Source organism: Elephas maximus, chromosome X (assembly GCF_024166365.1).
Source record: "Elephas maximus indicus isolate mEleMax1 chromosome X, mEleMax1 primary haplotype, whole genome shotgun sequence".
NCBI lineage: Eukaryota > Metazoa > Chordata > Mammalia > Proboscidea > Elephantidae > Elephas > Elephas maximus.
The window spans coordinates 72,093,927-72,166,015 of record NC_064846.1 but is presented as its reverse complement, the minus strand read 5'-3'; the positions used below and the strand labels follow the sequence as shown (position 1 = coordinate 72,166,015).

At 36.4% G+C, this 72,089-nt stretch overlaps 1 non-coding gene across 1 annotated transcript; it reads right to left on the bottom strand.

Moving 5' to 3' along the window:
• Positions 1–40,223: 40,223 nt before the first annotated feature.
• On the bottom strand, positions 40,224–40,310 carry TRNASTOP-UCA (transfer RNA opal suppressor (anticodon UCA)). Its single transcript has one exon. It is a non-coding gene; the product is annotated as a tRNA-Sec (tRNA).
• Positions 40,311–72,089: the final 31,779 nt, after the last annotated feature.

Here is a 72,089-nt window from a genome sequence, read left to right as displayed (position 1 = left end):
ATCAACTCGATGGCAGTGGGTTTTTTTTTTTTATCTCTAAAGACATTTTTTGCATTAAAATTGATTTTGTCTGATATTAATACAGCCATTCTAGTTTTCTTATTGCAGCAGAATGCCTGATATATCGTTTTCCTTTCTTTTATTTTCAACCTACTTTTACCTTTAAATCTAAATTGTTTCTCCTGTAGAAAGCATATTGTCGGAACTTTTTTTTTTTTTTTTAATATCCAGTCTGACAATCTCTGCCTTTTGGTTGGATTGCTTAATCCATTCATATTTAATATAATGTTAATATATTTGTAATTCTATCTACCATATTACTTTTTATTTTCTACATGACTCATGTCTTTTTTGTTTCTGTATTCCTCTTTTACTGATTTCCTTTGCATTAAGTGTATATTTTCTAGTGTAACATTTTTATTTATTTAATTATATCTATTAAAAACAATTATATACTAGATTATATATTTTGACTCATAACAACCCCGTGTGACAGGGTAGAACTGCCGCATAGGATTTTCTAGGTTGTAATCTTTATGGGAGTTGATTGACAGTCTTTCTCCCATGAAACCAATTGGTTGTTGCAGTTGTTACATGCCATTGAGTCAGTTCTGACTCATAATGACCCTATGCATAGCAGAACGAAACACTCCTGGTTCCTGCACCATCCTCACAATCGTTGCTATGCTTGAGCCCATTGTTGCAGCCACTGCGTCAATCCATCTTGTTGAGGGGCTGCTTCTTTTGCACTGGCCCTGTACTTTACCGTGCATGATGTCCTTCTCCAGGGACTGTTCCCTCCCGATAGCATGTCCAAAGTATGTGAGACGTAGTCTCACCATCCTTGCTTCTAAGGAACATTCTGGTTGTACTTCTTCCAAGACAGATTTGTTCATTCTTTTAGCACTATATGGTACATTCAATATTCTTCACCAACACAATTCAAAGGTGTAAATTCTTCTTCAGTCTTGCTCATTCATTGTCTATGTTTCACATGCATATGAAAACGCCATGGCTTGGATCAGGCTCACCTCAGTCCTCCAGGTGACGTCTTTGCTTTTCAACACTTGAAAGAGGTCTTTTGCAGTAGATTTGCCCAATGCAATGCATCTTTTGATTTCTTGACTGCTGCTTCCAGGAGTATTGATTGTGGATTCAAGTAAAATGAAAACCTTGACAGCTTCAATCTTTTCTGCATTTATCATGATGTTGCTCATTGGTCCAATTGGGAGGATTTTTGTTTTCTTTATGTTGAGGTGTAATCCATACTGAAAGTTGTGCTCTTTGATCTTCATCAGTAAGTACTTTAAGTCCTCTTCACTTTCAGTTAGCAAGATTGCGTCATCTGCATAATGCAGGTTGTTAATGAGTCTTCCTCCAATCCTGATACCCCATTCTTCTTCACATATTCCAGCTTCTCAGATTATTTGCTCAGCATACAGATTGAATGTGTATGGTAAAATGACACAACCCTGACGCACACCTTCCCTGACTTAAATCATGCAATATCCCCTTGTTCTGTTCCAATGAGTGCCTCTTGATTCATGTACAGATTCCTCATAAGCACACTTAAGTGTCCTGGAATTCCCATTCTCCACAATGTTGTCCATAATTTTTTTTATGATTCACACAGTCAAATGCCTTTGCATTGTCAATAAAATACAGGTAAACATCCTTCTGGTATTCTCTGCTTTCAGCCAGGATCCATCTGACATCAGCAATGATATCTTTGGTTCTATATAATTTCCCCATTTGGTTGAATCACCTTTCTTGGGAATAGGCAAACATATGGATCTCTTCCAGTAGGTTGGCCAGGTAGCTGTCTTCCAAATTTCTTGGCATAGATAAGTGAGTACTTCCAGCGCAGCATCTTTTTTTGAAACATCTTAATTGGTATTCCATCAATTCCTGGAGGCTTGTTTTTTGCCAATGCTTCCACTGCAGCTTCGACTTCTTCCTTCAGTACCATTGGTTCCTTATCATATGTTACCTTCTGAAGCGGTTGAACATCAACCAATTAATTCTTTTTGGTATAGTGACTCTGTGTATTCTTTCCATCTTCTGTTGATGCTTCCTGCATAGTTTACTATTTTCCTTGTAGAATCCTTCACTACTGCAACTCGAGGCTTGAATTTTTTCCTCAATTCTTTCAACTTGAGAAATACTAAGCATGTTCTTCCCTTTTGATTTCCTATCTCCAGCTCTTTGCACATGTCATCATAATACTTTGCTTTGTCTTCCCCAGCCGCCCTTTGAAATCTGTTCAGTTTTTTTACTTCATTTCTTCCATTTGCTTTAGCTGCTGTATGCTCAAGAGCAAGTTTCAGAGACTCTTCCAATATCAATTTAGGTGTTTTCTTTCTTTCCTGTCTTTTGAATGACCTCTTGCTTTCTTCACGTATGATGTCCTTGATGTCATTCCATGACTCCTCTGGTCTTTGGTCATTAGTGTTCAATGCATCAAATCCATCCTTGAGATGGATTCTAAATTCAAGTGGAACGTGAACTTGTTCTAATTTTCTTCAGTTTTAACTTGAATTTGTATATGAGTAATTGATGGTCTGATCTGCGATCAGCCACTTACCTTGTTCTGATTGATAATATTGAGCTTTTCCATTTTCTTTTTCAGCAAATGTAGTCGATTTGATTCCTGTGTATTCCATTTGGTGAGATTTTTATGTGTATATATAAAAAAAAAGTGTATAGTCACTGTTTATGTTGCTGAAAAAGGTATTTGCAATGAAGAAGTCGTTGATCTTGCAAAATTCTATCATGGGATCTCCGGCATCATTTCTATCACCAAGACCATATTTTCCAACTACTGATCCTTCTTCTTTGTTTCCAACTTTTGCATTCCAATCACCAGTAATCGCCAGTACATCCTGATTGCAAAGGTTTTTAATTTTGATGGAGTCAAATTTACCTATTTTATCTTTTATTGACTGTGCTTTGGTTTCAAGTCTAGGAATTCTTTGCATAACCAAGACCATAAAGATTTTGTTTTGTATTTATTTTTTTCTGAGAGTTTTATAGATTTATGGCTTACATTTTAGTCTGTGATCCATTTTGAGTTAATTTTTGTATAATGTGTAAGACTTAGTTCAAATTGTATTTTGTTGTTGTTTGCCTATAGCTATCCAATTGTATAGATTAATTTTGAGAAAATTCACATCTTCATGATGTTTAGTCTTCCAATTTGTCTTTTTTGTTTCTTTCATCAGAGTATTGTAATTTTCATTTATAATCTTGTCCATGCTTTGTTACATTTATTCCCCATTATTTAATTTAATTGGGAGCAAGTGCTAATGAATTTGTGCTTTGTTTTACATTTTGATTTCCAGTTCTTTGTCATTAACATATAGAAATGCAATTGATTTTTGCAGGTTGATCTTGTGTCATGCAACCTTTCTGAACTCACTTATGAGTTTTTACAGAAGCTAACTTAGAAATGTTTTACATTTTGCATGACTTTAAACACATTTGGATAGTTAGTTTACTTGATTAGTAAACCTGTATAAGTTTAGGGGAAAGAAGTAGAAAAAGATGTTTTTATTATACATAATGCTAAAACAAATTTATAAACCAGCATTTTTTACCAAAGATTTATATTAATTATGTGAACTTGGATTCTTAAAATATTTCTGAGTTAGCTTCTATAAGAATTTATTGTTGTTGCTGCTGTTGTTGTTTAAGTGTAGCATGTTTAAAGTATTAGGCTTTGTTCTGGGAATTTTAGAAATGTTTGACTTATGTAAGCTCAGCTTTTCCTCTATAAGTCAATAATAAAAGAACTCCTTTATACTAAGAGATTTTATAATCAAATTTATTAGTGTAATCTGAAAATTAGGAAACATCGCATAATCGCATAATGAGAAGAAAAGGTCTTTCTGAATTACAGACCCATAAACATACAAATAGTAGATACCTTATAACATTATTCCTATAATTTTAGCCACAGGTCAAGAGAAAAAAAAGATAAGAAACACAAAAATTCATTGGTTCAGATACAAAACAGCTGTTTTTCTTTTCAAAGGACACACAATTGTTAAGTAATTTGAACTCACAATATATAAACAAACAAAAACTAACAAAACAGATTATCTCTTGTCTCTCAACCAACAGAATACAAGTCTTTATAATCATTAATGCATTCACAGAGATCAGTTTTTACCGCCACCAATGGGGATAAGATCAACTGCAAATGAACCAAAAACAAAACATGAAATTAGTAGAGAGAAAAAAAAGATAAGTAGAGCAACAAAGAGTTAGAAAATTTATAGTTTTATTGCCACTTGGGATACATCTCTGAAAGCCAAGAAAAGACATGCTTGAGCTTAATCCACCCATAAAATAGACTTCTCTGGCAACACAGTTACCTGGTTCATTCAAATTTTTCTATGGGCATATTGATAAATAACCTCCAAAAATATTAAACGATATTTTTTAGAACGTTAAAATCATGAATCTCATACGGTTACAGAATTAATGTATCAAAGATTTTTTTTAAAACTCACTAATAACGAGGACGAGGGACTAATAATATGTTACAACATGTTCAAAGAAGGATCCAAAGTAGAATTTATACACAGAAAGATAATAATGCTAAAATAAAATTAATTACAAATAAACGTAAAATGGGTCAATAGTCAAATATGTTCTACTGGGCATGTCAAATTTTTATTAATATGAGCAATGTTAATTTGCATGATTATCAATGTTTACAACCTTCATTTTGTAAAACAACTCAAAGAGGCACTAGCCATGATTTTCAATAATCCTTTTTTTCAATTTCAAGTTTTTCACAATTTTTACTTTTTTACCTTTGGGAAATTGACATCAATCAGCAATGACTGACGGCCACTGCTATTGAAAGAATTAATTTGATAGTATACATTATTAAAGTTTTTATATACTTTAAAAACAAAACAAAACCAAAGACAATACTGCTCTAAGGCAAAGGAAAGAGAAAAGTCTTTTCTTCTCTTCTGTATACAATGTTGATGTAAAGTGTTCTTTTGTTATTTTAAATATTAAACTGTCCTTAATATCTATTTCTTTTTTAATTTTGCTGGATAACAATGTTGGTCTTTGACAATAGTAGGCCAATTAATATGATTTGCTTCTAAAGCTTCACCCAAAAAGGCTGACTATCTCTAAAACTGGCTTCCAATATATCTCATATCTCACAGGGACTACAATGTTGATTGATTTCTATGACCTTTGCTCTTATGAATTATAGAATCTTAAAGCATAGTCTTATTTCACTCTTATACCAGAAAACCATTACAAAATATTTGAGAAAGGATTTTCTAGCCTCTGTTTAAACTGCTCTGACAGAGACCTAACTGTTTTACAAAGTAGCCTGTTCAAGAATAAGGTTTTGTTTTTCCCTAGAGCTTGCGTTCATGCTGACTTGAAAACGTCAGGTTTGTTTTGCCTTGAAACTTTAGACTTAATTCACAGTATCCTGGACTATACCTGCTAAAATACTAAGGTAAGCCATGGTAGTGATTCAGACCTTTTTTTTTTAATATATAAATTTTATTGATTTTGTTGTTGTTAAGAACGTACACAGCAAAACACACACCAATTCAACAAGTTTTTACATGTACAATTCAGTGACATTGATTACATTCTTCGAGTTGTGCAACCATTCTCTCCCTTTTCTGAGTTGTTCCTCCGTCATTAATGTAAAGTCACTGCTCCAAAGGTTCCTATCTAATCTTTCAATTTGCTTTTATCACTTTAATCTCATACAGATAGTTCTTAAAAGAGCATAATGCTGAAGACAGACCTTTTTTACTAGTTAACCTAAATTATTGTTTGATTTTAAGAAGAATTTTGGGGATATTTTTGCTTTAAGTTTTAAAGATCATCTCAGGGCAATAGTTTCAGGGGTTCATCTCCCCTCCATGGCTCCAGAAAGTTCATGAGAATTTGAAATTCTGTTCTGAATTTTCCCCCTTTTGAGCAAGATTCTTCTATGTAATCTTTGATCAAAATCTTCATTAAAGATAGCTGGGTACCATCCAGTTCTTCTGGTCTCATGGCAAAGGAGGAGGTTGTTCATGAAAGAAACTAGCTATGCATTTTGTTTCCTCCTCCTATTTCTGACTCTCCTTCTTCTTCTGTTGCTCCAGGTGAATACAGAACAATCGTTGTGCCTTGGATGACCTCTTGCAAGCTTTCAAGCCCCCAGGCAGTACACAATGAACTAGGAGATAGAACAAAAACAGTAAACACATTATTAGGCCAATTAACTGGGAGGTACCAATGATACCACAACCCTAAACCTCCAAACCAAGGAACAAAATCCCATGAGGTGTTTGATTGTACATAAGCAGCCTCATCAGCTACTCTTTTTTTTTTCCTTTGTCATTGTTGTGAACATACCTATCACACAACTTCTGCCAACTTAACTTTTTATAGGTTGCATTGATTAAGGGTAGAGTTGCACAGCCAATTATTGTAATTGCTGTCATTAAGCTGTACACCTGTGAATCAGTCTTTTAATAATGACTTGCTCTGACACAAATACTCTAGAATTCTCCTTGCTCCTGGCATTGATAAAACAATGTTCCCTAGTTTCTTTATTCCCAAGTGTGCTGAGTTCAATATTTGACTAAAAATTCAAAGTAAAGATATATATAAGTCTCTGGTTACATATTTCAAAATTAAATCATGAAAAGTCGATTTCTTCTGTGCATGCCAATAATCTAGTAATGATCATATATACAATGATGTACTTATTCTTACCCATTAGGAAGCATCATTAGTAATATTGCAATGCATGAGCATATTGAACAAGGACTTATATCGTTTAGCTTTATTAGTTTGACAAATTCTGAAAAAAATATTTATCATGCTCTTTTTCTGTAAAATTATATATCCCATATAATAATATGGAACTTATTAAGTAAAAACAGGGTTTATATATATTTGGCTGTCACAAATCAATAATGATAGCTACTTGTCAACTCCCTGTCATTATTCCATATTTCCATTACCACTACCTGCTAATGGACTAACACTCAATAGAAGCACAGAAAAGCAAAATGACAAGAGAAAGTCATACATAGACTTGTAAATGGATATTAGATAATACCTAAAAGCACTTGGAGTTTTATTGAGAAACTTTGTATATTAAGCTAACCTATTTTTTTATTTTTGATAGATATAATAAGGAAGATTTAGGAAGTATTTATGGTATTTTATTTAGAGTTAATCAAACAACACAGAAGCAAAACAAAAAATTAAAAAATATGAGAAAAATCGGGGTGGGTCAGGGAGTCATCTTATGTCATGTGCTCTAGAAAGAACAAAAATGTAGTAGTGGAGAGCAGATTTATTGCTACTGGTTTGTTTGGGTGTCCTTTGTTTTGTTTTTTATTAATGAAGCAAATAAAGGACCAAAATGGAGATGGTCTTATGCCCCCTGATTGGAAGGAAAATACAAAAAATAAACATTTGGAAATGATTTTATTCTTCATTCATTATAAACAATGATTCCCAATGAACACAAATTTCCCTTCACAGCATCCCCAACATTACCTGAGAAGAAGCAGCTATAACGCTTATCCAATAATGAGTACCTGTAGCCACTATGCCTGAAGAGTAAGAATATTAATAGAGGCAACAAAAAAATAACCCAGAAAATCTTTAGATTTCAGACTTTCCTTGAAAATGTTGTCCTGTTTTATTCTAGTTCTACTGGGAACAGTAAAATAACCAATATGTACAGACGTGTTTTTCATAAGACAAATGAAAATGTTTCATATGTGGTTGATTTTCTGTCTATGCACATATTCAAATTTCCTGGGGTTTCTCATGAGCAATAATAGGTTAGATGCAAGGGTTTCAACATATTGTGAATATTGTCTTGATTCTGATCACTATAGAGAAAATGTTGCTTCCGTACTTCACATGACATTTGGACAGTATTGTAGGTTTTTTTTTTTTTTTGAACAAACAAATAAAAACAGTGCCAACATTCCTTATGAATATTCTTCATAACAAATCCTGTATTTGGGTTCAGAAGACTCATGCATCTTGTGGCAACAGCAAGAGAAACCGAGGTCAGAAGAATAAGAAATATTTTCTCTTAGATCATCTCCATCTCCATTTTCACTTCTGCAAAGGGTTTAAATTCTCAGCACCATACAGCCAAATTACTGAAATAATCTTCTGAGTTATAATCTGCCTCTAATATTTCCCACTTTAATACGTCCTTTACCTTCACCACAAGAGGCAGCATAGTATAGAGAGGTCTCCCAAAAGGGATTTTCATGTAACCCTAGTCAATTGATCAGATATATCTGGGAGAAACTAGGTACTATTAACCAAATATTAGGGATTTAAAATGATTATTAGCAAGTTAAATTAAAATTTTTGAAAAATACAACAAATAAAATATTTGTTTAATTTTGCTTAATCCAGCATTTCTAATATATAATTTAAATATTTTTTCCTTAACATGGAGTCCACCTAACTGATATTGTACCTTATATATATTTGGGAAATGCTGGTAGAAAAAAAAAATTACACATTGCCCTAAGAACTCAGCCACCTACACTTACACTCTGTTTTTTTTCTGGTAACATTGGAATATGAATGCAGACTGCTCACGCACTTAGCCACAACCTTGAGCCTATTTCCACATTCATAAAGTAGGGATTATAATGGACATCTTACAAAGGTTTTGTGAAAATTATATGAGACAACTATATAATACATATCATGTCATAACCTCAGTTCCTGGAAAATTTGTGGTGCTAAAATATTCACTTTTTATATTATTTTTGTTGCCATAATAACTTTAAAATGTCAATGTTTTTTCCCAAACTTACTTCACAGGATTCTCACAGTGTTGTGAAGATTAAAATAAATATTCTATGTGAATTTGCATTGTAAATTATGAAATAAAAATTCTGTTTAGAGTGTCACTATTAATTTTCCTAACCACCATATACTCATGACATTCTTTGGTTCAGGAAGTTAAAAGGTTATTCATAGCTAATGGAATCAATTTCAAACCCCATAGCCTAGCATTCAAGGCATTCCATTTTTTAACCTTCTCCCAATGATCCATCCTATTCCCCTCAGCTCAACATATACTGTCGTCTTTAAACCGACACATATGCTTCATGCTTCCCAATCTCTGCTCCCACACACCATGCTCTGTTCAACTCCTCTACTTTTCTTTCACTCATGCTGTTCATAACATCTTAGTTCTTCCCTCAGTTTTCCTCATCTGTTCAAATCCTACCACAAAACATGAAGAATTCTATCACTACTCTAGGCAGCACTCATAAGTTCTATCTTTGAGAAGTGTTGTTTTTATTCATATTGTTTCCTGTATTCAAAAGAATTTAATTCGAGAAATGTTTCTTGGGATATGGTTTTGTAAAGTATAAAGTAGAGCTGGGGAGGCCATCAAAACCTCTGATTACAATAAAATCACCAATAAAGAAAATACAAGATGCTGTTAAAGTGCACGGCTTGTGTACCTAGCCTATTCTCAAAGGTTCATGGATAGTTTCCCATAATAACTGTGTCTAAGGTTGGGCATAATGGTTGAGTAGTAGTCAGACAAGCAAAAGGGGAAATGGATAGAGTTACAAACAGAATAAATCAAATATTCAAAGGCAAATGTAAGGGAACTAGGTGCATTAGAGGAACAGAAAGAATTTTAGTTGGGAAAAAAAAGTTAAAGGTTGGCGGTAGATAGATATTGCTGGACAATTAAGCATGTGAAAGATAAAGAAGTGTTTTATATGACATTTAAAAGCAGTTTGGTCTATACACTAATAGAATTCACGAGACGCTGAACAATACTGATAAAGTGAGATATCTAATCAAATTTACTTGTTTAATACTATCACTCTGGTGGTTGTATTGAAGGTGTTGGAGGAGGATGAGAGTAGATGCATGAGGACCACTTAGAAGACTCGTATTAGCCCAGGAAAGTGATCACAAAAGCTTAGTTTGAGGTGTAAAGGTCAAGAAGTTGAGAAAAGCAAACGTGTAGCTATATTTTGGAGGTAAAACAGAACTTCCTGATTTATTATAGAAGTGGAGGGGGAAAGAAAAACACGTATAACCCCAAACAGAAACTCTGTAACCATTAAGTGATAACTCCCCATTCTACCCTCCCCCCATCCCAGGCCCTGGTAACTACTAATATACATTCTCTATATGCACTTGTCTATCCTACAGATTTCATATAAGTGGGATCATACAATATTTGTCCTTTTGTGTGTGACTTAATTCACTTAGTATAAGGTTTTCAGGGTTCATCGTGATGGGATTTTGGCATGAGCAACTGGGTGGATAATGATTTTATATATATATAACTATATAATAGCTATATATATATATACACACACACACATATACACACACACACACACACACACATATATATATATAACAAGAGAAGAGAAAGCTGGCAGTGCAATGGTTAGGTGCTGAGCTGCTAATAGAAAGGTTGGTGATTAAAACCCAGCCATCAGCTCCTTGGAAGAAAGACCCAGGGATATACTCCTGTAAAGATCACAACCTAGAAAACCCTGTGGGGCAGTTCTACTCTGCCCCATGAGTTCCCTATGAGTTGAAAATCAGCTTAACAGCACCTAGCAACAACAAAGAAAGACTGTGAGAGCTAAAGGGAGAGAGAGAGAAACTTGTATGAGAAACATGATTTTCAGTCAGTAGGGAATGGATGGCTTGTGTAAATGGGGGATATCCAATGGAAAGAAAATGAAAGTAGGTAACTACATCTCTTTAGACATAAAATTGATTAAAATATAAATGTAATAATGAAACTGTGTAATGTCAAAGAAAGACAAAAAGAGATAAATGTTTTAGTGAAGAGAATATATTCATTTGCAAAGAGATGGAGGGAATTAGACTTCAAAAGGACTAACTCAACAAATAAAAGACAACAAATATTTAAATGAAAAAGAAAACACACAAGATTGTCAAGTCTCCAATAATGTGTTCATGGTGGAAAACAGCTAAATTCTCACAGTTTCCACAAAACTGATGACCTATCTTCATACAAGCACTGAAAATATCAAAGATAAAATTGTTTTTGTAGGAAATCTTGGCTTACAAAAATGTACAAGGGTTTACTTATTTTTGGCACCAAACTAAACAGAGGAACCTTATTAATTTTGTTTTATCTCAGGGTGCAAAGTGAGTGTGTGTTTGAATGTGTGAGAGACTATTTTAGATTGAACTGTGTCCCTCAAAATGATATGTTGAAGTACTAACCGCTGTGCCTACGAATTTGACCTTGGGAAACAGGTTTTTGTGTTGTTATTGTTATTAATTATATGAGATCATACAGGTGTAGGTGGATCCTAATCCTAATCCCATCTAAGTGGTATTTTATCAAAGGAAGAGCAGACATGTAAACAGAATCACAAGCACAGGGAAAATGCCCTGCGAAGGTACACCTACAAGCAACAAAGGAATGCCAAGGATTACTGGCAGCCACTAGAAGCTAGGAGAAATGCATGCAACAGATCCTCTCTCAAAGCCTTTGGAAGGTCTCCACATGGTCAAGAATCTTATTTGTTCTACTAGCCTCTAGAACTGTGACATATAAGTTTCTGTTTATTAAAGCCACCCACTTTGTGGTATTTTGTTATGGCAGCTATATGAGAGTACAGCAAAGACTCCAAATACGATGTGATTAGTAATCAGAGAAGCAATATTGCTACCTCATCCCTGTTGCAGTCCAGTTTCCATCACTAACGTACAGATTTGAATTCAAAAGGTGCTTAATGATTTTCTTATTTAGCATCAATAATTTAATTTAAATTTTTATTCTATTTGATCATTTTATTTACCCTGATATAATAAGTTTTCATTTATAAATATGACTTCCTTGCTTTCCTGGAAACCCTGGCAGTGTGGTGGTTAAGAGCTACGGCTGCTAACGAAAAGGCTGGCAGTTCGAATCCATCAGGCACTCTTCGGAAACCCCATAGGGCAGTTCTACTCTGTCCTATAGGGTCGCTATGAGTCAGAATCGACTCGATGGCAATTGGGTTTTTTTGGTTTTGTTCTCTTAACCAGTTCCAATTATGGCTTAAATTTTAGCTTCAGTCTTCAGGCTTTGCAAGGTTTCTACCTTTGTAATTTATTATGTTTTTATTTTTATTGTGCTAAAATATATGTAACATTAAGACATATGTATCATAAAATTTTCTATTTTAGCCATTTTAAGTGTACAATTCAGTGGCATAAATTATATTCACCATGTTGTACAACTATCATCATCATTTATTTCCAAAACTTTTTCATCACCCCAAACAAAATCTCTGTAACCATTAAGCAGTAACTCTCCATTCCACCTTCCTCCCCAAGCCCTGGTAACCACACGAATCTACTTTCTCTCTATATGCACTTGCCAATACTAAGTATTTCATATAAGTGAGATCATATACTATTTGGCCTTTTGTGTGTGGCATTTCATTTATCATAATGTTTTCAAGCTAAATCTATGTCGTGGTATGTATTAGAACTTCATTCCTGTCTTATGGTTCAATAATACTTCATCACATGTGCATACAACAGTTTGTCTATTCTTTTTATCCGTTGATGAACACTAAGACTTTTTCCACTCTTTGGCTATTACAAACAATGCAACAATGAACATTGTTGTACAAGTATCTGTTTGAGTCCTTGCTTTTAATTTTTTGGGTATATACCTAGGAGTAAAATTGTTGGGTCATATTCTAAGTTTAACTTTTTGAGGAACCATCAAACTGTTTTCCACTCACCGTTTTACATTCTCACCAGAAACACATGAGCGCTCCATTTTCTCCACAACCTTGCCAAAAATTATTATTTTAATTCTTTGATAATAGCTGTCCTCCCAGGGGTGATCACTACCTGTCTGTCACTTTGTCATAGTGTGGTGGCTTGTGTGTTGTTATGATGCTGTAAGCTATGCCATTGATATTTCAAGTACCGGAATGACCACCAGTGGTGGACAGGTTTCAGCAGAGGTTCCAGACTAGATAGACTAAGAAGTGGGATCTGATGATCGACTTCCAAAAATTCACCAATGAAAACCTCATGGATTACAGCAGATCATTGACTTACTTGCTTTGGACATGTCTTCAGGAGGGATAATTCACTGGAAGAAGACACCATGTTTGGCGAAGTAGAGTGCTAATGAAAGCAAGGGAAACCCTCAGTGAGATGGATTGGTACAGTGGGACTGACGATGAACTCAAACATGCTGGCACTCGTGTGCATGATGTAAGATTGGACAGCATTTTGTTCTGTTGTACTTGGGGCTGCCATGAGTTAGAGTTGGCTCAACAGCAACTAAAGAAAAAACAAGAACAAAGTGGAGATGTAGTATCTCATTTTGGTTTTTATTTGTATGACCCTGTCTTAGTCATCTAGTGCTGCTATAACAGAAATACCACAAGTGGATGAATTTAACAAAGAGAAATTTATTTCCTCACAGTAAAGTAGACTAGAAGTCCAAATTCAGGGTGCTGGCTCCAGGGGAAGCCTTTTTCTCTCAATAACAGAAAAAGCAGGGAAAAGAAATCAAACACTTGGAAACTGAACAATACCCTGCTCAGAAAAGACTGGATTATAGAAGACATTAAGGATGGAATAAAGAAACTAATAGAATCCAGTGAGAATGAAAACACTTCCTATCAGAAGCTTTGGGACACAGCGAAAGCGGCACTCAGAGGCCAATTTATACAAATAAATGCACACATCCAAAAAGAAGAAAGAGCCAAAATCAAAGAATTATCCCTACAACTTGAACAAATAGAAAGAGAGCAACAAAAGAAACCCACATGCACCAGAAGAAAACAAACAATAAAAATTGGAGCTAAACTAAATGAAATAGAATAACAGAAAAACAATTGAAAGAATTAACAGGACCAAAAGCTGGTTTTTTGAAAAAATCAACAAAATTGATAAACCACTGGCCAAACTGACTAAAGAAAAACAGGAGAGGATGCAAATAACACAAACAAGAAATGAGATGGGTGATATTACAAAAGCCCCAACTGAAATTAAAAGAATCATATCAGATTACTATGAAAAATTGTACTCTAACAAGTTTGAAAACCTAAAAGAAATGGATGAATTCCTAGAAACACACTATCTACCTAAACTAACCCAAACAGAGGTAGAGGAGCTAAATAGATCCATAACAAAAGAAGAGATTGAAAAGGTAATAAAAAAAACTCCCAACAAAAAAAAAGCTGTGGTCCGGAGGCTTCACTGCAGAGTTCTACCAAACTCTCAGAGAAGAGTTAACACCACTACTACTTAAAGGTATTTCAGAGCATAGAAAAAGACAGAATACTACCAAACTCATTCTAGGAAGCCATCATATCCCTGGTACCAAAACCAGGTGAAGACACCACAAGAAAAGAAAATTATAGACCTATATCCCTCATGAACATAGATGCAAAAATCCTCAACAAAATTAGAGCCAATATAATTCAACAACATATCAAAAAATAATTCACCATGGCCAAGTGAGATTCATACCAGGTATGCAGGGATGGTACAACATTAGAAAAACAATTAATGTAACCCACCACATAAATAAAACAAAAGACAAGAATCACATGATTTTATCAATTGATGCAGAAAAGGCATTTGACAAAGTTCAACTCTCAACCATGATAAAAACTCTCAGCAAAATAGGAATAGAAGGAAAATTCCTCAACATAATAAAGGGCATTTATACAAAGCCAACAGGCAACATCACCCTAAATGAAGAGAACCTGAAAGCATTCCCATTGAGATCGGGAACCAGACAAGGATGTCCTTTATCACTGCTTTTATTCAACATTTGGTGGAGGTCCTAGCCAGAGCAATTAGGTTAGATAAAGAAATAAAGTGCATCCAGATTGGCAAGGAAGAAGTAAAAGTATATCTATTTGCAGATGACATGATCTTATACACAGAAAACCCTAAGAAATCCTCCAGAAAACAACTGAAACTAATAGTTCAGCAGAGTATCAGATACAAGAAAACATACAAAAATCAGTTGGATTCCTCTACACCAACAAAAAAGAACATCGAAGAGGAAATTACCAAATCAATCCCATTTACAGTAGCCCCCAATAAGATAAAACACTTGGGAATAAATCTTAACAGAGATGTAAGAGACTTATACAAAGAAAACTACAGTACACTTCTGCAAGAAACCAAAAGAGACTTCCATAAGTGGAAAAACATACCTTGCTCATGGATAGGAAGACTTAATGTTATAAAAATGTCTATTCTACCAAAAGCGATCTATACATTTAATGCAATTCTGATCCAAATTCCAAGGACATTCTTTAATGAGATGGAGAAACAAACACCAGCTTCATATGGAAGGGAAAGATGCCCCAGATAAATAAGGCATTACTGAAAAAGAAGAACAAAGTGGGAGGCCTCACTCTACCTGATTTTAGAACCTATTATACTGCCACAATAGTCAAAACAGCATGGTACTAGTACAACAACAGGCACATAGACCAATGGAACAGAATTGAGAACCCAGATATAAATCCATCCACATATGAGCAGCTGATATTTGACAAAGGCCCAGTGTCAGTAAATTGGGGGAATGATAGTCTTTTTAACAAATGGTGCTGGCATAACTGGACATCCATCTGCAAAAAAATGAAACAAGACCCATTCCTCACTCCATGCACAAAAATGAGCTCAAAATGGATCAAAGACCAAAATATAAAATCTAAAACGATAAAGATCATGGAAGAAAAAATAGGGACAACGTTAGGAGCCCTAATACATGGCATAAACAGTATAGAAAACATTTCTAAGAATGCAGAAGAAAAACTAGATAACCGGGAGCTCCTAAAAATCAAATACCTATGCTCATCCAAAGACTTCATCAAAAGAATAAAAAGACTACCTACAGGCTGGGAAAAAGTTCTTAGCTATGATATTTCCAATGAGCGCTTGATCTCTAAAATCTACATGGTACTGCAAAAATTCAACTACAAAAAGACAAATAACCCATTTAAAAAATGGGCAAAAGATATGAATAGAGACTTCACTGAAGAAGACATTCAAGTACCTAGCAGATCCCAAACAAAAAAACATTTCATGAAGAAATGTCCATGATCATTAGCCATTAGAGAAATGCAGATCAAAACTACAATGAGATTTCATCTCACTCCAACAAGGCTGGCATTAATCCAAAAAACACAAAATAATAAATGTTGGAGAGGTTGTGGAGAGATTGGAACACTTATACACTGCTGGTGGGAATGTAAAATGGTACAACCACTTTGGAAATTGATTTGGTGCTTCCTTAAAAAGCCAGAAATAGAACTACCATAAGATCCAGCAATCCCAGTCCTTGGAATACATCCTAGAGAAATAAGAGCCTTTACAAGAACAGATATATGCACACCCATGTTTTATTGCAGCTCTGTTTATAATAGCAAAAAGATGGAAGCAACCAAGGTGCCCATCAATGGATGAATGCATAAATTATGGTATACACACACAATAGAATACTACGCATCAATAAAAAACAGTGAGGAATCTGTGAAACATTTCATAACATGGAGGAACTTGGAAGGCATTATGCTGAGTGAAATTAGTCAGTTGCAAAAGGACAAATATTGTATAAGATCACTATTATAAGAAATTGAGGAATAGTTTAAACTGAGAAGAAAACATTCTTTTGTGGTTACAAGAGGGGGGAGGGAGGAGGAGTGGGAGACAGGAATTCACTATTTGAATAGTGGGTAAGAACTACTTTACGTGAAGGGAAAGACAACACACAATACAGGGGAAGTGAGCACAATTGCATCATATGCATGTGAAAGCTGGAAAATGAATAAGGAAGACCGAAGAAGAATTGACGCCTTTGAATTGTGGTGTCCACGAAGAATATTGAATATACCATGGACTGCCAAAACAACGAACAAATCTGTCTTAGAATAAGTACAACCAGAATGCTCCTTAGAAGCAAGGATGGCAAGACTGTGTCTTGCAACTATCATTAGTTTGTTTCTGAATAATGCTGTTAAGAATATTCTCGAACAAGCCCTTGTGTAGTGATACGTTTTCGTTTTTATTGAGTAGGTACAAAGAAATGAAATTGCTGCATCAAAATGATACACGTACATTTAACTTTTTAAAAGAAACAACCTATTCTTCCAAGTAGCTGTACCATTTTACATTTCCATCAGCAATGGTCAAGACTTCCAGTTTCTCCACATGCCCGTTAACACTTGTAATCATCAGTCTTTTTGATCACAGCCATTTGTGTGTATGTGTAGTCTTATCTCCTGGTGGTTTTCATTTGCATTTGCCTAATAGGAGCCTTGGGGGTGCAGTGGTTAAGAGCTGCTCCTTGGAAACCCTACAGGGAAGTTCTGCTCAGATTCCACTGGATGGCAACAGTTTGTATTTTGTTTTTGTTTTTCAATAGTGACACAATGGTTAAGTGCTCGGCTGCTAACCAAAAGGTAAGCAGGTTGAACCCACCAGCTGCTACATTGGAGAAAAGACATGGAGATCTGCTCCCTTAAAAATTATAGTCTAGGAAACCCTATGGGACAGTTCTACTGTGTCCTATAGGGTCACCGTGAGTTGGAATCAACCCCACATCACATAACAACAAGGACTACCAGCAAACAAATGCAGAAGGCGTGTGCTACTTGTGTAAAAATACAGTAATGATATATAGCGTATTTTCATGAATGGTGTAAGCTATTTGCGATGTGCTGCTAACCTAAAGGTTAGTGGTTCAAACACACCCAGTGGTCTCCACAGGAGAAAAGCCAGGCAAACTGCTTCTGTGAAGATTGCAGCCAAGAAAACCAGCTGGGGTAGTTCTACTCTTTAACACAAAAGGTCACAAACAGAACAGACTCAACAGCAGTTTTCTTTCTTTTTTTTAACATGTTAGCCATTCATATGTCTTCTTTGGTGATGTGTCTATTTAAATCTTTTGTCTTTAAATTTTTTAACTTATTTTTGAACTTGTCAAGCTTTTTGTATATTCTGGACAAGTCTTTCATTAGATATGTGATTTGAAAATATTTTATCTCTGTGGCTTGTGTTCATATTTAAAAGGAGTCTTTTGAAAAGGAAAAAGATTTTAATTTTTTATGAAGTTCAATTTAAGTATATTTTCTCTTTTATGATTTGCTTTTTTGGTGTCAAATCTAAGAATCTTTTGCTTACCCAAACATCAGAAATATTATCTAATACTTTTTCTAGTAAAATTTTCTATCTTTACTACCTATATTTAGTACTATAATATAAAAAAATATAAAATATTTTAATGGTTTGTGCTAATTCTGTCTTGCATGGTGTGATATAAATGTCTACAATCTTCTTTGTGCATATGCTGGCCAATTATCCCAGTGTTATTTGTTGAAAAATTTATCCTTTCTCCACTGAGTTACTTTGCCACCTCTGTTAAAGATCAGTTGAACAAAATTGCACCTACCTTACTAGGTTTTGATAGTGATTGCTTTGAATCTGCAGACCAATTTGTAGATAATTGTTTTCTTACCAATATAGACATTTTCAGTCCATGAGCTTGGTATATCTCTCCTTTTATTTGTGTCTTTTTTGATTATTCTTAGCAAAGGTTTGTAGTTTTCAGTATATAGATCTTACACGACTTTAGTTGATTTGTTCCTAAGTATTTTACTCCTTTTTTATGCTATTTCGAATGGCATTGTTTTTAATTTTGTTTTCAGAATGTTTATTGCTAGTATATAGAAATACAACTGATTTTTCTATATTAATTTTATAAACTGCTACCTTGTTAAACTTGATTGTTCTAGTAGTTTATTTTTTTCTTTTGTTTTGTTTGTAGATACCTTTGGATTTTCTGCATACAACATCCTGTTATCTGTAAATAAAAATATTTTCTCACTTTTCAATGAGCGTGATTTTAATGTATTTTTCTTGCTTTACTGTACTTTCTATAACTTCCAGTAAAATGTTAAATTGAAATGGTAAGCATGGATCTCCTCATCTTGTTCCTGATCTTAGGAAAAGAGTCTTTCATCATTGAATACAATGCTAGCTCTACTTTTTTGATTGCTTTGTTTTGTTATTTTTATTTTTTTTTTATTGTTTTCAATAGATGTCCTTTATTAGACTGAGGAAATGCTCTTCTATTCCTAGGATGCTTGGTTTTTATCTTAAATGGATATTGAATTTTATAAAATATTTTTCTACATCTATGAGATGACAATGTGTTTTTGTCCTCATTATTTTGGAGTTTAAACCAAAATGTATTCTATGGATTACACCACAACATAAAGAAAACAAAAAAATCTTGACAACTGGACCAATAAGCAATATCATGATAAATGGAAGAAGCATTGAAGTTGCCAAGGATTTCATTTTACTTGGATCCACAATCAATGCCCATGGAAGTAACAGTCAAATCAAACTACTTATTGTTTTGGGCAAATCTGCTGCAAAAGACCTCTTTAAAGTGTTAAAAAGCAAAGATGTCATTTTGATGACTAAGGTGCACCTGACCCGAGCCGTGGTATTTTCAATCATCTCATATGCACATGAAAGCTGGACAATGACAAAGCAAGACCAAAGGAGAATTGAAACATTTGAATTATGGTGTTGGCGAAGAATATTGAGTGTACCAATATTCAATAAGAAGATTGAATATTGAATAAGAACAATATTGAATATAATTCAGTATTATTAGAAGAATATAAGAATATTGAATAAGAAGAATGAACCAATCTGTCTTGGAAGAAGTACAGCCAGAATGCTCCTTAGAAGCCAGGATTGTGAGAGACTTCATCTCATGTACTTTTGACATGTTATCAGAAGGGACCAGTCCTGGAGAAGGGCATCATGCTTGGTAAAGTAGAGGGTCAGTGATAGAGAAAAAGATCCTCAACAAGATGGATTGATACAGTGGCTGCAACAATGGGTTCAAACATAGTAAAGATTTTGATGATGGTGCAGGATGGGGCAACATTTCATTCTGTTGTATGTAGGGTCGCTACGAGTCAGAACTGACTGGACAACACCTAACAACAACAACAACATCTATTCCAAAAGTAAAACTCATTAGGCCATGCTGTATAATCATTTTGATATATTGCTAGATTATGCTTTTCTAATATTTTGTTAAGGAATTTTTTTTTGTCTATATTGATGGGAGATACTAGTCTGTAGTTTGTGTTATGTCTTTGCTTGTCTTTGGTATCATGGCAATTCAGGCCATAAAACTGAGGTAGTATGTCCCTCTTGTACAATTTCCTGAAAGAGATTTTGCTGAATTTGAATTATTTCTTCTTTAAATATTTGATAGCTTTTGGAACCATCTGTGCTCATGCTTTTTTTTTTTTTAATGGAATGATTCATAATTGCTATATTTCTAGTTCCTTTCAGATTTGCCTATTTTTCTTGAGTAAGTATTGGTAATTTCTTTGTTTCAGGAATTTATCCATTTCGTCTAAGTTATCTACTTTGTTGATACAAAATTCTTCATAATACTCTTAAAATCCTTTTAGTATTTATAGGGTCCTGTTGTGATGTCCATGCTGTCTTTCTTGATTTTACTAATTTGTGGTTTTCTTCTTGCTCAGTCTAGCAAAAGCTTTATCAATCTTTTTAATTTTTCAGAGAACCAACTTTTGATTTCTTTGATGCTCTGTACACTTTAGGAGCACTGATAGTACACTGGTTAAGGCCTAGGCTGTTAACCAAAAGGTTAGCGGTTTGAACACCTCAGCCACTCTGCAGCACAAAGATGTGGCAGTCTGCTTCCATAAAGATTTGCAGCCTTGGAAACCCTGTAGGGGAGTTCTACTGTCTTACTGATTCACTAAGATATGAGTTGGAATTGACTCAACAGCAATGTATTTTTTGGTTTTGGCTCTGTACTTGTTCTATTTTCTATATTATTTATTTCTGCTTTAATATTTATTTTATATCAAGCTAACTGATATTTGTGTTCAAGTCTTTTATATCCTTATTGTTTTCTATCTAGTTATTCTATTACTGAGAGAGGTGTATTGAAATATACTAATTGTACAATGGTGTATTTCTTGTTATAATTGTTAATTTTTGCTTCATGTTGGTTAAGGATCTGTTGTTACTTTCATATACATATATGAGTGCTATATTTTTATGATACACTTTTTTTATTGTTATGTGATGTTCCTGTTTATATTTAGTAATATTCCTTGTCTTAAAGTCCACTTTGTCTGATGTTAATATAATCACTCCACCTCCCTTATTTTTACTCTTGGTGTGGTATAGCCTTTTTCCATCCTTTTATTTTTAACCTATTGTGTCTCTGAATCTAAAGTCTGACTCTTGTAGATAACACATACTTGAAACTTTTTTTAATTTGTTTTTACAATCTTTGCCTTTTAATTAGAGTACTTATTCCATTACCATTTAATATAATTATCAATATGATTGGATTTAAGTTTAACATTTTTCAGTTTGTTTTCTATATAACTCATGTCTTTTTAGTCCCTCTCTCCCTTGTTAATTACTTAATTTTGTGGTAAAGCAATATTTTACCATACCATTTTAATTTCTCTCTTAATTTTTCAGATATTCTTTCTATTTTTAGTTATGTTCTTAGTAGTTGCTCTTGGAATCATTACATGTACCATTCATGAATGCATCACAGCCTTCTTCAGGTTGATATTAACTTTCTCCAAAATAGCTCCATTTCTTCCTCCATTTTTTGTGCTATCATTTTCATATACATTATATCTTCTATTCATATCTATTTCTATTTATCTATCTTTATATCATAAACCCAACCCAGCATTATAATTATTGTCTTAAACAGTCTTATGTTTTCTTAAAGGAAATAAAGAAAAATATACATATATGTGTTTTGTGTATACACACCGTCTTTTATATTCAACCACATATTTATAATTTCTAGTCCTTTTCATTCCTTTCTGTAGATTCAAGTCACTCTGGCGTCATTTCCTTTCAGTCCAAAGAACATCTGTGATGGTTAAGATTGTGTGTCAACTTGGCCGGGCCATAATTCTCAGTGTTTATATGTGATCACTCCCATGATGGGATCTGCTGTGAGCAGCCAATCAGTTGAAAGGGATTTTCCTTGGAGGAGTGGCCTGCATCCGAAAATAAGCAGATGTTCTGGGTTTTTGCTCGCTCTAGATCCTGTGGCTCCCTCCTGTTTGTCTGACCTCCAGTTCTTGGGACTTGAGCTATCAGCTTATCTGCCAGTCTTGGGATTTGTCGATCATCATAGCCTGTGAGTGGAGCCCTGCTCTCAGATCTGCAAATCTTGAGTTTGGCAGCCCCTGCAGCTGTGTGAATCAGCAGAAGGCTTGCACTCTTGCCTGCCAATTTTGGGATTTGTTGATATTCACAGCATGTGAGCAAGAGCCCTGCTTTCCTACCTGCCAATCTTGGGTTTGCCAGCCCCTGTGGCTACGTGAATCAGGAGACGCCTCTATCCTAATCCATGAACTTGGGACATTCCAGCCTCTACAATTGAGTGAGCTGTTTCTTGATATAAGTCTCTCTCTATATATATATTTATACGCTTTACTGGCTTTGCTTCTCTAGAGAACCTAGCCTAAGACAACATCCTTTAATATTTCTCATAGGGCAGGTCTGATAGCAATGAAGTCTCTCAGTTTTTGAGAGACATTATCTGGCAATTTATTTCACATTCAGTTTAGAAGAATAATTTAGCTAGATATATAAATCTTGGTGGACAGTTAATTGTGTTCCATTGTCTTCTGACCTATTTTGTTACTTATGAGAAAAAAAAAAAAAGGTCTCCCATTAATCACATTGTTTTCCCCTTTTCCAGGATAAGTTGCTTTACTCTTTCTGCTTTCAAGGTTGTTTCCTTCTCATTGACTGTGAACAATTTGAATATGATATTTCTAAGTGTGTTTATCTTTATTCCTCCTACTTCAAGTTCACTGAGTTTCTTGGATGTGGGTATTAATGTTTTACTTGGAATTCAGGCAGTTTCTGCCATTGTTTCTTTCAATGTTTGCTGATTCATTCTCTTCCCCTTCTAGTAAATCTTCTTGCATTCATATTACACATATGTTGGCACAATTGATGTAGTCATGTCTCTTAATTTACTTCAGTCTTATTCTTAAATTGTTTCTTAAATTGTGTAATTTCCATCAATCTAGATTTAAATACGATAATTCTCTGTCGATGAGCTCATTTAGTAAATTTTTTATTTTAGTTATTTTCTCTTTTAAGCTCTATATTTTCTATATAGATCTTTGACAATTTGACTAGAGTTTAATTATTTGAATTATTCTTTATTGGTACCTTGAAGTCTTTGTTGCGAAATCCAACATCAGGACTAGCTCAGTGTCAGTGTTTATTGACATTTTTCTCCCTGCATAATGGACACACTTTCTTGTTTTCTTTCATTTCTTGTAATTTTTGGTTGAAACCTACATGTTATATAATATATTGTAGCAGTTTTGGATTGTGTTTTTATTTTTTTAAACTTGCATGAATTTAAATTACATAATATAGTTTCCCTGTATATTGTGTCTACGATGTCTCTGCTTTATTTTTATTTAACTCTTATTTTTAGGTTTTTACATTTCCTCCTAGGATTCATATATGTATTGGCATATTTTGGTGGTCAGCCAATTGTATGGTAGTTGATGTGTTCAAACACCTGTGCATATAAGCTCGTAACACGAATCTATATCTCTGGGGGTTGGGACTTGCATTCAAACTTGCAGTCAATAGTCCTGAGTTCCTTGCCTTTAAAATATATATATATTTTGAGATAATTGTAGATTCTATGCAGTTTTAAGAAATAAAAAAAAAGATTTTATGTACACTTCACTCAGTTTCTCCAATAATAACATTTTGCATAACTATAGTACAATCTCACACCAGGAATTTGACATCAGTACATCAATCTTATTCAGATTGAACCTGATTTATATGCATTTATTTGTGTGGGGGGTAGGTCTGTGTGTATTCCATTCTATGCAATTTATTCACATGTAGATTTGTGTGATTACCACTACAGTAAGAAAACTTTATTGCATGGTTCCCTCATTCTAGCCTTTTTTAGCCACAGCCATCTCACTCCCTACTTGCCCCAACTATGATCAAAATCTTAGCCAATAGAACTATAGAATTTTCCTGTTCATCCCTATTGAGTTTGTTACTTTTACCTGGCAAAAACATAAATTTCCTCTCCTTCTCAAATCCATTTTTCCTTTCTAGCATCAAAGCCTCCGGGTTAGAAGCCAGAGGTATACTGGCAAACCTATAATATTCATCTCCTGAGCCTGAGTGAGGGATGGTGGAAACAACCTTAGGCATGAAGGCCGCAGAATCCTGCTGCTGTTATCCAGTACTTGAGTTTTCTTTTTTTTCCAAAAATAAACCATTCTCAAAAGTGACTCCAGTACTATGTAAACTTTTCTGGAAAATAAAAGAAGGAACACTACCTAACTCATTATAGGAGAAGCATTACACTGATACGAAAACCAGACAAAGGCACCATAAAAAAATAAAACTACTGACCAATATCCCTAGTAAATATACACACAAAATACTCAACAAAAATCTAGCAAACTGAATCCAAAAACACATTAAAAGAATTATACACCATGATCAAATGGAATTTTTCAGAGGAACCCAAGGATGGTATAACATTAGAAAATCAATCGATGTGATACACCTCACTAATAAAACAAAGGTAAAAAACCATAAGATCATCTCAATCAATGCAGAAAGGGCATTGGACAAAATTCAAAACCATTTCATGATAAAAACATTCAACAAGATCAATTATGCTAGGAAAAAAATAAAAATTATGCAAATCAGGAAGAAGGAAGTAAAAGTATCCCTTTTTTCAGATGACACGATTCTATACATAGAAAACACCAAGGAATCCACAAAAAAGGTATTAGAATTAATAAATGAATTTAGCAAAGTGGCAGTGTACAAGGCCAACACACAAAAATCAGTAGGGTATCTATACATTAGCAATCTGCAAGAGGAAAAGGAAATTAAGGAAGCATTGCCATTTGTAATAGCATCTAAAACAAAAAAAAAAAAATCTAGGAATAAATTTAACCAGCAAGATAAAAGACCTGTTTAAAATAAATAAATAAATAAATGCTAAAAAGAAATAAAAAAGATCTAAGTAAATAGGTCTTTTTTTTTTTTTTAAGTAAATGAAGGATATTCCATGTTCTATTCCATGTTCATACATTGGAAGGCTTAATATACTCAAGATGTCTGTACTACCTAAAAAAAAGCAATCTATAAATTCAATGCAATCTCTATCTTAGTTTCTTAGTGTTGCTATAACAGAAATACCAGAATTAGGTGGCTTTGATGAGCAGAAATTTCTTTTTTCACAGTTTAGGGGGCTAGAAATCTGAATTCAGGGCACTGGCTCTAGGGAAAGGCTGTCTCTGTTGGCTGTGGGGGAAGGTCCTTGTCTCTTTTCTCCTGCTATGCCTTGGTTCCTTGGTGATCATCATGCAGTGTGGCACCTATATTCCCCCATCTTTGTTTGCTCTCATCTGTACCTGATCTGCTCTCTTATATCTCAAAAATGATTGCCTTAAGACACTTAAATATGTACTGATTAATATAAAAAAGAAAACCCTACTCCCAAATGAGATTACATCCACAGGTATATGGGTTAGGATTTGTAACACGTTTTGGGGGGACACAAGTCAATCTGTAACACCATCAAAATTCTGGCAGTATTCTTGACAGAAATGGAAAAGCCAGTCCCCAAATTTATATGGAGGGGAAATGTCCCTGAATAGCTAAAGCAATCCTGAAAAAGAAGCATAAACTAGGAGGACTCACATTGCTTGACTTCAAAACATACTACAGAGGTACAGTAATTAAAACATCCTGGTACTGGTATAATAATAGACATATAGACCAATGGCACAGAATTGAGAGTCCTGAAATAAATCCATACATATGTAGTCAACTGATTTTCAGCAAAGGTATTAACTTTATACAATGGGGAAGAAAAAGTCTTTTTAATAAATGGGCTGTGAAAATTGGATATTCACATGCAGAAGAATAAACGGAGACCCAACTTTTACACCATACACAAAAACCAATTCAAAATTGATTAAGGACCTAATTTTAAAGCTAAAACCATAAAATTCTCAGAAGAAAATGAAGCTGTGGGACTTAAGTGTTTGTGATGTGCTATCAGATATGACAAAAAAAGCACAGGCAGAAAAGAACAAAATAGACAGATAGGACCTCATAAAAATTAAGTATTTCTGTGCATCAAACTACTTTATCAAAAAAATGAAAAGACAACCTACAGAGTGTGAGAAAAAATTTGAAAACTGTATATCCGGTAAAAGTCTAACACTTAAAATTTATAAAATACTTCTACAACTTAACAAATAAAAGACAAACAACAAACAGGCGTTTCACCAATGAAGATATTCAAATGGCCAACAAGCACATGAAAAAAATGCTCAGAGTCACCAGCCATTAGAGAAATACAAATTGAAATCACCATGAGATACCATCTCACACCCATAAGAATGACAATGATCAAACACAAATAAATAAATAAAATACTAAAGGTTGCTGAGACTGTGGAGATACAGGAACTCTCATTCAGTGCTGGTGGGAATGTAAAATGGTTCGGCCATTGTGCAAAACAATTTAGCAGTTCCTCAAAAAATTGGGCATGAAACTATCATATGATCCAGCAATTCCACTCCTAGGAAATACTCAAAAGAACTGAAAATGACAACACAGACACTTGTACACCAATGTTCTTTACAACACTATTCGTAATAGCCAAAAGGTGGAAACAACTGAAATGTTTATCAACGGATGAATGGATAAGCAAAATGCAATGGAATATTACTCAGCCACAGAGAGGAATGATGTCCTAAAACATGCCACCACATGGATGAACCTTGAGGATATTATGCTGAGCCACATAAGTCAGACGCAAAGGGACAAATACCGTATGATATTATTTACATGAAATAAGGAAATATGTAGAAACTAAAAGTATTTAGTGGTTACCAGGGGCAGGCAGAGGGGAAAAGAGGGGGGTTTTGCTTAGAGTACATTGTGGGTATGCTTGTTGTTGTTGTTAGGTGCTATGGAGTTGGTTCCGACTCATAGCAACTGTATGCACAATTGAAGGAAACACTGCCCGATCCTGTGCCATTCTCACAATTGTTGCCATGCTTGAGCCCATTGTTGTAGCCACCATGTCAATCCATCTCGTTGAGGGTCTTCCTCTTTTTCTCTGACCCCTCTACTTTACCAAGCATAATGCCCTTCTACAGGGAGTGATCCTTACTGGTAGTATGTCCAAAGTATATGAGATGTAGTCTCACCATCCTTCCTTCTAAGAAGCATTCTGGTTGGGTATGCTAGGGGTAGTTAAACAGTTTGGGAAAAGAGAACAAACATGAGTGCACAGCTTGAAGAATGTAATCAATGTCACTGAAGTGTATATGTAGAAATTGAAAATAAATAAACCCTTCTCAATTTATTTTATCCAATTGTTGATTTTCATAGAAGGAGAAAAACACACCTGAACCTCAAAAGTAGGTTTACCTTTGAAGTAGTTATGTTCATTCAGGTTATCATCAATATTATAAAACAAAAAACCCATTGCTGTCAATTACAACTCATAACCACCCTATAGGACAGGGTAGAACTGTTCCATAGGGCTTCCAAGAAGCAGCTGGTGGATTCAAACTGCCAAGCTTTTAGTTAACAGCTGAACTCTAAACCACTGTACCACCAGGGCTCCCATCAATATTACAGAATCCTAAAACTCAAGCTAGTAGTCTAAGACTAACTGTGATTGTTAAGGTTCTGCATGAACTTAGCTAGGCTATGATTCTCAGTGGTTTGGCAGTTATGATGGAGTTCAGCAGTCATATGATGATGTGATCGCTTGATGATGAGATTTGATATAATGTGATCACCTCTATGATGGGATCTGCTGTGAGTAGACAATCAGTTGAAAGAGAGTTTCCTTGGGGGTATGGCCTGCATCTAATATAAGTGGACTTTCTGGCAAGGGCTTGTGGGCTTTTGCTCACTCTGGATCCTGCAGCTGGCTCTTGTTCATCTGACTTCTGGTTCTTGAGACTTGAGCTAGCAGCTCACCTGCAGTCTTGCCTGATGATCTTGAGATTCCTCGGTCTTTGAAGCCTGTAAGCAAGAGCCCTGCTATCTGACCTGCTGATCATTGGTTTGCCAATCCCTGTGGCTACGTGAATCAGAAGCCTCCAGCCTGACCCATAGACTGGGAATGTTCCAGCCTATACAACAACGTGAGCCATTTCTTTGATATAAATCTCTCTCTCCATATAGTTGTGTTTTTGTTTGCAGCTGTCTCTTCTCATTTTGAGTCGTGCCACATCAGCAAATGAAGGTCTCAAAAGCTTGACTCCATCTTCGTCCTTAAGGTCGACTCACATTGAAGACGCAGCTCTTGCCCAGTTGTCTTTTGAGTGCTTTCCAACCTGAGGGGTTCATCTTCCAGCACTATATCATACAATGTTCCCCTGCTATTTGTAAGGTTTGTGCTGGATAATTCTTTTCAGAAGTAGACCACCAGCCAGGTCCTTGTTTGTAGTCTTAGTCTGGAAGCTTAGCTGAAACCTGTCCGCCATGGGTGATCCTGCTCGCATTTTAATATTGGTGGCATAACTTCCAGCAAGCATCACAGCAACATGCAAGCCCCCACAGTATGACAAACTGACAGATGCATGCCGAGAAATTTGGAAGATATCTATCTGGCCTACTGACTGGGAGAAATCCATGTTTATGCCTTTTCTGAAGAAAAGTGATCCAATCAAATATGGAAATTATTGAACTGTATCATTAACATAACATGCAAGTAAAATTTTGCTGAACATTATTCAAAAGTGGCTGCAGCAGTACACCAACAGGGAACTGATAGATCCAGGAGACAACGTGGAACCAGGGATATCATAGCTGATATGAGATAGATCCTAGCTGAAATCAGAGAATAACAGAAAGATGTTTACTTGTGTTTTATTGGCTGTGCAAAGGCATTTGGCTGTGTCTATCATAACAAATCGTGGATAACATTTCAAAGAATGGGAATTCCAGAACACTTAATTGTGCTTATGAGGAACCTGTACATATATCAAGAGGCAGGCGTTTGAACAGAACAAGGAGATACCGCATGGTTTAAAATCAGGAAAAGTGTGTGTGCGTCAAGGTTGTATCCTTTCACCATACCTACTCAATCTGTATGCTAAACAAATAATCCAAGAAGCTGGACTATATGAAAAATAAGTCGGCATCAGGATTCGAGGATACTCATTAACAGCCTTCGTTATGCAGATGATCCAACCTTGCTTGCTGAAAGTGAAGAGGACTTGAAGCACTTACTAATGAAGACCAAAGACCACATCCCTCAGTATGGATTACACCTCAACATAAAGAAAACAAAAATCCTCACAAATGGACCAATAAGCAACATCATGGTAAACAGAGAAAAGACTGAACTTGTCAAGGATTTCATTTTACTTGGATCCACAATCAATACTCATGGAGGTAGCAGTCAGAAAAACAAAAGACATATTGCACTGGGCAAATATGCTGCAAAAGACCTCTTTAAAGTGTTAAAAAGTCTTCCTCGAAGACTAAGGTGTGCCTGCCCCAAGTCATCCTGTTTTCGATTGCCGCATGTGCGTGAGAAAGCTGGACAATGAATAAGGAAGACCAAAAAGGAATTGACACTTTTGAATTGTGGTGTTGGCAAAGAATATCGAATATACCTTGGACTGCCAAAAGAAAAAAAAAAATCTGTCTTGGGAGTAGTACAACCAGAATGCTGCTTAGAAGCAAAGATGGCGAGACTACATCTCTCGTACTTTGGACATGTTATCAAGAGGGATTAGTCCTTGGAGAAGGAGGACATCATGGTTGGTAAGGTAGAGGGTCAGCGAAAAAGGGGAAGACCCTTAACAAGATTGATTGACACAGTTGCGGCAGCAATGGCCTCAAACATAACAAGGATTGTGAGGATGGTACAGGACTGAGCAGTTTCTCCTTCTGTTGTGCATGGGTTGCTATGAGTTGGAACCAAGTCGATGGCACCTAATATCACAACAAAAACATATATATATTTTTGGAGCCCTGGTGGAGCAGTGGTTAGAGTTTGGCTGCTAACCAAAAGGTCTGCAGTTTGAATCGACCAGCCAGTCCTTGGGAACTCTATGGGGCAGTTCTACCCTGTCCTGTAGGGTTGCTATCAGTCAGAATTGATTCAACAGCAACAGGTTTTATATATATTTATTTATTTATACCTTTACTGGTTTTGCTTCACTAGAGAACTCAGCCTAAGATGCTAATGTAAATGTTGTTCAATTGCAAGGGGAGTATGACTATACTGGTATGCACTTGAGAAATATAAAAGTGTAAACAAACAAAAAATAGAAAATATCTGAGCACCCAGGAGACAGAGAATCCAATTTAAGGGAACAGGAATATACCGTCAAAACCATATCCGTGCATCAGGCCTCGCAAGCAATCATTCCAGCTCATAGCAAGACAAAGCGTTCCATGAGCACTTTTTCTGGAGTAATGAAAATCAGCAGATGAGAATTTGCTTGAAAATTTGCTTGAGAACTTACAAAAACTTGAGGATATGGTAAAAAGCACTTTGCATATTAAAAAATCTAATCCATTCAGGCTTGACTCTAGGAATATTTCTCATGATATCTCACTCAGCAAAGATAATTTTTGTATGCCACTCAGCTCTTCAGAGAAGAATATTTACACAAACTTTTTGAAAAAGCTATTTTCTTGGTCTTTATCTTTACATATCGATCAGTTAAAAATGCATGGAAGACAAAAATAGGTACACAGATAAAAATACTCTTAATATGAATCAATATGAACAATTAATAAGAAAAAGTAAACTTTGGAAATTGTTGGTGTTAGCTGCTGTAGATTAGGCTCTGAATCATGGTGACCTTAAGTACAACAGAACAAAAATTGCCCAGTCCCACAGAGCCCTGGTGGTGCAGTGGTTAAGAGCTCAGCTGTTAACGAAAATGTTGGCAGTTGGAATTACCAGCTGCTCCTTGGAAACCCTGTGGGACAGTTCTGCACTGTCCTACAGGGTCACTATGACTTGGAATCGACTCCACGGCAACAGTTTTTTCTTTTTTTTTTATGCCATCTTCATGACTGTTGGTATATTTGAGTCCATTGTTGCAGCTATTGTGCCTTCATCTCACTGAGGGTTTCCCTCATTTTTGCTGACCCTCTGTTCTACCAAACGTGATGAAACCCTGGTAATACAGTGGTTAAGTGCTACTGCTGCTAACCAAAAGGTTGGCAGTTCGAATCCACCGGGCGCTCCTTGGAAAGCCTATGGGGCAGTTCTATTCTGTCTTACAGGGTTGCTATGATTTGGAATCGATTCGACGGCAATTTTTTTTTTTTTTTTGAATGTCCTTTTCTAGCGATTGGTCTTTCCTGGTGACATGTCCAAAGTAAGCCAGCCCAAGTCTGGCCATCTTTGTTTCTAAGAAGCATTATGATTGGATTTCTTCTAAGACTGATTTGTTCGTTCTTCGGGCAGTCCACAATATATTCAATATTCTTTGCCAATGCCACAATTCTTTTTGGGTCTTCCTTTTTCATTATCAAGGTTTCGAATGCATATGAGATGATTGAAAAGTCTATGGCTTGGATCAGATGCATGCTAATCATCAAAGTGCCATCTTTACTTTTTAAAACTTTAAAGAGATCTTTTGGAGCAGATTTGCCCAATGCAATATATCATTTGATTTTTTGACTGCTGCTTCCATGGACATTGATTGTTGATCCAAATAGAATGAAATCATTGATGACTTCAATTTTTTCTCCATTTTTCATGATGTTGTTTATTAGCCCAGTTGTGAGGATTTTTGTTCCTGTAATATTGGAAGTGAAGAGACACTGCCATATTTTATAGAAAAAAATGGAATTACATAAAATTGGGGTGACATTATGTTGAGGTAATGAGGACAGAGAAGGGAGAGTGTGAATAGTGTCATAACCCATTGTTTTTATCACTAGCATACTATTAAATACAACCTTTTTTTTATAGTTTACATCTTAAATAGAAATATAAGGATGTTATTTAGAGATTGTGGGATTGTAGAGAAAATACTTTTATGATTCCACACAGAGCTTTCTGAACAGATTTTAACATAATTTGGTTCTTGGGGTAACAGCAAGTTGAGGAAGGCAATTTATGACTGTGTAGACAGTGAGAAGTACAGAGAAATTTACCCAACTTCTGAAGTATGTGTATATTTTTCAATGGGGGAATAGGACAGAACCTTGGAAACATCTGTAGGTTCTAAAAGTTGGAGACGATGGGCTTATCCGGCCCATCGAGAGATTTACTTATACACCAATGGATTAAACTAAGTATTCTCCAAGGACACACACTCAAAAAGGGAGAGAGAAAATGGTCTTTTGCCCTTTATAAGCACAGACAATTTATTTTCTGTGACCCTTGTCTATGGAGTGAACCCATAAGTAACATAAGAGAGTTTTTCCATCTGGGTTGTCATTGTGTTACTTGGTCTGCAGGACTAGCTGCATACAGGGTTCTGATGCTGCATTGTTACACTGACTGTTTATCTTATTATGAGTATAATAAGAAATCTGTCTTTGATTCAAAATTCTACTGTGTGCATTCAGGATAAAATTGATAAAGACGGATGTTAAACCCTTAACCAAAAAATACAAACCCCATTGCCGTTGATTCAATTCTGACTCATAATGACCCTACCGAACAGAGCAGAATTTCTCCATAGAGTTTCCAAGGAGTGGCTGGTGGATTTGAACTGCTGACCTTTTGATTAGCAGCCTGAGCTCTTAACCACTGTGCGGCCAGAGCTCTAAAACCTTAATAGAGATATAGTGATAACATTCCTGGTGCCATTTTCAGTTCTCATGCCACAAGTTTGTAACCCATTCCCAAGAAAATCTAAAATCAGAGCTGTAAGAGAAAGTTGCTTCCATTGTAAGTGCTTTTCTTCTGTATCACTCTGTAATTAAATTCATGTATTAACTTGGCAAAATAAATATAAGTAAGTCAACTATATTATACAGTGAAAATAATTAGAAGAATGTGACATGAGCTTTAGAATAGTCAATAAGATAAATATAATAAAACAGGACAGTTAGAAAAACACTCACAAATATGTAAGTAGTGTATGATAAAGGTAGGTCAAAGAAAAAATGCACCAGACAATGTTAAAACAAGCAAAAGGATAACTTTATTCAAAAGGATTATTGCAAAAAAAAAAAAAAGAAAGAAAGAAATGGGAAAGGACAATTGGAAGGTTAGGGAAGGGAAGGAACATTACAATGGCAGGAAAGAGGCCATCACAATAAGGAGACCAGAACTAAGTCTGAATTTCTGCTCTGCTGTAGCAGAATCCGGCCGGGTTTTGAAGAACAGAAGTAAGCTATTAGAAAAATACTGAGGTGCTGAAGGTTGTTTGGGGGAGATTAAGCAATGGGATAAGTCAGTCACATCTTCTAAGTTTATCTCCCAAGTTTACTGTTAAGGGTACATGGAACATGTTGCATCTGAGCCCTGTAAGGACCAAGGAGAGAAAGAATTCAGGGGCCTAGAGTAGAAAGTTTAGTCTAACTGAGGGGAACGTTAATGCCATCTTGGGCAGCGTTTTCCAGGACACGCAAGGGTCATGGGGGTGGGTGGGGGAGGTTGTTTCCAGAATCTCAGGTTTGGGTATAATTCAACATTGTCAAGTTGAATTCCAATCTGGGAGAAAATGATGATTTCCTCAATAAATGATGTTCTGATAACTATTCAGAAAAACAAACTCAGCAGCATCACTAAAATTGGTGTCTCCCAGTGCAGTAATTCATGGTGTCACCCTCCTCCATGTGGGAAGAGTCGGCCAGTGAGCCTCCCATGGGTGGAGTGGCCCAGCCCTCCCCTGTCCCTGTACAGGTCTCCCCTGGCCCTGCCCTCAAAGAGGTTGGTGAGTTCAAACTGTCGATCTTTCGGTTAGCAGCCAAGCGCTTAATCACTGTGCTCCTCATCAAAATCTAAACGGTGCTCTTTCCTTTAAGGCATCACTGAAAATTTCAAGAATTTACTTCATGATAACTATCGGTGATGTGCAAAGAAGAGTTATGAGCAAGCCAACTCATTACAACATTATTTATAACAGTGAAACTTTGGAAATTGCCTAAAGATTGTGTTGATCACGGTAGGCAAAGTGTTAAAAGCATATTGTACATACATATGTTCTTAGTTATCTAGTGCTGCTATAACAGAAATACCACAAGTAGATGGCTTTAAGAAACAGAAATTTATTTTCTCACAGTTTAGCAAGATAGAAATTTTAATTCAAGGTGACAGCTCTAGAGGAAGGTTCTCTCTGTCCTTTCTGGGGGAAGGTCCTTGTCTCTTTTCAGCTTCTCTTCCCAGGTTCCTTGACGATCATGTGGCTTGTATCTTCCCCTTTGTTTGTCCTTGTTTGCTTGCTTGTTTAATCTGTTCTCTTATATCTCAAAAGTGATAGATTTAAGACCCACCTAATACTGCCTCATTAATATAACAATGAAAACACATTCCCAAATGGGATTGTAACCACAGGTATAGGGGTTAAGATTTACCACCCAAATTTTCCGAGGACATAATTCAATCAATCAATAACACAAATTATGGATAACACATGACAAGTAAATAGTTGTGATAGATGAATATCAGAAACTATGGGAGAATATTCATGGTATATTTTTCAGAGGGAAATGTAAGCTAAGGTGAGATTATCTCATTGAGGTTAAAAGTCTCTTGAGCTGGACCGGAGTCAAATTGCAGTGCTGCAACTTGTTAGTTATATGAATTTGGGAAAGTTACTTAAACTCTGCCTGATTCCACTTTTCAAAATGGAAGATAATGACAAGCCTAACTCAAATGATTGCTATGGGCATTTAACAAAATAATACAGGTAGAGTGAGTACAAAAGTGCTTGCAATTTAGTAATTACTCAGCAAATATTAGTTAATCTTATCCCAGATTTTAAAAACATTGTTTATAGACATGTTTTCCTAGACAAAATTGTCTGAAAGTCCTTGAGTTTGTGCATAGATAACATAAATTTAGGCTGTTTGACAATGTTATTCAAGAGACAATACATGCATTAGAGTTAATTAAAAGATATGGAGCATATGAAATCAGTTAAATTAGGGAAGATGTTGGAAGATACTGACAATAAAAGTATACAGAAATAAAATATTTAAGTATTTGGCGCTCAGAAGAAAAAGGTGAGCCAAGGGTACAGTTAGAGTTTATCTAACTTTGGAAGTTCACAGTTGTCTAGACACAAGGTATTCTTCTTTTAACCAAATATGACAATAGGGGTTGTAAGGCTTAGCTCCATGTAACTATTTATAACAAAAGGTTGACTGATGTTCTGTTTTCTTCAGCAAGTGTCTTCCAAGTTCATATGGACTTCACTTGCAGATAGCAGATGGGTGAAGAGAAAGCATGAGAGAATGGTGCTCTCACTTTTAACCACTTTAGCCTGAAAATGACACACAATATTTCCAGTCAATCCATTAGGAAGATCTAGTCACAAGGCTCCATCTAGATGCAAGAGAGTGGATGGGTGCTGGGAAGTGTAATCTTCAGCCAGGCAACTGCTTTCCAGTGACCACTCTACCTTTAGGATAAAACAGTTAAAAAATAATCCAGTTGCCATGGAGTCGATTCTGACTCATGGCAATCCCGTGTGTGTCAGAGTAGACTGTGCTCCATAGGGTTTTCATTGGCCAATTTTTCATAAATTGGTCACCATGCCTTTCTTACAAGGCACCTGTGGATGGACTCAAACCTCCAACCTTTTGGTAGTGTTGAATGCATTAACTATTTGCACCACACAGGGACTCCTACCATCTAGAAAACCCAAACCAAACCCGTTGTTACCAATTCAATTCTGACTCATAGCAACCCTGTAGGACAGAATAGAACTGCCCCATAGGGTTTCCAAGGCTGTAATCTTCACAGAAGTAGATTGCCACATCTTTCTCCTGCACAGTGCCTGGTGGGTTTGAACCGCTGAACTTTCAGTTAGCAGCTGAGCACTTAACCACTTCACCACCTGGGCTTCTTACCATCTAGAAGTACAAATCTCTGTTGGACAACTCATTGTCTTTCCAGAAGGGATTCTCTGATAATGGTAACATGAGGGCTTTTTTTTTTTTAATTTTGATTTTTCTGAATTTGCTTCTCTATGCTTAAAATTTTGTATAGTATGCATGTACTAACTTTTGATTCAGGTTTAACAACAACTATTAAAAATTTCAGTGTGTGAATGTCTCCAGTGTAACTGTATTAATTTCAACATTGTAACACTGTGTCCAGAGAACTGTAGCAATATTTTAAGAGAGTGCATGTGAAAGAATCCTTAACTATAAAGTGTTATAAAAATATAAGATATTAATAGTATGTTCAGTTTATAATATTTAAAATTGGAAAAGGGCTTAAAGTTTATTCTATTCAACCTTCTTTTTTACACAGTTTGAAAACCGAAGCTCCTGGTTATTAATGTAATTTGCTCAGAGTCACACAATAAGAACTGACAGAGCTAGATTTTGAACCTAGGTCTCTTAAGTATAGTTCACTGCCCTATTGAATTATACTTAATTTAGATGATGGAATTTAGATAAGCAAAAAAACAATTTTTTTTTTTTTTGATAGCAGCTATTAAATCGATTTGATTTTTGGTATAGAGCCAGGCTTACAAAATTTAGTCCTGCCTTTGAAATTTATATGATGTGGTCAGACTAGCAGGGAGAGATTTCATTTCCAAATCTCCTTTGTGCAAATATGTTGAGAAGTTTTGTAGGTAATAATGTGTTGACATCGTTATGCATGCATTTTTCTGTAATGGGAGAAAAAGGAGACATGGCATTTCAAAGCAGTGATTTCCTGCCTTTCTTTGGCAGTCAATTGAGTAATAGAAAGGAAGTCTCTGCAGGATCTGATTTTAAGCTCTACAGATGCCTGTCAAGTCATTTTGATCCAACTATAATGGGATAGTTACTCATACACAGGGCTGTCTAACCATCTTTGTTTTCACTTGATACTCTTTGGAGAAATAAAATGGAAAAGATGTCTTTCTCTTTTTGAACTAATTAATTGAGATTATTTTTTTATAGTGAGGGGCAGTGAACAAAAACATTTTTTATTCATGAAAAAGGCAAAGAAGGGGGAAAGAAACCTAAATAATATAGCCTGAAATAAAGTGGAAATATGGAACATTTTTTCCTGTATCTTTACGAAAATTGACAAAGCGTAAGGAAAAACAGCTATAATAAATTGTGATTCAATAGGGTTAAAAAATTACCCCATAATTAGGTGCCAAATTACATCCTGGATATACCATCAATTTAGCCCTTCCATACTGATTTCCAACCCATTACTTCTGTATAAAACAGCAGCTGATCAGTAGAAAACACCAAGAACCACAAGAAGAGAGATCATTCATAAACAATAGAGAGAACTTGGTGACCACTTAGAGGTAGATTGCACTTTACTGACTGCCATTTGCCACTGTTGTCAATGATGTAAAAGTATATAAATTGGAGATAATTTGGAATATGTACTTTTATACGTAACAGTTCGTTAAAGTAGCAAACTAACTTTCTGCATGATGCTTACTATTCAGAAAGTTTAAGGAATAAGTAGCTTAGAAAAGACTGCTGAACCAAGAATCTAGAAACCCATGTTTAATTATAGCAATGATATTATCATCCTATGAAATCCCCGCCAAGTCATGTACCACAACTGGAGCTAAGTTTTAAATCAATAAAAAAGTAGGTTGGGATTAAATGGTCAACTCAAGGCCTTTTTGATTCTAATATTCTGATGCAAATTGTGCAATCCACAGTCAAAATGGTATCAACTACCTCCTCTTCCCTGACAATTGTGATTTCATCCTCAGCCTCCTTTAGAAAGAATTAGCAGTAAGTGCTTCTTATTTATCACCTCTTTCCACCATTTCATGTAATGACTAGCACCAAAACACAAGGTACCCCAATCCTTATCTCGCACATACGTAAAAATTTGTAGGAAGCCATGAATTCATAAAGCTGGTACTCATAAATTATTCTAGATGAGTAAGACAAGATTGAGTCTTTGTTTTTAAAAGGGCTATTAAACACCCATTGCCATTGCCTTCAAGTTGATTCTGACTCAAAGTGGCCCTATAGGACAGGGCAGAACTGCTCCGTAGGGGTTCCAAGGCTGCAATCTTTAAGGAAGCAGACTGCCACATCGGTCTCCTGCAGAGTTGTTGGTGGATTCAAACCCCTGACCTTTCGGTTAGTAGCTCAGCTGCTTAACCACTGTGCCACCAGGACTCCCCCCCAAAAGCTATTACTTGTTCTAAACTTTTTCCTGTTATGGTAAATGTACGTTATGATTATCTCACCCCCAAACAGAAATCACTATCCCTAAAAAATACTACTCAGTCTATTTATCTATAGCCTATTATTTTGGTGACAAGATGAAAAATTAATCAATGATCATTCAAAACCACTTTAATGTGTTATTCTTTAAGGCACTTCTAGAGATCCAGGGATTCACAGGGGAATATTTACTACATTACAGAGTGTAAAATTTACACTCAGGGAATAATTGACAAGTAAGACAAAAGGTCTGTTCAAACTGCATTTGTCTTATAAAATGTATAGGAAATACAAGTGGACAACTGAAATAGCCTTGGAATGGTTTGCCAATAATTTTGTACCGACACAGCATGACTCTAAGGAATGCATGATGCATTCCAACTTAAATTAATTTTTTTCTCTCATGTACCTTTAATTTTCCTTTAAAAAATAAGAATTTCAAATGTATGAAGTAATATTAGGTTAATTTAATTTCACGACTGTTGTGAAAGTACTTGGAATATTACAAATCCATTAACATATCAGTTCTTCATGATTAACTTCATTATTAAGAACACCAAGTGCCAATATTACTGACCTTATAAAAGAATGCCAAAACTCTCTTCTAACTGATAAAAAGATATGCTATTTGTCCCTTGATTTTGGCATTCATTAATCACAAGGTTGCTGTTTCCTTCTAAATTGTGTAGCTGTCCATTTGATAAAAGGTTAAATTTAAAATTTTAGCTATAGGTTAGCAAATTTTATATTAGACTTTGCTTCAACATTACTCCTACAAATGATATACTATCCAAGGGACATTCAAAAAGGAGGGAGAAAGGCAACCTTTGATTATTAAATGGGCTAAAATTATGTTAGTATTGAGTTAGGGGACTCACATGAAGCCAAGGTATCTACATATTCATGGATGTGAGAATTTAGGGAGGTCAGAAGATCCATGAATTTTATAAATAAAAAAAAGAACATGAAAGTATTTATTAAGTACAGAATTTTAAGTTAAAAATGCATATTAAGTTGTCTTGAGTAATCACTAAATTAATGGAAGTATAAATGTATAACTTCCAAACCGTAACGGGAAAAAATTGAATAGGAGGGAAGGCAACCACTCCAAAAGAGGTGAGTAAGGAGAAAAGAATGCAGAAAAAATGGGCAAATATAAAATGGTAGAAATTAATCCAATTATATCATTGATTATAAAAATGTAAATGGACATCTGATTCTAGAAAAGACAAAGTGAACACATTCTATGTCATTCCTATTACTAATTACAACAAAAAACTATGGACAAAATATTTAAAGCAACTAACACAAGAATTTAAAAGGTGGAGAAAAAAAGAAAACCATATAGTGACCTCAAGACTCTATGAACCATCAAGCAGTGAGTTACCTGATTTTTTTTTTTTTTCATTCTGTTTTTGGTTTGGCCTCATGTATGCTCCAACCTATACTCCAGTGAAGTCTGCAACACAGAAATCCCAATGGTAACAAACAAACAAACAAAAAATAGCCCCAAGAGAAAAGTACTCTCACTAACCAACAACACCCAACCCCCAACCAACAACAACAAACAGCAATTGCCGTCAAGTCAATTCTGACTCACAGCGACCTTATGGGAAAGAGTAGAACTGTCCCATAGAGTATCCAAGGAGCACCTGGCGGGTTCAAACTGCCGACCTTCTGGTTAACAGCCGTAACACCTAACCACTATGCCACCGCGGTTTCCAGAAGGACTAGTCTGACGTCGAAAAGGTGGAATTGAACCACTCTGTCGCTAGACAACTACAGGTTTGAAGCTTGCACCCCAGACCACTGTAGAACATCCCAACATGTTGTTGTTGTTAGGTGTGGTTGAGTCAGTTCCAACTCATAGGGAAAAACAGAACGAAACACTGCCCAGTCCTGAGCCATCCTTGCAATCGTTCTTATGCTTGAGCTCATTGTTGCAGCCACTGTGTCAATCCACCTCGTTGAGAGTCTTCCTCTTTTCCACTGACCCTGTACTCTGCCAAGCATGATGTCCTTCTCCAGGGACTGATCCCTCCTGACAACATGTCCAAAGTATGTAAGAAGCAGTCTCGCCATCCTTGCCTCTAAGAAGCATTCTGGCTGCACTTCCTCCAAGACAGATTTGTTCGTTCTTTTGGTAGACCATGATATATTCAATATTCTTCGCCACCACCACATGTCACCTTTCTTGGGAATAGGCATAAATATGGATCTCTTCCAGTCAGTTGGCCAGGAAGCTGTCTTCCGTATTTCTTGGCATAGACGAGTGAGCACCTCCAGCGCTGCATCTGTTTGTTGAAACATCTCAATTGATATTCCATCAATTCCTGGAGCCTTGTTTTTCACCAATTCTTTTAGAGTAGCTTGGACTTCTTCCTTCAGTACCATCGATTCCTGATCATATGCTACCTCTTGAAATGGTTGAACATCGACTAATTCTTTTTGGTATAATGACTCTGTGTATTCCTTCCATCTTCTTTTGATGCTTCCTATATCATTTAATATTTTCCCCATGGAATCCTTCACTATTGCAACTCAAGGCTTGAATTTTTTCTTCAGTTCTTTCACCTTGAGAAACACCGAGTTTGTTTCCCCCTTTTTGTTTTCCATCTCCATCTCTTTGCACATGTCATTACAATACTTTGTCTTCTCGAAACGCCTTTTCAAATCTTCTGTTCGGTTCTTTTACTTCATCAATTCTTCCTTTTGTTTTAGCTGCTCAACTTTCTAGAGCAAGTTTCAGAGTGTCCTCTGACATCCACCTTGGTCTTTTCTTTCTTTCCTGTCTTTTCAATGACCTCTTGCTTTCTTCACAGTTGATATCCTTGATGTCATTCCACAACTCATCTGGTCTTCAGTCACTACTGTTCAGTGTGTCAAATCTATTCTTCAGATGGTCTCTAAATTCAGGTGGGATATACTCAAGGTCATATTTTGGCTTTCATGGACTTGCTCTGATTTTCTTCAGTTTCAGCTTGAACTTGCATATGAGCAATTCACGGTCTGTTCAACAGTCTCTGGCCTTGTCCTGACTGATGATATTGAGCTTTTCCATCGTCTCTTTCCACAGATGTAGTCAACTTGATTTCTGTGTGTTCCATCTGGTGAGGTCCGTGTGTATAGTCGACGTTCATGTTGGTGAAAAAAGGTATTTCCAATGAAGAAGTCGTTGGTCTTGCAAAATTCTATCATTTGATCTCCGGCATTGTTTCTATCACCAAGGCCATATTTTCCAACTACTGATCCTTCTTCTTTGTTTCCAACTTTTACATTCCAATCTCCAGTGATTATCAATGCATCTTGATTGCATGTTTGATCAATTTCAGACTGTAGCCAAACCCAGTGCCGTCAAGTCAATACCGACTCATAGTGACCCTATAGCAACAGCTGATAAAAATCTTCTATTTCTTCATCTTTGGCCCTAGTGGTTGGTGTGTAAATTTGAATAATAGTCATATTAACTGGTCTTCCTTGTAGGTGTATGGATATTATCCTAGCACTGACAGCGTTGTACTTCCAGATAGATCTTGAAACGTTCTTTTTGACAGTGAATGCAGCACCATTCCTCTTCAAGTTGTCATTTCCAGCATAGTAGGCTATATGATTGTCCAATTCAAAATGGCCAATACCAGTCCATTTCAGCTCACTGATGCCTAGATATCAATGTTTATGTGTTCCATTTCAATTTTGATGATTTCCAATTTTCCTAGATTCATACTTCGTACATTCCATGTTCTGATTATTAAAGGATGTTTGCAGCTGTTTCTTCTCATTTGCAAATGAAGGTCTCAAAAGCTTTACTCCATCCACGTCATTAAGGTCAACTCTACTTTGAGGAGGCAGCTCTTCCCCAGTCATCTTTTGAGTGCCTTCCAACCTGGGGGCTCATCTTCCAGCACTATATCAGACAATGTTCTGCTGCTATTCATAAGGTTTTCACTGGCTAAGGCTTTTCAGAAGTAGACTGCCAGGTCCTTCTTCATAGTCTGTCTTAGTCTGGAAGCTCAGCTAAAACCTGTCCTCCATGGGTGACCCTGCTGATACCTGAATACTGGTGGCATAGCTTCCAGCATCACAGCAACACACAAGCCCCCACAGTACAACAAACTGACAGACACCTGGGGGCATCCTGGCATAGGAACAGATAAAGGGCTTCCCAGGAGGATAGAAAACTTTTCACTATACCTGCCATTATCCAGACAAATAACAAACAGAAAATTCCACACTTCTTCCATGCTACAGTAGCAGAATCTGTGGCAGGAACCCTGTCTTCCATCCTTTACCTGCCGTAATATGGTGGTGTTCCTCCCAGCAAAGTCCATGGACAGAGCCCTGTCTCCCACTTTCACCCTGCAGTAATGAGGTAGCACCCCATCCCAAGTCAGTTCTGGGTACGGAACTCTAACTTGCGGTTACCATCATGTGGTAATCAGCAGGACTGAGATAGATAGGGTTAACTGTGCCAGTAGCTGAACAAAAGAGCTTTCAAAAGATTATCATCTAGAAGTTGGGTAAACAGGAACCACATCCTATCATGAGACAGATAGGGTTCACTGTGCTGGTGGAACAAAAGGGCTTTTAAAAAGATTACCATCTAGAATTTGGGTAAACGGGGACCCACTCTGTCAACATGAGATAGGATTGGGGCAGCCCCGGGAACTACTATCTCCTTCTTAGTGTCTTTCTAGTCCCCTCCTCCTTTGCAGGCTCCTTATGCCCAAAGAAGCAGAGTGTGACTGCTGTTTGACCTTCCTGGCCCTCCGAAGATGGTGATGTAGGATCAAAGATCAAGTACGCTTATATCCCACAATAAGTGATGCCAAGGGCTGCCAAGAGGACCCCATCTTGAATATCAGTGGGTTCCATCTTAGATTCCAGATGCACAGGGAACCTAATTAACATACAGCGCCATTCTGAGAAGTACCCACCCCTTGAAAGAGCCCACTAAATATTCATTACTCTATTGTCTCCACCTAACCCATAAAAGCCCTAGCCTTGCTTCTCTTTTCGAGTCAGTCTTTTGATCCCCACCAACTCCTTTTGCTTGACTCAAGCAAAATGAAGCTTGCTGAAGATAAAGTTTGTCTTTCACATGTATTCTTGCTCAGGATAAGACAAGGACCCTTTGTGTCAGACTGGCAATTGGTAACAGAACCACTCCATAGCAACATCTGTGTGTGGATCTCTGAAAGTCATCTTTGCCTTACATTTAAGAGGTGGCACTCACTGCAGCTGAGTCCATGGTTGGAGCCACGGCTTCCATCCCTAACTGCAATAACAAGTCAGTGACCCTGCCACTGCACATCAGGCACATACTAGTTAAAATGGAGGACAAAGGAAAATATTGAAAGCAAACAGAAGAAAATAATGTATTATTACTAGGTGAACAACAATTTGAATGACTGGATTTTTCATCAGAAACCATGAAGTTCAGAGAAAATGGAAAAACATGTTTAAAGAGTTAAAAGTAAAGAACTATCAAACCAGAATTCTTTAAGCAGCAAAAATATTCTTGGCAACTGTAATGGATTAAATTGTGTCCCCCACAAATGACTGTCGATTTGGCTAGACTATGATTCCCAGTATTGTGTGATTATCCACCATTTTGTCATCTGATGTGTCCTTTAGATCTGGGTTTGCTGTGTGGAGAAACCCCTAGTCCAACAAAAGATTGGTGACAAGTGCCTTGCCCCAGATCTGACAGAGGGAGAAAGCTTTCCCCTGGAGATGGTGCCTGAATTTGGACTGCTGACCTACCAGACTGTGAGAGAATAAATTTCTCTTTGTTAAAGCAATCCACTTGTATTTCTGTTATAGCAGCACTAGATAACTAAGACAAGAATGTAAAGTGAAATAAAGATATTTCCATATCAAGGGAATCTAAGAGAATTTGTAGCCAACAGGCCTTCTCTAAATGAATGGCTAAAGATTTCATTAGATAGAAAGGAAATGAAAATGGAAGGAAATTTGAAAGATGAGAAAGTAAGAAAGAACAGCAAAAGTGGTAAATATAGAAATAAATTTTAAAATATTCTCTCAAGATTTTCACATTATGTTTGACAGATTAAATCAAGATTATATTATCGGGTGATGTGATTTGAAACATTTGTAGAGGTAATCTTTAAGAGAGGTAAATCATAAAGAAGCCCTGGTGGCACAGTGGTTAAGAGCTACGGCAGCTAACCAAAAGGTCAGCAGTTCGAATCCATCAGCTGCTCTTTGGAAACCCTATGGGGGCAGTTATACACTGTCCTATAGGGTCACTATCAGTCGAAATTGACTCATCCAACAAGAATATATCATAAATTGTGAAGGGTAAAGAGAACTAAATGGTGGTAGGGTATCAAAAGTCCACCCTGAGACCAAAAATCCATCCCTAATTGGACTAAAAACACAGAAACAACTACAGCCAAGCATATATGATCCAAATCTCGGACTTTCATCCTTACAGGGAATAAGGTGGCGGTTATAATCCAAAGGCAGTTCTGATAGGGATCTGACTGCATTTTTTTTTTTAGCGGATTTTCTGGAAAAACAAGTTTCCTAGGTCTGATATCTCTGCTGATTCAACAGAGCCCTAACTGACCCACAACAGGGAACTGAGGGCTGAAGCTCCCCCAGACCACCTAGCCTCTTGTCTTAGGGGTCTAAGGAGGGTGACACCTACCAATCAGTAGAGGTACTTGCATTAGGGGCCTAAGGTGCAGCTGCAGTGCCCTCCCACCAAGGTGCTACAGGAATAGAGACACACCTACCTCACTGACACTTGGGGGAAGCCTGTCAGCATCCTGCCCCCCCTGGAGTGTGAACCCCAGCTGCTAATAGAATCTGGTGCACACAACTATCACCACTACTTCTCGAGGTGGATAGGTGTTAGGGCGCAACACACACTTGATGACCCAAAATCAGATTCTACTCAAGAACAATGAATAGACTCAGGCATATATATCTGGCAACAGCCCAAACCAGCTGGTTATAGGTCATAAGTAAGTCAAGGGCTACAACAAACAAGACAGCACAATCTAGTAGCCCGTCCACGTATATTGAAAGAAAACAAAACAAGATAAGACTCAGTGAGCAATTACAGAATAAACTTTTATATATATATATATATATATATATATATTTATATCTTAGTGATGGTTCGGAGACAGCAGTCAATATCAAACCACATAAAGAAGCAGACCATGACAGCTTCTACAACCCCCCAAACAAAAGAATCAAAATCTTTCCCAAATGAAGATACTATCCGGAATTATCAGATACAGAATATAAAAAACTAATTTACAGAATGCTTCAAGACATCAGGGATGACCTCAGAAACGAAATAAGGCACACTGCAGAAAAAGCCAAGGAACACACTGATAAAACTGTTGAAGAATTCAAAAAGATTATTCAAAAACATAGTGGAAAAATTAATAAGTTGCAAGAATCCATAGAGAGACAGCATGTAGAAATCCAAAAGATCAACAATAAAATTACAGAATTAGACAACGCAATAAGAAATCAGAGGAGCAGACTCGAGCAATTAGAATGCAGACAGGGACATCTGGAGGACCAGGGAATCAACACCAACATAGCTGAAAAAAATCAGATAAAAGAATTAAAAAAAATGAAGAAACCCTAAGAATCATGTGGGACTCTATCAAGAAGGATAACTTGCATGTGATTGGAGTCCCAGAACAGGGAGGGAGGACAGAAAACACAGAGAAAATAGTTGAAGATCTCCTGACAGAAAACTTCCCTGACATCATGAAAGATAAAAGGATATCTATCCAAGATGCTCATCGAACCCCATTTAAGATTGATCTAAAAAGAAAAACACCAAGACATATTATCAGCAAACTTGCCAAAACCAAAGATAAACAGAAAATTTTAAAAGCAGCCAGGGAGAAAAGAAAGGTCTCCTTCAAGGGAGAATCAATAAGAATAAGTTCAGACTACTCAGCAGAAACCATGCAGGCAAGAAGGGAATGGGACGACATATACAGGGCACTGACGGAGAAAAACTGCCAGCCAAGGATCATATATCCAGCAAAACTCTCTCTGAAATATGAAGGCGAATTTAAGACATTTACAGATAAACACAAGTTTAGAGAATTTGCAAAAACCAAACCAAAGCTACAAGAAATACTAAAGGAAATTATTTGGTCAGAAAACTAATAATATCAGATACCAGCACAACACAAGGTCACTAAACAGAGCATCCTGATATCAACTCAAATAGGGAAATCACAAAAACAAATTAAGATTAATTAAAAAAAAAAATTCTCATAACAGGGAATCATTGAAGTCAATATGTAAAAGATCACAATAATCAAAAAGAGGGACTAAATACAGGTGGCATAGAACTGCCATATGGAGAGGGATACAAGCTGATATAGGACAATACAAGTTAGGTTTTTACTTAGAAAAATAGGGGTAAATATTAAGGTAACCACAAAGAGGTATAACAACTCCATAACTCAAGATAAAAGCCAAGAAAAACGTAACGACTCAACAAATATAAAGTCAAACACTATGAAAATGAGGATCTCACAATTTACTAAGAAAAATGTCTCAGCACAGAAAAATAAGTGGAAAAATGAAATTGTCAACAACACACATAAAAAGGCATCAAAATGACAACACTAAACACTTATCTATAATTACACTGAATGTAAATGGACTAAATGCACCAATAAGGAGACAGAGAGTCTCGGACTGGATAAAGAAACACGATCCGTCTATATGCGACCTACAAGAGACACACTTTAGACTTAGAGACACAATCAAACTAAAACTCAAAGGATGGAAAAAAAATATATCAAGCAAACAATAAGCAAAAAAGGAGTAGCAATATTAATTTCTGACAAAATAGACTTTAGAGTTAAATCCACCACAAAGGATAAAGAAGGACACTATATAATGATAAAACGGACAATTGATCAGGAAGATATAACCATATTAAATATTTATGCACCCAATGACAGGGCTGCAAGATACATAAATAAAATTTTAACAGAACTGGAAAGTGAGATAGACACCTCCACAATTATAGTAGGAGACTTCAACACACCACTTTCGGAGAAGGACAGGACATCCAGGAAGAAGCTCAATAGAGACACGGAAGACCTACTTACAACAATCAACCAACTTGACCTCATTGACTTATACAGAACTCTCCACCCAACTGCTGCAAAATATACTTTTTTTTCTAGTGCACATGGAACATTCTCTAGAATAGACCACATATTAGGTCATAAAACAAACCTTTGCAGAATCCAAAACATCGAAATATTACAAAGCATCTTCTCAGACCACAAGGCCATAAAAGTAGAAATCAATAACAGAAAAACTAGGGAAAAGAAATCAAATACTTGGAAACTGAACAATACCATCCTGAAAAAAGACTGGGTTATAGAAGACATCAAGGAGGGAATAAGGAAATTCATAGAATGCAACGAGAATGAAAATACTTCCTATCAAAACCTCTGGGACACAGCAAAAGCAGTGCTCAGAGGCCAATTTATATCGATAAATGCACACATACAAAAAGAAGAAAGAGCCAAAAACAGAGAACTGTCCCGACAACTTGAACAAACAGAAAGTGAGCAACAAAAGAATCCATCAGGTACCAGAAGAAAACAAATAATAAAAATTAGAGCTGAACTAAATGAATTAGAGAACAGAAAAACAATTGAAAGAATTAACAAAGCCAAAAGCTGGTTCTTTGAAAAAAGTAACAAAATTGATAAACCATTGGCTAGACTGACTAAAGAAATACAGGAAAGGAAACAAATAACCCGAATAAGAAACGAGAAGGGCCACATCACAACAGACCCAACTGAAATTAAAAGAATCATATCAGATTATTATGAAAAATTGTACTCTAACAAATTTGAAAACCTAGAAGAAATGGATGAATTCCTGGAAAAACACTACCTACCTAAACTAACACATTCAGAAGTAGAACAACTAAATAGACCCATAACAAAAAAAGAGATTGAAACGGTAATCAAAAAACTCCCAACAAAAAAAAAGCCCTGACCCGGACGGCTTTACTGCAGAGTTCTACCAAACTTTCAGAGAAGAGTTAACACCACTACTACTAAAGGTATTTCAAAGCATAGAAAATGACGGAATACTACCCAAATCATTCTATGAAGCCACCATCTCCCTGATACCAAAACCAGGTAAAAAAGAAAATTATAGACCTATATCCCTCATGAACATAGATGCAAAAATCCTCAACAAAATTCTAGCCAACAGAATTCAACAATATATCAAAAAAATAATTCACCCTGACCAAGTGGGATTTCTACCAGGTATGCAAGGCTGGTTTAATATTAGAAAAACCATTAATGTAATCCACCACACAAATAAAACAAAAGACAAAAACCACATGATCTTATTAATTGATGCAGAAAAGGCATTTGACAAAGTCCAACACCCATTTATGATAAAAACTCTCACCAAAATAGGAATTGAAGGAAAATTCCTCAACATAATAAAGGGCATCTATGCAAACCCAACAGCAAACATCACTCTAAATGGAGAGAACCTGAAAGCATTTCCCTTGAGAATGGGAACCAGACAAGGATGCCCTTTCTCACCGCTCTTATTCAACATTGTGCTAGAAGTCCTAGCCAGAGCAATTAGGCTAGACAAAGAAATAAAGGGCATCCAGATTGGCAAAGAGGAAGTAAAATTCTCTCTATTTGCAGATGACATGATCTTATACACAGAAAACCCCAACGAATCCACCAGAAAACTACTGAAACTAATAGAACAGTTTGGCAGAGTCTCAGGTTATAAGAATCACTTCGATTCTTCTACATCAACAAAAAGAACATCGGAGAGGAAATAACCAAATCAATACCATTCACAGTAGCCCCCAAGGAGATAAAATACTTAGGAATAAATCTTACCAAGGATGTAAAAGACCTATACAAAGAAAACTATAAAGCTCTACTACAAGAAATTAAAAAGGTCATACTTAAGTGGAAAAACATACCTTGCTCATCAATAGGAAGACTTAACATAGTAAAAATGTCTATACTACCAAAAGCTATCTATACATACAATGCACTTCCGATCCAAATTCCAATGTCATTTTTTAAGGTGATAGAGAAACAAATCACCAACTTCATATGGAAGGGAAAGAAGCCTCAGATAAGCAAAGCATTACTGAAAAAGAAGAAGAAAGTGGGAGGCCTCACTCTACCTGATTTCAGAACCTATTATACCTCCACAGTGGTCAAAACAGCCTGGTATTGGTACAACAACAGACACATAGACCAGTGGAACAGAATTGAGAACCCAGGTATAAATCCATCCACATACGAGCAGCTGATATTTGACAAAGGCTAAGAGTCAGTTAATTGGGGAAAAGATAGTCTTTCAAACAAACGGTGCTGGCATAACTGGATATCCATTTGCAAATAAATGAAACAGGACCCATACCTCACACCAAGCACAAAAACTAACTCCAAGTGGATCCAAGCACAAAAACTAACTCCAAGTGGATCAAAGACCTAAACATAAAGACTAAAACGATAAAGATCATGGAAGAAAAAATTGGGACAACCCTAGGAGCCCTAATACAAGGCATAAACAGAATACAAAACATTACCAAAAATGATGAAGAGAAACCAGATAACTGGGAGCTCCTAAAAATCAAACACCTATGCTCATCTAAAGACTTCACCAAAAAAGTAAAAAGACCACCTACACACTGGGAAAGAATTTTCAGCTATGACATCTCCGACCAGCGCCTGATCTCTAAAATCTACATGATTCTGTCAAAACTCAACCACAAAAAGACAAACAACCCAATCAAGAACTGGGCAAAGGATATGAACACACACTTCACTAAAGAAGATATTCAGGCAGCTAACAGATACATGAGAAAATGCTCTCGATCATTAGGCATAAGAGAAATGCAAATTAAAACCACGATGAGATTCCATCTCACTCCAACAAGGCTGCCATTAATCCAAAAAATACAAAATAATAAATGTTGGAGAGGCTGTGGAGAGATTGGAACTCTTATACACTGCTGGTGGGAATGTAAAATGGTACAACCACTTTGGAAATCTATCTGGCGATATCTTAAACAGTTAGAAATAGAACTGCCATACAACCCAGAAATCCCACTCCTCGGAATATACCCTAGAGAAATAAGAGCCTTCATACAAACAGATATATGCACACCCATGTTTATTGCAGCTCTGTTTACAATAGCAAAAAGCTGGAAGCAACCAAGATGTTCATCAATGGATGAATGGCTAAATAAATTGTGGTATATTCACACAATGGAATACTACGCATCGAAAAAGAACAGTGACGATTCTATGAAACATTTCATAACATGGAGGAACCTGGAAGGCATTATGCTGAGCAAAAATAGTCAGAGGCAAAAGGACAAATATTGTATAAGACCACTATTATAAGACCTTGAGAAATAGTATAAACTGAGAAGAACACATACTTTTGTGGTTACGAGGGGGGGGAGGGAGGGAGGGTGGGAGAGGGTTTTTTACTGATTAATTAGTAGATAAGAACTGCTTTAGGTGAAGGGAAGGACAATACTCAATACATGGAAGGTCAGCTCAACTGGACTGGACCAAAAGCAAAGAAGTTTCCGGGATAAACTGAATGCTTCAAAGGTCAGCGGAGCAAGGGTGGGGGTTTGGGGACCATGGCTTAAGGGGACTTCTAAGTCCATTGGCAAAATAATTCTATTATGAAAACATTCTGCATCCCACTTTGAAATGTGGCACCTGGGGTCTTAAATGCTAACAAGCGGCCATCTAAGATGCATCAATTGATCTCAACCCACCTGGAGCAAAGGAGAATGAAGAACACCAAGGTCACAGACAACTAAGAACCCAAGAGACAGAAAGGGCCCCATGAACCAGAGACCTACATCATCCTGAGACCAGAAGAACTAGTTGGTGCCCGGCCACAATCGATGACTGCCCTGACAGGGAGCACAACAGAGAACCCCTGAGGGAGCAGGAGATCAGTGGGATGCAGACCCCAAATTCTCATAAAAAGACCAGACTTAATGGTCTGACTGAGACTAGAGGAATCCTGGCAGTCATGGTCCCCAAACCTTCTGTTGGCACAGGACAGGAACCATCCCCGAAGACAACTCATCAGACATGAAAGGGACTGGACAGTGGGTAGGTGAGAGATGCTGATGAAGAGCGAGCTAATTATATCAAGTGGTCACTTGAGACTGTGTTGGCATCTCCTTTCTGGAGGGGGGATGGGAGGATAGAGAGAGTTGGAAGCTGGCAAAATTGTCACAAAAGGAGAGACTGGAAGGGCCGACTCATTAGGGGGAGAGCAAGTGGGAGTACGGAGTAAGGTGTATATAAACTTATATGTGACAGTCTGACTTGATTTGTAAACGTTCACTTGAAGCTCAATAAAAGTTAATTTAAAAAAAAAAAGTCCACCCTGAGAGGTAGTGTTGACAAGCAGACTGAGATAAATATATATATGTGTGTGTGTATACATGAAAGAGAGAGCAAACACTTTAAATATAGAATAATTTATATTAAAAAACACTATATATAATTCAAAATGAAATAATAAGATGTGCTGAAGTAACCTACAGGTAAACAAGAAAGAGAAAACAGGAACAAAAAAGATTTAACAAACAGAAAAAAATATAAGTTGTAAAGCTTAAAGCTAAACTCAGCAATAACATTAAATTAAAAAAAAAAAAGTCTAAACACACCAGTTGAAAATCAGAGATTGAAAGAGTGATTTAAAAAAATTCTCATGACCCGGCTATACCATGTCTAAAAGAAACTTAGTTCTGATATAATGAAACAGGTAAGTTAAAGGTAAAATGATGGAAAAAAAGCATACTATTTAAACACCTATCAAAAAGAGCCAAAAAACAAAACAAACCTGTTGCTATTGAGTCGATTCTGACTCATAGTGACCCTATAGGACAGAGTAGAACTGCACCATGAGATTTCCAAAGCTTTAATCTTTATGGAACCAGACTGCCACATCTTTCTCCTGTAGAGTGGCTAGTGGGTTTGAACTACTGACCTTTCAGTTAGCAACCAAGCATTTAACCACTGTGTCACAAGGGCTTCTTCTCAAAAGAAAGCAAACGTAGCTGTATTCTTAACAGAAAAAGCTATACTCCAGGAAAGAAAATTATCAAGGAAAAAGAGGGATATTACATAATGATAAAAGGAAGAATTCACAAAGAATACATACCAAAGACAAATAGTATGTACACTCGGGAAAACAATTTAGCGGTGTCTTAGTTATCTAGTACTGCTACGATAGAAATACCACAAGTAGATGGCTTTAACAAAGAGAAATTTATTTCTTCACAGTAAAGTAGGCCAAAAGTCCGAATTCAGGGTGTTGGCTCCAGAGGAAGGCTTTCTTTCTCTGTCGGCCTTCTCAGCAATCTTCCCCCAGACTAGGAGCTTCAACACACAGGGACACTGGGTCCAAAAGACATGCTCTGCTCCCAGCACTGCTTTCTTGGTAGTTTGAGGCTCCCAACTCTTGGCTTGCTTCCCTTTCCTTTTATCTCTTGTAAGATAAAAGGTGGTGCAGGCCACACCCCAGGGATGGTGAGACTTCGTCTCATATACTTAGCACATGCTATCAGGAGGGATCAGTCCTTGGAGAAGGACATAATGCTTGGAAAAATTAGAGGGTTAGCGAAAAAGAGGAAGGCCCTCAATGAGATGGATTGACACAGTGGCTGCAATGATAGGCTCAAGCTCAGTTACGATTGTGAGGATGGTGCAGGACCGGACAGTGTTTCGTTCTGTTGTACATAAGGTCTCTATAAGTCAGAACTGTCTCAATGGAAGCTAACAACAAGAACATGTAAGAATATTATTGTTTTTAGAAAAAAAAAAGTAGGATTATGTTGCATAGTGTTAAAATAAAATTATATTAAGCCAATAATATAAATTGACTTTCAGTTTATCTAATACATATTTTGCAAATCGAGCAACACTTCTGACTCCAAACCAAAATCAAACCCATAGCCATTGAGTCAATTCTGACTCACAGCAACCCTAAAGGAGAGAGTAGAACTGCCCCAGACAGTTTCCAAGGAGCATCTGGTGGATTCGAACTGCTGATCTTTTGGTTAGCAACTGTAGCTTTTAACTACTATGTCACCAGGGTTTCCCATTTCTGGCTAGAGAGTCAAAAATGTTCCAAAGAAGAATGATTTTTCATAGATTTTAATATTCCATCTTACCATTAGTAATTACACATTGCCATTTTTTTTTTTTTATGGAAAGGGGCCAGAACAATGTTTATACAATAACAATTTACACAAACACACTTTCTTGTCTGACCTTCTAATTTGTTTCTCAAAACTGACTGCACATAGATAATTCTTCAAAAGAGCACAAGACCCAAGGTGAATATTCTTTACAAATTAAGCTAGACTATTTTTTTTTTTTTCTTTTTATTGTTTGACTAAAAGGTGATTCCTACACGACCAGTGTCTGCTTGGAGTTTGAGCTTCAAAATTTATCTAAGGGTGATAGCTTGAGTGGGTCACCTCAACCTCCATGGAACCCAGAAATCTAAATTCCAGGAAAATTAAAAACTCCATTTCGCGATACTCATGACCAACGAGTTGATTCTGACTCAGTGATCCTATAGAACACAGTAGAACTGCCTCATAGGGTTTCCAAGAAGCAGCTGGGAGACTTGAACAGCCCACCTTTTGGTGAGCAGCTGTAGCCCTTGACAACCATGCCACTAAGGCTCCCATTTCTCAATAGACATTGTAATAATTTAATTTTTACTATGGCAAGAGTTAAAAAATCATTTTTTAAAAATTTTACTAATTCAGGCAATAAAATATTATTTAATAATCTTGAACTAAACATAAAGCATTAGGGGCAAATATCACTTGGCACTGGATTTTGTTTTTAAGAAGAGAAGGAAAATAATCCTATTATTGAGTAAGTATTCAACTATGATGTGATGCATCACAGGTGTTGAGGGATAGTTACTAAAAACAAAATCTACTCCAAACCCAGAGAACATTTCCACAAAAACAGAAGCAAAAGAAGTTTTATTATTGAATAAACATTAAACCAAGAAGTGATGCACCACAGACAATCTGCTAAAGAAATTGCAAAGACAGAAAGAAATCATAGCCATTGTATAGGTAAGGGGTATGATCATTACATTCATATTTTAAAGATAATTGTTAATTTTCTAATCCCTCTAGCATGGAGATAGGGCTGGGTCCCATGAGTTCATACTAATCTCCTTCCAAGAAAAACAGCAAGATAGAGGAGAATTACCTGAAGTTATATTTACATATTTTTTAAAAGACAAAGAATTTATAATTACAAGTTATCTAAAGTGAATTCTAAAGAAAGCAACAGAGTTGAGGAGCTCCTTCCCCTATTTTCATCAGGGGAATTTACCTGTTTATTTTCCATTTGTTTTTATCCTTACACAGGCAATCCACCAAAAAGATTGCAAAGAGAAAAAAGTCTTACCCTTTATATTGCTAAATGGATACAACCAATTACATTCATTTTTTCAAGACAAAATTGCTAATTTTCTAGTATCTTTATGTCAGGAGCCATCAGCAATTACCTTTATCTCCTTCCATGAATCTGGAAAGTAAGGGCATTATCTTTCACCATGATTACATTTGAAAAGAGATGGCTTCTAGGTCTTTGAGAAAAACCCTTAGATTGACATACTTTTCAAAGAGAGAAAGAACTTACAAGTTTTCTAAAGTGATTCTGAAACAAAGAACTGAGGGGAGTCTCCACTTGTTTTCAACAGGGAGAATTAAAACCTCTTATTTTTAATTTGTACTTACCCTTACAATTCCCTCCCTGTGTTACTATTTAATTTTCTAATTGTCTTCATTGTTGTTTATACCTCCCTGGTCTTCATGACTTTAAGTTTCTTGAGAAGAAGGAAGTACTTTTAAAGAACTGAACATGATTATGAAAGCAATCAGTTAAATCAGGCACAGGATATGGTCTCAGACCCAAACTTATGGGTCTGCCAAACATAAATTTCCCACACATCTTTCAGTTTGTCGTACAGTGTGGGATTGCATGTTGCTATGATGCTGGAATCTATGCCACCAGTATTCAAATAACAGCTGGGTCACCCATGGTGGACAGCTTTCAGCTGAGCTTCCAGACTAAGAGAGACTAGGAAAAAGGGTGCAGCGGTCTACTTCTGAAAAGAATTAGCCAGTGAAAACCTTATGAATAGCAGTGGAACATTGTCTGATATAGTGCCAAAAGATGAGCCTCTCAGGTTGGACCAAACCAAAAACCCACTGTAGTCGAGTTGATTCTGACTCATAGCGACCCTTTAGGACAGAGTAGAACTGCCCCACAGAGTTTCCAGGGAGTGCCTGGCAGATTTGAACTACTCACCTCTTGGTTAGCAGCTGTAGGACTTAACCACTACGCCACCAGGGTTTCCCTCAGGTTGGAAGCCACTCAAAATATGACTGGGGAAGAGCTGCCTCCTCAAAGTAAGTCGACCTTAATGACTTGGATGGAGTCAAACTTTTGGGACCTTCATTTGCTGATGTGGCATGACTCAAACTGAGAAGAAATAACTGCAAACATCCATTAATAATAATATACGAAGTATGAATCCAGGAAAATTGGAAATCGTCAAAAATGAAACGGACCACATAAACATTGATATCTAGGCATTAGTGAGCTGAAATGGACCAGTATTGGCCATTTTGAGTTGGACAATCATATGGCCTACTATACTGGGAATGACAAATTGAAGAGGAGTGGCGTCGCATTCATTGTCAAAAAGAACATTTCAAGATGTATCCTGAAGTACAGTGCTGTCAGTGATAGGATAATATCCATATGCCTACAAGGAAGATCAGTTAATACGATTATTATTCAAATTTATGCACCAACCGCTAAGACCAAAGATGAAGAAATTGAAGATTTTTACCAACTTCTGCAGTCTGACATCCATCAAATACGCAATCAGGATGTACTGATAATTCCTCGTGATTAGAATGTGAAAGTTGGAAACCAAGAAGAAGGATTGATAGTTGGAATATACAGCCTTGGTGATAGAAAAGATACTGGGGATCCCCTGATAGAATTTTGCAAGACCTAAGACTTCATTGCAAATACCTTTTTTCACCAACATAAACAGCGACTGTACATACGCATGGACCTCACCAGCTGAAATACACAGGAATCAAATCATCTACATATGTGGAAAGAGATGATGGAAAAGCTCAACATCATCAGCCAGAACGAGGCCAGGGTTAGACTGTGGAACAAACCATCAGTTGCTCATATGCAAGTTCAAGCAGAAACTAAAGAAAATTAGAACAAGTCCACAAGAGCCAAAGTATGACCTTGAGAATATCCCACCTGAATTTAAAAACCATCTCAAGAATAGAGTTGATGTCTTGAATGCTAATAACTGAAAACCAGACGAGTTGTGTTATAACATCAAGAAAATCATACATGAAGAAGGCAAGAGGTCATTAAAAAGACAGGAAAGAAAGAAAAGACCAAAAAGGATGTCAGAAGAGACTCTGAAACTTGGTTGTGAACGTCGAGTAGCTAAAGCAAAAGGGAGAAATGATGAAGTAAAAGAGCTGAATAGAAGATTTCCAAGGGTGGTTCAAGACGACAAAGTAAAGTATTATAATGACATATTCAAAGATCTGGAGGTAGAAAACCAAAAGGGAAGAACACACTCAGCATTTCTCAAGCTGAAATAACTGAGGAAAAAAATTCAAGCCTCGAGTTGAAATGTTGAAGGATTCTACAAGGAAAATAGAAAACTACGCAGGAAGAATTAAAAGAAGATGGAAGGAATACACAGAGTCACCATACCAAGAAGAATGGTCACCATACCAAAAACAAATTTTATAATTTGTTTCTTGCCTATCTTTCCTAACAGAATGTAAGTACCACGGCATGGCTGTCTTTTTCACCATTGTATCTTCAGAGCCTAGAATAGTGCCTGCAACATAGAAATAGTTTAAAAAATATTAACCTAGTGAATGAGTAAATGAAAGGTAAAATGAGAGTAAGTCTAGGTTGACATTCAGCCATTTCAGGGGGTAGCATATGATCTAGAACCAATGGTACTGAAGGAAGAGGTCAAAGCTGCACTGAAGGCATTGGTGAAAAACAAGGCTCCAGGAATTGATGGAATACCAATTGAGATGTATCAACAAATGGATGCAACCCTGGAGATACTCAATCATCTATGCCAAGAAATTTGGAAGACAGCTACCTGGCCAACCGACTGGAAGAGATCCATATTTATTCCTATTCCTAAGAAAGCTGATCCAACAGAATGTGGAAATTATTGAACATCATAATTATTGAACATCACATACAAGCAAATTTTGCTGAAGATTATTCAAAACAGGCTGCAGCAGTATATCGACAGGGAACTGCCAGATATTCCAGCCGGATTCAGAAGAGACATGGGACCAGAAATATCATTGCTGATGTCAGATGGATCCTGGCTGAAAGCAGAGAATACCAGAAAGATATTTACCTCTGTTTTATTGACTATACAAAGGCATTCGACTGTGTGGATCATAACAAATTATGGATAACTTTGGGAAGAATGGGAACTTCAGAACACTTAATTGTACTCATGAGGAATCTGTACATAGATCAAGAGTTAGTCATTTGAACAGAACAAGGGGATACTTCATGGATTAAAATCAAGAAAGGTGTGCATCAGGGTCGTATCCTTTCACCATACTTATTCAATCTGTATGCCGAGCAAATAATATGAGAAGCTGGACTACATGAAGAAGAAAGGGGCATCAGGATTGGAGGAAGACTAATTAATAATCTGTGATATACAGATGGCACAACCTTGCTTCTGAAAGTGAAGAGGACTGGAAGCACTTACTGATGAAGATCAAAGACCACAGCCTTCAGTATATATTACACCTGAACATAAAGAAAACAAAAATCCTCACGACTAGACCAATAAGCAACATCATGCTAAATGGAGAAAAGATTGAAGTTGTTAAGAATTTCGTTTTACTTGGATGCACAATCAACACCCATGGAAGCAGCAGTCAAGAAATCAAGAGGCATTGCTTGGGCAAATAAGCCGCAAAAGACCTCTTTAAAGTGTTGAAAAGTAAAGACGTCACCTTGAAGACTAATGTGTGCCTGACCCAAGCCATGGTGTTTTTAATCACCTTATATGCATGGGAAAGCTGGACAATGAATAAGGAAGACCTAAAAGGAATTGATGCCTTTGAATTGTGGTGTTGGGAGAGAATATTGAATATACCATGGACTGCTAAAAGAGCAAACAAACCTGTCTTGGTAGAAGTACAACCAGAATGCTCCTTAGAAGCAAATTTGGCGAGACTACATCTCACATACTTTCGGCATGTTATCAGGAGCGATCAGTCCCTGGAGAGGAACATCATGCTTGGTAAAGTAGAGGGCTATTGAAAAAGAGGAAGAACCTCAGCAAGATGGATTGACACAGTGGCTGCAACAATGGGCTCAAGCATAACGATTGTAAGGAAGACACAGGACTGGGCAGTGTTTTGTTCTGTTGTACATAACGTCATTATGAGTCAGAACTGACCCGACAGCATGTAACAACAAGAGACATAAATTCAGAAGGAGAGATCCCATGCTTCCTTATTTGGTTCACTGTAACTTTTAACAAGGCTAGTGGTAAACTTTTGTAGTGTTGTTTTTGTCAGGTCCTGTCGATTTGGTGCTGACACATAATGACCCGATGTACAACAGATCAAAACAGTGCCCGGTCCTGCGCCATCCTCACAATCATTGTTATGCTTGAGCCTATTGTTGCAGCCGCTGTGTCAGTCCATCTCCTTGAGGGTTTTCCTCTATTTCGCTGACCCTCTACTTTAGCAAGCATGATGTCATTCTTCAGGGACTGATCACTCCTGATAAAGTGTCTAAAGTACATGAGACAAAGTTTCAACATACTTGTTTCTAAGCATTCTGGCTGTACTTCTTCCAAGCCATATTTGTTCGTTCTTCTGGCAGTTTGTGGTATATTTAATATTTTTGGGCAACACAATTCAAAGGTGCCAATTCTTCTTCAGTTTTCCTTATTCAATGTCCAGCTTTCTCATGCATATGAGGTGATTGCAGACACCATGGCTTGGGTCAGGCACACCTTAGTCTGCAAGGTGCAAACTGACAGCCACATGGGGGCAGTGATTTAGGAGATAATATTGGAGCCTTCATTCCCTGTCCTTGAGCATACAGAATGTGACCCAGCTGGACTCACAAGGACTCATAAGGACAGATCAACCAGGCCTTGAGATATAAAGACAATAGCTAGGACAATCTTAGAAAATATCTTTTAGGGAAACTTTCACAGAAACTGGAAACCCGGGCGGTATAGTGGTTAAGAGCTATGGCTGCTAACCAGAAAGTCGGCAGTTTGAATCCACCAGGTGCTCCTTGGGAACCCTATGGGGCAGTTTTAATCTGTCCCATAGGGTCGCTATGAGTGGGAATTGACTCAATGGCAAAAGGTTTCACATAAACTAATAAAACAGAGCACAAAAGACACACACACTTTCCACTTTTATCTCTTTCTAGTAGCATTTAGTGAATAGTAAGATTTGTTGGACCAAAGGAGACCCTCCTACCATTACTGAAGCCTGTTCCCAATGATTGTTAAGAAAGACAACTCAAAATGTAGACTCTTAATGACTTAACAGTTTTTAGCCAATCTGTGAAAAGGTGAAGCTTTCAATGGTTTTGCCCATTTGTAATGTTATTACATACTGATGGTTCCGCAAAGTTTCTTGGACTTGGACAGACATGGCTCTGGTAGCATGCTTGTCCATTTTCCCATTTTTGCTTATTCGGTAATATTTCCTTGGACTCGAGCAGATATGGCTCTAGTAGCATGCTTGTTCGTTTTCCCGTTCTTGTCTATTTTGTAATATTCCTTAGATTCGGGCAGACATGGCTCTGACAGCATGCTTGTCCATTTCCTACTTCTTTTGCCTCTTTGAACATATGCTGAATGAAACCTTTCTTTTTGCTTTTCAAAATTTGTGAAGCTTTTACACTAGAACCGGGGCAAGCTTCTAGGCCATTTTAATCCATCAATATATTATTTTAAGTTATATTTGGCCATTCTATTCTTCCAGAGGACTGTGAATGGTAAAGTATATAATAGCTTATAGGAACATAAAGTATTTGCATAATTCCTGGAGAAGAGTAGAAACAAAATTACTTTCTCTGTCTAATTCAATATGTTTTAGTTTCCCAAAGTAGGAATTACATATTTTAAAAGAGTTTTTACCTGTCCCAATATCAGCCCTTGAAGAAGGAAAGACTATGTGGACATCATATACACCATAACTAGATGCAATCGCTTGCCTCTCACAGGCATTACTTCTGTGAAATCCTACTGCTCCTGGTAGAATTAATTGGCCAGGGAAAGCTTCCTACACTTACCTTGGGAGTGCCCTGTAAAGAATCCTGCTGACAAATATAGCACATTTAAAAAAACATTTTGAATAATTTCATCTGTTTGGTAGGTGTAGTTAGAGTACAGTGCCTTTAAAATTCCTAGCTTACTGAAATGATTTTGTTGCTGACACAACACTAACCAAGCAAATAGGGACTGAGGTACAGGAATTATTTTGTTGAGTAACTCCCGTTGCTAAGTAGAATTTCTTTTAGTCTTATGTTTTTAATCCAATTTTTCATTTCCTTCTGTGAAGCATAATTTTGGAAATGAACAAAAATTTCATATCGTATAAGAAAGAGGGCTTTTGACAACAAATGTATATTTATTGTCATTATATATATTCACTTTAAATCCAGAACCGAGAATTACAGCTCTAGTAACTGCTGTTAACATGTCTGATTGTGCAGATTTAATTTCAGAAAAAAAATATAAGCTTCTAAATTTTCATGATGTTGCCACGGAATAGGATTCCTTAAGTGGGCCACATTTATCCCAAGTTCATGACCCATTGGTAAATATTATCTGCATTATGAACAAATATATGTCTTTTCATCTGCAAAATGGGCTGACTCCTAGATTGTAACATTTCTCAGCCTTCAGTTGGCAACAGATGCCCTAAATATATTATCTCAGTTTGGCAATATTACAATTTGTATGGTGAGGCCTTATGCCCCTGTGATGTAAGGAATTGTAATAAAGTATCAGTTTTACATTGGTCTTCAGTTTCTGAGGCTCTCAGCAAATCATATACATATTGAGTGATAGTATATCTTTTAGGTGGGACAAATTTCTCTAACTTTTTCTGTAAACGACCAGAGAAAATAGTAGGAGTCCCAAAACCCTTGAGGAGTCCTTTACGACAAATACTTGATTCCTTCTTAAACACAAATAAGAATTTAGACTCCTCCACTAGAAGGACAGAAGGAGAGAACAAAGAAATAAAGCAAAACATAGATGTAAAACACATAAAAAAAATTGCAGATGAAAGTACTGAAGTTGGAAGTGAGAATAGTTGCAAAGTTAGAAATTATAGGGGTAAATGGAACAAGCAAATTTTTTACTTCTTTAAGATCATGTACAAATTTACTTGGTGATTGATTGTCTTTATCAAATTTACCTTCCTTCTTTTTTTTTTTATTGTACGTATGGGAATTCCAGAACACTTAATTGTGCTCGTGTAGGATCTGTACATAGACCAAGAGGCAGTCGTTCGAATAGAACAAGGGAATTCTTCATGGTTTAAAGTCAGGAAAGGTGTGTGTCAGGGTTGTATCATTTCACCATACATACTCAATGTGTATACTGAGCAAATAATCCGAGAAGCTGGCCTATAGGAAGAAGAACCTGGCATCAGGATTTGTGGAAGACTCATTAACAATCTGTGATATGCAAATGATACAACCTTGCTGAAAGTGAAGAGGATTTGAAGCACTTACTGATAAAGATCAAAGACTACATACAGCCTTCAGTATGGATTACACCTCAACATAAAGAAAACAAAAATCCTCACGACTGGACATCATGATAAATAGAGAAAAATACTGAAGTTGTCAAGAATTTCACTTAATTGGGTCCAAAATCAACACCCATGAAAGCAGCAGTCAAATCAAATGACTCATTGCATTGGGTAAATCTGCTGCAAAAGACCTCCTTAAAGCGTTGAAAACCAAAGATGTCACTTTGGGGACTAAGGTGTGCCTGACTCAAGCCATAATATTTTCAATCACCTCATATGCATGTGAATGCTGGACAAGGAATACGGAAGACTGAGGAAGAATTGAAGCCTTTGAATTGTGGTATTGGCAAAGAATATTGAACATACCTTGGACTAAGAAAAGAGGGAACAAATCTGTCTTGGAATCAAGGATAATGAGACTTCATCTTATGTACTTTGGACATGTTATCAGGGGGGACCAGTCCTTGGAGGAGGACATCATGCTTGGTGGGGTGGAGGGTCAGCGAAATAGAGGAAGACCCTTGATGAGATGGATTGACACAGTGGTTGCAACAACGGGCCAAGCATAGCAACGATTATGAGGATGGTGCAGGACTGGGCAGCATTTTGTTCTGTTGTGCACAGGGTTGCTAAGAGTCTGAACCAACACAAAGGCACCTAACAGCAACATGGGAGTATTACAGATTAAGTGTCCCTTTTACTTTATTGATTTATTTTTTAAATCATCCCTTGATCGTCAAATTCTTTTATAACCAATTCTATTCCTTCTAGTTGAGCTCTTAACAAAGGATATTGCTTTACACATGGCCATGACTTATTCTTTAGTAATCTATTTTTCTTGGTGCTATATCTCAAATTAGGCTAGTATCATTGTTCCCTCGGGTCCAAAATGATTGTTCCAGCTTGAGGTGCTTTTCCAGTGCCTTGTGAGACTATTACTCTATGCCTTGCAGCATTTCCTTCATAAGGCATATTGCAGTCAGTGCCAGTGCTTTTTTTTTTTTTTTTAATCTGAGCTCCATAGACACTCTCTGGCCTATAGTATATGGTAGCTTTTGAGTTGCACAGCAGGTGTCTCCTCAACAGGTTTGCAGAGGAATTAGGAAAATACAAGAGAACATTTTCCTCATTTCCAGGACTTATCCATATGAGAACCACAGAGGAAAAGACACAAATAGGAAAGGAAACAAGGCTGACCTGAAGTGCTAATAACATGTATTGACCGGATACAAAGCAATAATCTCCCAAGGAAATTGTAGAATATTATCAGTTCTCACCTCTGAGATTCCCTAAATCTGTCAAATTTGAGCCATTTGTCAATTATTCCCTGTTTTTCTGGACTTTCCTTATTCCCCTGCAATTCCTGCATTTTGCAGAATCACTTTTCAATTCCTCTTTAAATGCCTTGACTTCTTCCAGTGATGTAGTTTCCCTTTTTTTCCTTTGATCCCTTCAGAGGTTGTCCAGAGTAGGGATTATTCCCTTTAGTCAATAGTTGTAACTGCGAAGTTAACACAGCAGTTCTTAATTTCTTCATCTCTTCTTTGTCTTTTAACTATATTGTTCCTAAACTGAGTAACTGCTGCTAAAATTAAAGTACTCTACTTTTATGCAAATAATGCACACCTTCTAAGTTTGTTTGCCCACCACTCCCTCCCTCCCCTCCCCAAGGTATTTTTGTAAGTGCTGCTATGCCAATTTTTTTTTTTTACGTGTTGCTGTAAAAAATTAGCGTACAGTGCTGATGAAAATACCTCACAGAGAGAGGGAGTGGTTGGCAAGCAAACAGACGGTGCACATTATACGTGTACAAATATGATAATAGTCTGTCCTTGCCATTCTACCATTTTTTCCTTGAGTTTGGATAGTTAGATTTCCATATTTTCCAATCATATGCTGATTCTGATGGAGTCCCTAGGTGGTGCAAATAGTCAACACACTCAATTGCTAACTGAAAGTTTGAAGGGTCAAGTCTACCAGAGATGCCTCAGAAGAAAGGCCTGGCAATCTGCTTCTGAAAAATCAGCTATTGAAAACCCTATGGAGCACAGTTCAACTCTGACACACATGGGATCATCATGAGTTGTAATCTGCTAGACAGCAACTGGCTTTTATTACCCAATCTTATTTAATAGCAAAATCTTGAATTCAGAGAGGCTAGTCTGTCCAGCTAGTTTTCCAAAAGAATGAAGAGCTACAAGGGAGACGTTTTATAATTCAGGGTCTTTTACCTGACTGTTGTGCGACTGTAAACCAGCTGGTCCTCTCAATTCAAGAACTGCCAGGCACTCCCATTCTAATCACCAAAATCGTTGAGGAAATCTAATTTAAAACAAAATCTACTCCCAACCCAGAATATTTCTCCACAAAAATAAAAGAGAAAGATGAAAGTTTTATTATTTAAATAAGCATAAAACCAGAATGTGATGCATCACAGGCACTTCACTAAAGAGATTGCTGACATCGGATATTATAGACATATCTGACAATAAGTGAAAAAATACTTCCTGTTGCTCATGCCATTAAATGACTGATGTGTTATTTGAAAACTGGAAGAATAAGAGAAGGACGTTTGTGACATCTAGGGACATAAGAATGGTGCAGAATAAAGTATATATAATTCCAAGAAATTACTGAATCTCAAGTTTATGAATCTTAAATCTTTATATTCTACGATGAACTATTTAAAAGTGGCATTGCTATTTCTTTCTAATTGTATATTTATCTATATTTATATTTCAAATATTAGGAAATAAGAAGTATATAATAAAAACTAAGTGTAACCAATAATTCTACTCTCCAGAGCAATTACAATGACCACTAAAATAATTTCAGTAATTCTTTTAATTACCTGTGTGTGTGCTTGTGTGTGTGAGACAGAGACTTTTGATACGGAATTGTAGATTGTGTATTGTCTAACTAAGATAAGCAGTTTTCATGTCTGTAAACATACCTTTTTCACATAATTTTTTAACAAATGGACAGTATTTCCTCCTATATTTGTGCCATAATTTACTCAGTAATGTATGCGTTCTTGGGCTTTTGTAGTGCTGCTAATGTTGAAATTGTGTAAGATATTGTAATAAGCATTCCAGTATATAAATAACTGTGTATATATCAGCTAATTTTGCTTTGATTATATTACCGAAACATGATTAATGTGCCAAAATGTAATACATTTTTCAGATATTTTATATTCATTTCCTAGTTGTCCCTCAGGAAAAAAAAAATTACAATTTACAATCTCAACAGCCACATATGAAATTGTGTACTTTTCACCTCCTTCCCAACACTGAACATAACAATTTATAAATAATTGCCAATATTTGTTTTTAGCTGAAAGAGCCAATTTCGTAAGATTAAACCTACTTTATGACAGTTTTATAAAAGAAAAGTTTGTCATTCTTTTTTTATTACATTGATTCCTAATGAGGTTGAACATTTATTACACATTTCTTTGACCTTTTTTTAATTTTTTACCTCCTCTATTTATATTCTACACAGTTATTATTTGGTTTTGTTATATTTTATAAAACATTTCCTAGTTACTTATTTTGCTTGTAATTTTGATATTTTGTTTTTGATCACAAGTATTTGTAAGTTTTTATTTAAAAATTTTTTTCTAAGTGAGTTTTATTTTGAAGATATAAGATTATATACTCTCTACCTTGATATCTAATAAATATGCATTCAGTTTCTCCTGTTGTTTCTATGGTTTCGTACGTTACCTTAAACAGTTTTGGATTATGATATAAGGTAGGAAATTAATCTCTTTAATTGTAAAATATATTCATCTCCTTCAATCTTCATTTTGAGAGATTTACCTTTACTAAACATTGGGAAATAATATTTTTCATTTATCTTGCTGTTAAAATATTTTCACCATTTATTTCAATAACATAAAGCCTAAATTGAATATGGTAAATTGTCTAATGTCAAATATTTGACATACATATTGTCTCTCATTTTTCCTTGTATCTCAGTATAAATTGTCCCTATTTTGAGGAGCTGTGTGATAGACTGTTGGAAAATATTATATAAGCATACCGTCTCTTAATATAAGTAAAAATCAACTGTTGAAAACATCGTTTGACATTTTTAACCAAATTCATATGCCATTTTCTCATGGCTTATAGTTAAATAATGTTTTAAGCAAGATTATGTGTTTACTTAAGGTCCCAAGCATGGAGATAAGTGATAAATTCCTACCAGCTCAGAATTTCCCTCTATACCCATTTATACTTGGAAAACTGAACTCTAACTTGCACAAGAACAAAATAGCCTATTAATACTAATGATAGAATGGTTCTGCTCACCAAATAAGTGAAAGAACTAGAGAACTTGAACTCTATTTGCAGAAATAAGACAACATAGTCTACATTATTAGATAGATACATCTTTTTTGTTTGTTTTGTTTTGTTGCTGTTGTTATCTCTAAGGCCTTATTGTATTTTACCAATCACCTAATACCCAATACTTTCATACTAACAAAGCAGACATGATCTTCTCCCCTCTGACCCTAAGATATTAGCCCTTTATAGTTTCATTTTTAAGCCCCATCATTAGATTGCTTAATTTTATGTCCCATTACCTAAGGGTCCTTCCTCCTTGTGTATGCTAAACTTACATCTTGATTGCAAGTAAAATTTGAATAATAATACTATCATGTAACAACCCTCACAAATGGTATGAATAACAGAAGTCTGTAATGTTTTAAAGCAAAGCAATGAATTAATGATTTTTTTATGTAGTGGAGCCATGGTGACGCAGTGGGTAAGAGCTTGGCTGCCAACCAAAAGGTCGGCAGTTCGAATCCATCAGTGGCTCCTTGGAAACCCTATGGGGCAGTTCTACTCTGTCCTGTAGGGTCACTATGAGTCAGACTCGACTGGATGGCAGTGGGTGTTTTGGGGTATGGATACAGAGCCATATTCTGGGCCAAGTGGATCTTACCATCCCTAATAATGCATTGCATCAAGAACTAGTTTTTCTATGCAATTGAAAGAACGAAATTAACCTAGATTTTAAATGCCCTTAGAGAAATAGCAAAACATTCCTCATAAAAGTTACAATTGGGTAAAGAAATCAACCATAACAAAGCTTTTGGGGATATTTATTGCTATTGAGCTACCAAGTTTCAACTGATAAACACCTACACAATTTCTTCAAGCCCATCAAATAATCATCTGGGGCACCTGGATTCCAAGGAAATTAAAAGGTCTTTATTTGTTCTAAGACATTAACATTTAATTGTTAAAAACTAAAAAAAGCAGTCTTTAGTGCTTAAAACACATTACATGTATATACAGTGTATACAGTCCCTTACTTATGACATAGTCAAGTTACCATGAACTGCACTTACAATCATCTGTTTTGTTTTGTTTTATTGTTCTTATCATTAGTAATGGAGCACCAGTGGCATAGTGGTTAAAAGCTTGGCTGCTAACCAACGGGTCAGCAGTTCAAATCCACCAGCCACTCCTTGGAAACCGTATGGGGCAGTTCTACTCTGTCCTTTAGGGTCGGTATGAGTTAGAATTGACTCAACGGTAACAGGTTTTTTATCTTTAGTAATATGTACTACATACAATGTTATAGCACATAATTTGTTGATGTCATCATTCTCAGATTGTTGCCGGGTAGAAACCCCAGGTTAGGCTCAGCACAACTTATCTCAGACAACAAATAAGATATCAAGGTGCCAAAAAACCAAACCAAACCCAGTGCCATCGAGTCGATTCTGACTCATAGTGACCCTACAGGACAGAGTAGAACTGCCCCATAGAGTTTTCAAGGAGCGCCTGGCATATTCGAACTGCCGACCTTTTATTTAGCAGCTGTAGCACTTAACCACTATGCCACCAGGGTTTCCGATTCCAAGGTAGGAGGGTGGAAAGTCACCTTTATTTCATTGCACAATGAAAGGAACTGTTGGGGCTGCTGCCACCAAGACTGCTCACTCAGTGAAGGTCAGGGAAAGCTTACTTTTAAGGGGTTTACAAGTAGGAAGCTCATACAAGTTACATCAGTAACATTCTTAATCATACTACACAGGTGAAATGAGGTTTACATATAACTTCATGCATCGCATATTACAGAAACTGACAGTTAAACTCCACCCAAAGATGGGGAAGTTCCTACATATGAGGACGTATTTAATGAGCTAAAAGGTTATCTTGAATGTCAACATGGTGCCTAAACCAGTTTCCACCAATCTCCTCTAGTTTTGGATAGCAGTTAAGGAGAGGGAAACCAGGATTTTAATTTAAAGCTACAGGGTGTGCCAAGTAAAGAAATCAGCATTTTTTTGGACAGTCCTTTTTTTTTATTGTACTTTAGATGAAGGTTTACAGAACAAACTAGTTTCTCATTAAACAATTAATACACATATTGCTTTGTGACATTGGTTACCAACCCCATGATATGTCAACACTCTCCCTTCTAGGCCTTGGGTTCCCTGTTACCAGCCTTTGGGTCCCCTTCTGCCTTCTAGTCCTTGGTGGTGTACCCTTTAATCTCCTTTTGTTTTATGGGCCTGTTTAATCTTTGGATGATGGGTCAGCCTCAGGAGTGACTTCATTACTGAGCTAAAAGGGTTTTCAGGGGCCATATTCTTGGGGTTTGTCCAGTCTCTGTCAGGCCAGTAAGTCTCAGCTTTTTTGTGAGTTAGAATTTTGTTCTACATTTTTCTCCAGCTCTGTCCAAGACCCTCTATTGTGATCCCTGTCAGAGCAGTCAGTAGTGGTAGCCAGGCACGATCTAGTTGTGCTGGACTCAGTCTGGTGGAGGCTGTGGTAGTTGTGATCCATTAGTCCTTTGGACTAATCTTTCCCTTGTGTCTTTGGTTTTCTTCATTCTCCCTTGCTCCCGAAGGGGTGAGGCCGGTAGAGTATCTTAGATGGCCACTCACAAGCTTTTAAGACCCCAGACGCTACTCACCAAAGTAGAATGTAGAACATTTTCTTTATGTTCTATGTTATGCCAATTGAGCTAGATGTTCCCTGAGACCATGGTCCCCACAGCTCTAAGTCCAGTAATTTGGTCCCTCAGGGAGTTTGGATGTATTTATGGACGTGATAATAAAAGGCAATAATAATGAAAACTGAAAAAAAAAAAAAAATGAGGTGTTTGACTTAGGTCAAAACTGACTTACAATAGAGCCATTGGCATGGAACCCTGTCATAAGTTGGGCACTACCTGTATACTTTATTGAAAGAAACTCTGCAGAAAAGACAAACAGCAATAAATGAGCTAAGTGCAGCTTGACTGAATATTCAGGCAACACTTGTATCTCCATGCTGACTAAGTTGTTTACTTAAGCTAGTTAATACCACTAGTTTTTCATGGTTTGGGGTCATAGTCCTCTACACCACTAACCCTCATTTCACTGAAGTGGGTGTAGTAGGTTTTTCACAGAGCTAAGTAAGTGACTTATTATAAAGTTGCCATAAGAAATTCTATGGGGAAGTATTGAAATTTCTTACAACTAAAGTGAGTTGTACATCTTGGTAAGTAAGAAAAAAAAAAGATTGGAGGAATGAATTTTGTCATCTTTGTTGTAACAGAGTTACAGTGATGGATTTATGCAATATAAGCTTATATGTTTTGAATGGCTAGGGAGAATGTGACCAAATTCCTTTCCTGAACCTTAAAACTCCAGGCTAGCAAGTCATGCAATCAGAATTCCGTTTTAGGAATGCAGTGGGACTTTGCCAGAAATATATTGTTATGAAGGAAATTATTATGGACCTTGGCTGCATGACCTGATATATACATTTCCCCCAATTTCCTTTAGATTTAGTTTTCCATGATGAAACTGATTATTTGAAATATTTGAAATGGATGTTAATGTCACCAATGTGTCCTAGGAGTGAATTTCATGGCTCTGCTAAGAAAAGCTAAGGACTTTCATTTGAACTCAAAGTCACGAAGTGTCAAGCACTAATTTAATTGATGTCTTGTTAAAAAAGGTAACATTATTTTAGATTAGAAATATCCTCTACTCATTTTTAAACTCCAGTCCCCCTCATTGCCTAGAATAGTTTTATCTATGAGAAAGAAAAAAAATTGTCTCTGTTGTAAGGACGAATAAGAATTGAAAATAAGAGGTTTTAATTCTCCCTGTTGAAAATAAGGGAAGATACTGTCCTCTTCTGCTGTTCTTTTAGAATTCACATTAGATAACTTGTAGTTGTGAATTCTTTGTCTTGCTCTTTGAAAAGTATGTAAATCAAGGATGTAGTCTCAAGGACCTGGGGACCATCTCTTTTCAAATGTAATTATCAGGAAAGATCACAGCCCTACTTCCCAGTTTCCTGGAAGGGGATTAGCATAACTCCAAGTATCCCTCCATGAAGATATTAGAAATTTAGTATATTTATCTGGAATACATGAATATAATATGGGTAGCAGCCATTCAGCTGTATAAGGGGTAAGATTTTCTTCTGTCTTTGCATTCTCTTTAGTGGTTTTCCTGTGAGGCATCACATTCTGGTTTAATGCTTATTTAATAACAAAACATTTTCTTTCTCTTCCATTTCTGTGGAGAAGTTTCTGAGTTGTGAGTAGATTTTGTTTTTAATAACTTTTCCCCAACACTGACCCACATATTTTTTATCCAGACCTTAAAAAAAAAAACAACATAGTGTTTGTAGTATTTTGAGTGAAGTGATAATGTATTGCTCACTTTTATGTGATACATTGTAAACAATTAATCATCTATAATGCAATCTCCAGGCTTAATCTATAAGAGAGAAGTAATTCAAGTGTAATATTTCTCAAAGCTATCTATTCAGAAATTGAAGCTCCTGTTTAAATGGTTCAATGAAAATAAAGGCATATGATATTAGCAATGACATATCTGTTCAAAATTTAATAAACTAAACTCAAACATTTAAAATTTTGGCTTGCATCATGTATATATTTATATGTATATATATGGTTTATATACATACGTATATACGAAAAAACCCAAACCCATGAGTCCATTCTGACTCACAGCAACCCTAGAGAATAGAACTGCCCTATAGGATTTCCAAGGCTGTAAATCTTTGCGAAAGGAAACCGCCACATATTTTTCCGGATGATCTCTCTCTCTCTATATATATGTATGTATGTATGCATGTATACACACACACACAAATATATATATACACATATTGGGTTTTTTTTTATACACACACATAGGTATTTTTATTGCCAGATTGGATTCTTTATCTTCAAATTGCCTGTTGGGTTTATTTTTGAAATTGCTTCAAGGTTCTTTCTTAGAACCTTGTCCAGAAATCATATTCGCAGATCATGTTTTAAACCCAAGATCTCAAGAAAGAAAAAAGAAAACTTCAAAAGTGGAAGAATAAGCAGCATAGATTGAGCACAGAAGATTGAGAAAAGTAGATGAAAAGTGTGGTTCAATTAAGTTTGTACAAAGAAAAAAAAATTAAACCAACACTTTTTATTTATGTTGTTTAACTATAATCCTGTCTTAAAATGAGATAGGGTTTTAATAATTATAAACATAGAATTTGTATTAGTAATTTTTCATTGTCTTCATAGTGAAAAAATAAAATAAAGGGCAAAATGAATTACTTGACCAAAAAGCATTCTTCAAATTAGTAAAAAAGTCTTGTTGCAATTTTTTCCCAAAATATACCAC